We start from the raw sequence: 72,089 nt of genomic DNA, 5'->3' as shown, positions 1-72,089 counted from the left end.
ATAGCAAATTAATCAAATATGTAGATGATCTACTCTTGGCTTCAACAGATGCAAAAACATGTCAAGAAGATAGCAAACACCTTCTTTTGGAATTGCACAAAAGAGGACATAAAATCTCTAAGGATAAAGTTCAATGGTGTCTCCAAAAAGTAGAATATTTGGGATTCATCTTGACTGCGGGTGCTCGTTATATTTCTCCAAAACGAATTGAGAACATTCAAAAATTGAGTGCTCCTACCACTAAGAAACAGCTGAGAGCAATTTTAGGAGCAACAGGGTTTTGTAGACAATGGATTCCTTGCTATGGAGAAATCACTAAACCCCTTATAGCATTAACAAAGGATTCGGTTCCTGAACCCCTCAAATTAGAGCCTGAACACTTGTCAGCTCTATCAGATCTAAAAAAGGCTATCATGTCTGCCCCTGCTCTAGGCATCCCAGATTACAACAAGCCATTTACTTTATATGTGCATGAGCGAAGAGGAGTAGCCTCTGGCGTGTTAACTCAGACTTTGGGACCTTCTCAGAGCCCAATTGCTTATTATTCTGTCCAAATGGACAGAGTAGCATCAGGAGCACCACCATGCCTTAGAGGAGTAGCTGCTACAGCCTTACTAGTAACAAAAACCGTTGATTTAGTATTGGGATGTCCATTAACAATAATGTGCCCACATGAGATTGAAGCATTATTGGTAAAACATAGAACACAGGCATTCTCGGATCAGAGAATTACAAGGTATGAAATAACCTTATCAAATAGTGAAAATATTACCTTGAAACGCTGTTCAACTCTTAACCCTGCCACCTTGCTTCCAGATTTAACCACTTCAGGAGAACCACTACATAACTGTGAAACATTAGTGTCCATGGCAGAAAAGCCTCGAGATAATCTCTTGGACACTCCCTTAGACAATGCAGATCTGATTTTATTTACCGATGGTTCCTCTTTTATGAGGGATGGCATACGTTACACTGGAGCTGCCGTAGTCTCAGAATTTGCCACTGAATGGTCAGCTTCACTACCTTCTAACATTAGCGCTCAAGGAGCAGAACTCATAGCTCTAAAACAAGCTTGTATAATTGCCAAGGATAAAAAGGCAACAATTTATACGGATTCTAGATATGCTTTCGGCATTTGTCACTCAGTCGGGATGCTATGGCTCCAAAGAGGATTTTTAACCTCAGCTGGAAAATCCATAGCTAATGCAGAAATTATTTATGAAGTTCTTTCTGCTCTCAAACTGCCTAAAGCCCTAGCTGTAGTTCATTGCTCTGCCCATACAGGTGGCTCTGACCCTGTCTCTAGAGGAAATGACCGAGCAGATGCCGCTGCAAAACTAGCAGCCATAGAAGGACCTGGATTAATTTTAACATTAACAACCACTGATAATTTAAATTTATCACTTTCCTATAATGAAAAGGAAGTGGAAAAATGGAAAAAAAATTTAAAGCAAAACAAATTAATGGAGTATGGGTGTCACCTGAAGGAAAACCCCTGCTCCCTAGAAGTTTCTATAACCAAATTTGCCAATCTATTCATAAAAATGGTCATTTTGGCACCCAGGGCATCGTGGACTCTGTCAAGAGAGTATGGATAGCCCCTGGTATAACTACTGTAGCCTCTAAAGTATGTTCAGCCTGCCCTATTTGCCAGGCATATAACCAACATGCATATCGTGGAAAAGCCTTTGGGGGACGTCCTCTGGCTTACACACCTTTTGAACATCTACAGATAGATTTCATAACAATGCCAAAGGCTGGACGTTATAAATGTTGTTTAGTAATTGTAGATCAACTAACCAGATGGCCGGAAGCATTTCCTACGACCCGAGCCACAGCAGATTTTGTTGCAAAGATACTTTTAAAGGAAATTATTCCTCGTTTTGGCCTACCAGCACGTATTGACTCCGATAGAGGGAGTCATTTTACCGATTCTGTCTTAAATCAAATATATTCTTGCTTGGGGATAACTCCAAAATTCCATGTTCCATATCACCCCCAGAGCTCAGGCCAACTGGAGAGGATGAATAAAGAACTTAAGACTATGATTGGCAAATTATGCACTGAGACCCATTTAAAATGGCCCGAAATTCTCCCTCTGGCCCTATTTTATCTTAGAAGCAGGCCTAGAGGAGACTTACATATTTCACCATTTGAGATGCTTTTTGGACATCCGCCTATACAGGCTAAGCCTTTCTCCCCGGCTTATACATCGCTATTAGGGGGAGATATTACTATTGCTTCCTATATACAGGAGTTACAGCACAAACTACGTGAACTTCATGAATCCGGAGCTGCAGTACAAGCTGGACCATTAGACTTTTCTCTGCATGACCTGAACCCAGGAGATAAAGTTTATATCAAGAATTTCAAGCGAACTGGAGCAACTGAACCTTCATGGGAAGGACCATTCCAAATATTATTAACTACTCCAACGTCTATAAAGATTGGAGAAAGAGACTCTTGGATTCACTGCTCACATGTGAAGAAAGCATCTTCTGCTGAGACTGATTGACTCTATCCTATCATATGAATTGTGACTCTATCTTATCATAAGAATTGGAGATAATAATCCATAGACAAATGGATGCTGTTTTTTTTCAAGAATATATTGAATTACTGATTTTTTTTCTTATTTCTTTTCTTTTATTTTTTTAATCAGAATATTTGATTTTTTTCTCATTTTTTGTACTGAAGGTACACATAATTAATATTAATATTTTTTTCCTTGCAGTAATACAAGTTAATATATATACTCTTGCTATAATATCAATATATGCCTAAAAGCTTTAAACTATGGGAACCTGCCATTTATTGATAAAATATTATAGGACTGTGATTAATGTTTGTGTCTGATTCCAGGAAAAGGGATAAAAACAAGGAGCACAGACTAAACCTGAATAGTGCCAATAGAGCACACAAGAAATATTAAAGTGAGACTCGAGGTTGCGATGCTTAACTTATGTTTAAGTTGTAGGACTTCCTTGTATCTACACTCTTTTTGGAATACTCAAACAAGTACAAAGCTTGACTATCATGCTGGCTCCCTATATCTCTGAAGGAAAAAAAAATCAGACAAGGGAATGACATTTCCCCATCAAAATAGAATTCTAATTCTTTCCTTCTTATATTATGGCAACTTCCTGTAGTCTTGGCTACAAATGGCTAAGTGAAATATTACTGCATTCTGTCCTACATACTTGTGGGATAGAAATTACTTTAAACTGGACCTATACAAGGTCTATTTTGAATTTTTCTTATGTTTCTGATTATTTTTCTATTCTTTTGATAATTGACACATACACCCCCATAACTGAACATTGCATTCTGAGCTAAACTTGATATTTTTTTTAATACTTACTTCAGGGGGGATTGTTTTTTAATTTAAAATCTAAGAATTTTTGAATTTTTTTTGTTTGAGATTGTATTTTTATAAAAATCCAAGACTTTTGTTTAAGATTTTACTGTTACAAAAAATTTCAAAGATTTTGATTTTGTTCGAGAAAAGATCTTCAAGAAAGAAGCTTGAAACTTTTATATCCAGAGAATGAACTGTTGCAGAAAGATGCCAAAAACCTACACTTCATCAAGAAGATCAAGAATGAACTTTGGATGTGATTGATTGGACTGAACTTTTGATTGAACATTTATTGGAACATTTATGCCAAAAGGGACTGCCCCTAATTTGGCTTTCTGTCAATGCACCTAGCAAACATTGGTTTTGCTTTCTTTTCTTTTCTATTTCCTCTCTCACTATTCTAATTTCTCTTAGAAAATTGAATATTGTGTATATCTTTAGTTAGAAGTGAATTTAGAACTACAAAATGATTATGTTAAATGATCAATGGGGAGACTAGTCTCCCAATGATCATCAGGGGGGATTGTAAACCTCAAAATTCCTTAGACTTATAAATGTTGGAAATTTCACCATTGGGATATTTCATACTTGGAAATTTTCTTACTGATAGTCTATTGGAATGGGAACCCCATTGGCATGGGAGGTTCCTTCTCCTCCCTTCTTAAGATTACTTTAGGAAAGAAACCCTTTGCTGAACAATGGAAAGGACTTTGACCTATGCTTAAGCATAGAACAGGAATTTCTTTGAGTCTTGATTGATTTTAGAATTGATACAATGGAGATACTTGGAATAAATCTCCACCCTATTCAGTCCTAATAGGATTGAGTAAGGGCTGCAGCCTAGATCAAAATTTAATTATTCCAATCTCTACCATACTCAAGTTAACAGGATTTAGAAAGGGCTGTAGCAAAGGAGTAAAGATTTAATCATTTGAAAAAATGACCTTCAACAGACATGTGCAAAAGCCAGAAACCTCTGGGCGGTCCTGGGTTAAGCTAGAGCCTCCATTGGCACAGGGAAATTGATGAAGAGTGATTGGTAGATGGGAAAACTGAGGGGAGGAACTTGGATGGTTTGCTTAAAGATAGGGGGTCTGAAGACTCCAGAGGTTGTTGAGGTTTTGGTCGGTGTGGTTCCTGTGGCTCTGAGAAGGGTTGCTCTGAAGGAAGCTGAAGGTGAGGGCCTCTGAGACTGTTTCTCCATTTTGGACACGTGAGTAATAGGGACTGCTCTCTTTTCTTTGCCCCAGCTATCTAAGGGCTTGGGCCTTTTGGCCCAGCCTAAGCAGAAGGGGTATTTAAACCCTATTCCCTTCTCTCCCTTTCTTTTCCTCTCTCTATCTCTAATTCCTTTCTTGCTCCTATTGTAATTAAACTCCAAAAAAGGCTGACGGCTGACTTGAGTTTTTCATTTAGGAATTACATAGCTGAATTCCTTGGCGACCTTAAATTAATATATAGCAGTCTTTTTACGTGATTCCCTTGTAACAGTATTTTCTTTTGTCTAAGGTGATTTTGAATGGGATTTCTCTTTCTAGTTTTTGCTGCTGAGCTGTGTTGGAGATATATAGAAAAGCTGATGACTTATGTGGATTTATTTTGTATCCTGCAACTTTGCTATAGTTGTTGATTATTTCAATTAGCTTTTTGGTTGAATCTCTAGGATTCTTTAAGTAGACCATCATGTCATCTGCAAAGAGCGATAACTTGGTCTCCTCCTTGCCTATTTTGATGCCTTCAATTCCTTAATCTTCTCTAATTGCTACTGCTAGTGTTTCTAGTACAATGTCAAATAGTAGAGGTGATAATGGGCATCCCTGTTTCAGTCCTGATCTTATTGGGAATGCATCTAGTTTATCCCCATTGCAGATGATATTAGCTGATGGTTTTAGATATATACTGTTTATTATTTTTAGGAACGACCCTTCTATTCCTATGCTTTCTAGTGTCTTTAATAGGAATGGGTGTTGTATTTTATCAAAGGCTTTTTCTGCGTCTATTGAGATAATCATGTGGTTCTTGCTGGTTTCCTTGTTGATGTGGTCAATTATGTGGATGGTTTTCCTAATATTGAACCAGCCCAGCATCCCTGGTATAAATCCTACTTGATCATGGTGGATGACCCTGCTGTTCACTTGCGGAGTCTTTTTGCTAGTATCTTATTTAAGATTTTTGCATCTATATTCATTAGGGAGATTGGTCTATAGTTTTCTTTCTCTGTTTTTGACCTGCCTAGTTTTGGAATCAGTACCATGTTTGTGTCATAAAAGGAGTTTGGTAGAACTCCCTCTTTGCTTATTATGTCAAATAGTTTGTATAGTATTGGGGTTAACTGTTCTCTGAATGTTTGATAGAATTCACTGGTGAATCCATCAGGCCCTGGGGATTTTTTCTTAGGAAGTTCTTTGATGGCTTGTTGGATTTCATTTTCTGATATGGGATTATTTAAGAATTCTATTTCTTCTTCTGTTAGTCTAGGCAGTTTGTGTTTTTGTATATATTCATCCACATCACCTAAATTGGTGTATTTATTGCCATATAATTGGGCAAAGTAATTTTTAATGATTGCCTTAATTTCCTCTTCATTGGAGGTGCTGTCCCCCTTTTCATCTTTGATGCTGTTAATTTGCTTTTCTTCCTTCCTTTTTTTAATTAGATTGACCAGTACTTTGTCTATTTTGTTTGTTTTTTCAAAGTACCAGCTTTTTGTCTTATTTATTAAATCAATAGTTCTATCACTTTCAATTTTATTAATTTCTCCCTTAATTTTTAGGATTTCTAGTTTGGTTTTCAATTTGATCACTTTTGAGTTTTTTATTTGCATTTCCAATTGATTGATCTCTGCTCTCCCTAGTTTGTTAATATATGCACTCAGGGATATGAATTTACCTCTGATTACCACTTTGGCTGAATCCCAAAAGGTTTGAAAGAATGTCTCGCCATTGTCATTTTCCTCGATGAAATTATTAATTATTTCTATGATTTCTTCTCTAACTAAACGATTTTGGAGTATCATATTGCTTAATTTCCAATTAGTTTTTGATTTGGTTTTCCATGTACCTTTACTGATCATTATTTTTATTGCCTTGTGATCGGAGAAGGCTGCATTTATTATTTCTGCTTTTCTGCATTTGTGTGCTATGTTTCTGTGACCTAATGTATGGTCAATTTTTGTGAATGTGCCATGTGGTGCTGAGAAGAAGGTGTATTCCTTTTTATCCCTATTTATTTTTCTCCATATGTCTATTAATTCTATTTTTTCCAAGATTTCATTCACTTCTTTTACCTCTTTCTTATTTATTTTTTGATTTGATTTATCTAAATTTGATAATGGTTGGTTTAAGTCTCCAACTAATATGGTTTTACTGTCTATTTCTTCCTTCAATTCTTCTAGTTTCTCCATTAGAAATTTGGGTGCTATATTATTTGGTGCATACATGTTGATTAGTGATATTTCCTCATTATCTAACGTCCCTTTTAACAAAATATAATTACCTATCCCTTTTGATCAGGTCTATTTTTGCTTTGGCTTTATCAGATATCATGATTGCCACTCCTGCCTTCTTTCTATCAGTTGATGCCCAGAAGGTTTACTCTCCTTTAATTCTGAACTTGTGGGTGTCAACCCGCCTCATGTGTGTTTCTTGAAGACAACATATGGTAGGGTTTTGGATTCTAATCGACTCTGCTATTCGTCTACGTTTTATGGGTGAGTTCATCCCATTCATGTTCAAAGTTGTGACTGTCATTTGTGGACTCCCTGGCATTTTGATATCCTTCCCTAATTCTAACCTTTTCTTCTTCAGTTCTACCTTTTAGTCCAGTGATTTACTTTAAATCAGTCCCCCTTGTCCCCTCCCTTGATATGTTTCCCTTTCTAGTCCCTCCCTTTTTGTTCCCTCCCCCTACCCCCTCTTCTTCCCTCCCTTTTTTGTTTTCACTTCCCCCTACCCCCTTTGATTATTTTCCCTTCTCCCTTCCCTTGTTGGGTAAGATAGAATTCCATATCCCAATGGATCTGGATGTTCTTCCCTCTCAGAGTTGATTTCCCTGAGAGTAAGGTTTAAGTAAAAACTCTCTTCCTCTCCTTCTTATAGGAGTTTTCTTCCCCTCCCCTTCCCGTGTGAATCTTTGTGTGAGAAAGATTATTCTATTTGGTCTTTCTTTTCCCCCTATTTACACATTACATTTTCCCCACATGTTAGTATACATAGATTGATATAAATGTAGTCCTTATAGAAGAGAGTTTGAGTAAAAGAAGAAGATAACATTTTTCTCCTCTTCCCCTTTCCTTAATATTTACCTTTTCAGGTATTCCATGCTCTTTGATTTTCAATATCAAACTTTCCACAGAGCTCTGGTCTTTTCTTTGCAAAAAGTTGAAAATCTTCTATTTTGTTGAATGCCCATACTTTCCCTTGGAAGTATATAGTCAGTTTTGCTGGATAACTGATTCTTGGTTGAAGACCCAGCTCTCTTGCCTTTCTGAAGATCATGTTCCATGCCTTAGGATCATTCAGAGTAGAACTTGCAAGGTCTTGTGTGACCCTGATTGGCATTCCTTTATATCTAAATTGTCTTTCTCTGGCTTCTTGTAGGATTTTTTCTTTTGTTTGAGAGCTTTGGAATTTGGCAATTATATTCCTGGGAATTGTCTTTTGGGGATTTAGTGTAGAGGGTGTTCTGTGAGCTCTGTCAGTGGCTGTATTGCCCCCTTATTCTAGAATCTCTGGGCAATTTTCTTTGATTATATCTTGTATTACGATGTCGAGTTTGCTATTTCTGGCTTTTCTGGAAGTCCAATTATTCTTAGATTATCTCTTCTCCCTCTATTTTCCAAATCTGTCACCTTGTCAGTGATATATTTTATGTTCTCTTCTAATTTCTTGGTCTTTTGGCTTTGCTTTATTAATTCTTGCTTTAAAGCTTGGTTTTCCTTTTCAGTTTGGTCAAACTGGTTTTGTAGATGTGTGAATTTCTTTTGCATTATTTCCCACTTTTCCTCCCAGAGGGCTTCCACCTTTTTGATCATTTTCGATTCTAATTCTTCATGGGTTTGTGGTGAGTTTCCATTTCCTTTGGAAGCTTTTGGAGCATTTGCTTGTGTTTCCTCTTCTATCTCCTCTGTATTTTGTATTTTTGCTCCATAAAATGTGTCCAAAGTCTCCCCCTTCTTCTTGTTTTTTTTGGGGGGAATTTTGGGACTTTTGTGCTTCTGTGGAGTTTGCCATCTCTATCTGAGTGGTGAGGTCTAGCTCTTCTTATCTCTGTCTGGCATTCAGAGGTTTTAGCCCTAGGCAGATTGTCTGTTCTATGCAGTTGTTGTTCTGTCTTCCCAGGGAAGCCAGGAATTACTGGTGTTTCCCTGTTACTGTTCTCCTCAGTTCCCTCCCGATGCTACTCTGTTGCCTTACTTCCACGCCCTTTTTGCGGGGTGTTTGTTTCTGTGCCTTAGCCAGCCAGGAGAGTCAGCACTCTGAGGGAGGAGGTGCCGAGGCTTCCCAGAGCTCAGGGCGAGGGTTCCTGATAAGATTAGCTTTCCCTGGGTTGAACTGAGTGTGCCCTGAGGCAGGGACCTGAGACTCAGATGGAAGGTTCCAGCCAGGGGGTTACAAGCTCCCCCCGTCTCTCTCTGTTTCCCTGCTGTCTGGGTGCCCCCGCGACTTAGTCAGGTTGTTTTCAGGAAGGGGCCTTCAGAATAGCTGGCCTTGAGGTTCTGAGGTTCCCTCTGCTGCCTCAGACTCGGCGCCCTGGGTTGGGGCGGATGGGTCCTGGGACCTTCCTTCTGCCTACCCCCTAGGTCTGAGTGATCTCGGGTTCTGGCTTTGGGGGCAGGGGCCATACCTTTTGATCCAGGTCCAGGAGGAGGATTCCCGGGGTCTATGCTGTTGATAGTTTTGAATTTTGGTGCCCTAGGAGCATATAGTTTGAGTTTGGTAGGGAAGGGTTTCCGGAGATCTGAACTTTAGCTTTCTCTAAGCCACCATCTTGACCAGAAGTCCCCCTCTCATCTGAATCTTAAGATTAGTCAAGGCCTGAGATTGATAAGACTCTCTGGAAATGGAAGCTATTTGAGATTGGCAGGAAACTGAGCCATGCTTGCAATCTTACTTCCTGTTTGGAAGAGTAGCCTTCCTTCCCCTTCCCCCCTTGGGGTAAAATGCTAGGGCCCATGTGCTACCTCAGTCCCTTCCCCCACAAGCAGAGCATGAAAGCCTATCTGACTTAAGCAAACTGGAGTAGGGGTGAGTGAGTTCCCCTGCTGAAAAGTGGCTAGAGCAGGCTTGGAAAACCCATGTTGTAGGTGGTGGTTTATACTTCACCCTCAGCAGTGTGAATATTAAAAATTCTCAGACCCTACTTCATAAGGTTTGGTTAAGACCATTCCCCATTTTAAACAATGAAGGTATTTGATCAGGAATGTGAGAACTCTACTCCACCCATACTTAAGCATACTTTAAGGGAAAATGAAGTTGTAAACTCTTTACTGAACAATGAAAAATATGTAACCCATACTTATAGTAAGGCAGAAGCTCTTAAGCTGTGCCTATTTTTAGATCTAATACAAAAGGGTGCTAAGTACCTATAAAGGTCAGGCAATTTGTAAACTTGCAAATGGCAGAGAGGTGAGAACTTACTCAGAGGTTTTAAGTCTACTCAGGTGTGAATTAAGAATGGTCTGTCTTTTGGAAAACATCTACTGTGATTGGTAGATGTAAGAACATAGGGGAAGTGACATAGGAAAAATTTGCTTTAAAAGGAGAGCTCAGAAAGAGCTCTGGTGTGATTCAACTGAATGATTCAGCTGGGAGATTCAGCTGAGATGGAACTGGCCAAAGCTGAACTGGTGTCTCTCTGAACACTAGAATCTTGCTTGGGACAAATCTTGTGGTGAGTGGATTAAAGACTGACTGATCTCTCTCTTAAGGCTGGCCTATCTCATTTCTCATTGTTCCCTCTTACTCTCTCTCTTTCTTTAATTCCTCATTTGTATTAATTAAAATCTCCATAAAACCGAGCTGACTTGGGTATATTTCATATTTGGGAATTTTTCCCTGGCGACCACTTTATTTTTAATATAAAAACATATCTTTGTGGTCACAATTTAAGCCAACCACTCTTTTATCGGTCAAGTATATGCCATCAAAGTACTTTAAATGTTACAGCAGAAAAAACTAAGGGGCTTCTAAATGGCTCTCAAACCCTCAGGCACTCGGGTATGGACTGCAGTAGCTCACAGACAGCAGAAATGGCAAAGAACCTGTAAGCAGTGTCTGGTCAAACCTGGGAGGCAGTAGCAGCAAGAGAGGCAGTGGGAGAAAACGAGGCTTGCAAAATTTATCTTGACTATCTAAAAAAAAATTTGAAAATACTATCCTGAAGTGGTACACCAAATTGTGAGAATTAAAATTAATATCCAATACTCGAATAATAACATTTATAAAGTTTATTAATACTAACTTGAAATAAAGAAAAATAAAAAAGCTAGAGTAAATGGGCAGCTCACCCTGCCCCAGACAGGAGAAAAAAGAGTGAGAGGAAAAGTTACAGCCAACTATATACAAAATGTGACCACATAACATGGTGGAGATATTAAAAGGAATTCTGGGAAATACTGAAGGATTTCTGGGGGATGAAGTCAAAAGGTTCAAGATTTCTGATTATATATTTTCCTAATATTAAACCATGCTTGCATTTTTGGTATGAATCCCACATGATCATAGTGAATAATCTTCATGATCACTGGCTGGAGTCTTTTTGCTAGTGTTCCATTTAAGATTTTTGCATCTATATTAATTAAGGAGATTGGTCTGTAGTTTTCTATCTTGAATTTGGGATGCCAGGTTTGGAATCACAACTAAATTTGTGTCATTAAAGGAATTTTGTAAAACTTCCTAAGAAAAAACCTCCAGGAGCAGATGGATTCACAAGTGAATTCTATCAAACATTTAAAGAACAACTAATCCCAATACCATACAAATTATTTGACAAAATGAGCAAAGGAGTTTTACCTTTCCATTTTTCACTACCTGTCTCTGGGCCTTAATAAAATGCTTGCTGTCCCCTTATGAATACCAATCCTGATCTTTCCTACTGAGTACCCAAAGAATGATGCAGGCCCTTCCCCATTTCAGAAATGGTGGGGTAGGGATATAGGACACTTGAGCTTATAAAGGCGATGTGAGGAAGGGAATGTGTGGTAAGATTGGGGATGCTGACCGGTGGCTTTTGGGATGTGAATGTGTCAAGGATAATTTTAGCATTGTGAGTTGAAAGTCTAAATTAATTGGTTGCCAGGGAAAATCCCAAATAGTAAAATACCCAAGTCAACTGGAAATTATGGTGATTTTAATTAATATAGAGGGAAGGAATTAAGGAGAAAGAGAGAGAGAAAACAGTTAATTTAAACTGCTCTGAGTAGTTAAAGGCCTTGACCAAAGTGGCGTCCCTGAGCCCAAGGGAAAGGGAGTCAGTCTTATCACTCACCACAAGACAGTTTCAAGGAAGCTGCCTGAGGGAGATCCTCCAGGCTGAGTTCCAATCCTGAACTGGCTGAACTCACTTCAACTGCCTTTTCTAGACCTTCATTCTTCAATCAGGAGTTTACAACTCTATCTTCCCCTAAAGTACTGTCTGGATAGGGTGGAGTAATTTTAAAATTCACAACACATTCCTGATTCTGTTAGACCAAGTATCTTCATTGTTACAATAAGGAAACACCTAAATCAAATCTTCTAAAGTACAGTCTGAGTAGTTTTTTAAATTCCCAATCCCCCCTGATGATCTTTGGGAGACTATTCTCCTCATTGATCATTTAACATAATCATCTTGTAGTCCTAAAGCACTTCTAACTACAGATGTATAAAATATTCATTTTCTAAGAGGGAATTAAAATAGGTAGGAATAGAAAAGTGAGAAAGCAAAACCAATGTTTTGCTAGGCACACTGACAAAAAGCCAAATTAGGGTCAGTCCCCTTTGGCATAAAAGTATATGTTTAAAAATAATGCTCACTCAAACTTCAGTTCAGTCAACCACACCCAAAGTTCGTTCTGGATCTTCTTGATGTAGTGTAGGTTTTCTGGCATCTTTCTGCAACAGTTCTCTGGATTTAGGAGTTAGCAAGCTTCTTCCTTGAAGATGTTTATCAAACAAAAATTCAAATTCTTGGATTTTTATTAAAATACAATATCCCCCTGAAGGGGGTATTAAAAAACATCCAGTTCAGCTCAGGATGCAATGTTAAGTTATGGGGTCGTATGAGTCAATTATCAAAAGAAAAGAAAAACAACAAAAAACAGAAGGAAAGGAAAAAAATGGAATGAAAAAATCCAAAATAGGCCCTTATTTGGGTTTAATAAATTTCTAGCAGGCCCTTGCAGGTCCAATTTAAAGTAGTTTCTATCCTACAAGTCTGTAGGACAGAATGCAGTAATATTTCACTTACCCATTTACAGCCAAGACTATAGGAAGTTGCCATAATATAAGAAAGAAAAGGAACTAGAATTTTATTTTGAAAGGGAAGTGTCATTCCCTAGTCTGATGTTTTTGTCATTCTCAGGGATATGGGGAACCAGGACTATAGACAAACTTTGGAACTTGTCTGAGTATTTCACAAAGAGTGTAGATACAAGGAAGTCCTATGACTTAACATATGTCAAGCATCACAACCTCAAGTCTCACTGGTTTTTCCTGTGTGCTCTTTTTGGCACTATTCAAGTTAAGTCTGTGCTCCTTGTTTTTTATCCCATTTTCCAAAATCAGAAAAAAAAACACATTAATCACAGTCCCATATCATTTTATCAATAATGGCAGGTTCCCATAGTTTAACGCTTTTGGGTATGCATTGATATTACAGCAAGCATATATACATATATTTAACTTAAATTAATACAGAAAATATATTAATTGTATGTACCTTTAGTGCAGGAAATGAGAAAGAACAAGAAAAAAATCAAATTTTCTAATCAAAAGAAAAGAAAAGCAATAATAAAAATAAGGGGGATCATGAATTCAATGTGTTCTCGAACAACAGCATCCACTTGTCAATGAATTCTTATCTCCAATGCATCAGTCTCAGCAGAAGATGCTTTCTTCACATGTGTGCAATGAAGCCAAGAGTCTCATTCTCCAACCTTTATAGATGTTGAAGCAGTTAACAATATTAGGACTGACCCTTCCCACGAAGGTTCAGTTGCTCCAGTTCGCTTGAAATTCTTAATATAAACTTTATCTCTTGGGTTGAGGTCATGAAGAGAAAAGCCTAGTGGTCCGGCTTGTACTGCAGCTCCGGATTCATGAAGTTCACGTAGTTTGTGCTGTAACTCCTGTATATAGGAAGCAATAGTAGTATCTCCCCCTAATAGTGATGTATATGCAGGGGAGAAAGGCTTGGCCTGTATAGGCCAAAGCGAGGAATAATTTCGTTTAAAAGTATCTTTGCAACAAAATCCGCCGTGGCTCGGGTTGCAGGAAATACTTCCGGCCATCTGGTTAGTTGATCTACAATTACTAGACAAAATTTATAACGTCCAGCCTTTGGCATTGTTATGAAATCTATCTGTAGATGCTCAAAAGGTGTGTAGCCAGAGGACGTCCCCCAAAGGCTTTGCCACGAAATGCTTGTTGGTTATATGCTAACAGAGTCCATGATGCCCTGAGTAACAAAGTAACCATTTTTATGAATAGATTGGCAAATTTGGGGATAGAAACTTCTAGGGAGCAGGGGTTTTCCTTCAGATGACACCCTTTGCTTTGAATTTTTGCTTCCATTTTTCCACCTCCTTTTCATTATAGGAAAGTGATTAATTAGATTAATTAGAGTGCCTCCATTTCCATCTTTCCTATTTCTACAAGACAGAGCTTTCTTTGTATCCATGTGTCTCTATATTGTCTCCCTCCCTTACTGGACTGTGAGCTCCAGGAGGACAAGGACTGTCTTTTGCCTCTTGGGGAATCCCCAGAAGGGCAGAACAGGTGATCAGTGTAGAGGGAATGGAAATGATAATTTCTGGTCCTTGAGATACCCTCGTGTATTCTTGTCTTCTCTGTATCTACCTCCTCTTCTCCCCTGTGGTTCTGTAGTCCAATACAAGAAGCATCCTCCTGGAGTGGATGGGATGACAAAAGATTCTTCCCATGATCCCCTCTGTCTTCAGCTTCACCTTTAGCCCTCCCAGGTTTCTTCTTTCCTCCCTTTCTCCTTCTCTATAGTTTTTCAAAGACACCTCTTTCTGCTGTCTCTGATGTTCTGCTGCTACTATTGTCTTTAGTTATTCACTCCTCCTGAACTTCTGCTACTCGGGGTATTCAAGAAGCAAATGATCTCTTCCCTTTGGGGTCTCTACCTAAAAACACTGCAGATTCTACTCTTTGAGAGTTGAGCTGTCTAGGAGAAACTGAGAGACTTTGGACTTTGTTTTGTCTCTGGGCTTGTAGCTTTTTAGCTTTTCTGTCTCAGACTGAAGGACCCTTTGGGGAGAGATCCTTGGTGACTTTGTGAAGAAGGAAGAAGGGTTCAAACAGCTGTTGTCCTCCATCTCTCGAATTGTTCATCACACTGTCCTTGAGTCACAGTTTCTAACTGGACTACTTTCCCAAACTCTCAAATTCTTCCTCATTTGAGATTATGGAAATCCTCATCCCTTTTACCTCAGTTTCCTATCCTGTTATCTCAATAAACCCCTTGACTAGAAAAAGGAAAAGAAAAGAGTATCTTTATAGTTTGTTAAAGGGGGAGGGAAGAAGAAAAAGGCTTCAAGAAGGACTGGGAGGTGAGGGGGGCAGGAAGGAGAGGGTTGGAGAAGGGAGGGAGTAAAAGGCAGGAAGAGGATACATTGATCCATCAGCCACCAGTAGGGATCAATAGGAAAACCCCAGAGCAGTTCCCCTCTGTGGCAGCATCCCTGTACTAGCATCGCTCAGTATCTCTCATTCCTACCTCTATTACAGCCAAGCAGTTTCAGGATCCCCTGTAGCAGTTCTCCAGTCACAGCCAGCCAGAGCATAGTCATTGCAAAAGAAACAGTTTCCTCAGTTTACATCTCCTATTTCAGGCTGCAATTTAAAATAATAGAAAAAAGTTGGGAAACAGTGAAAATTCAGTGCAAGAAAGTGAATCTGTGAGTGAAAGCTATTGCAATAAAGCAAGGGAAAGGCAGGAACAAGTGAGAGAGAGCGAAATAGAAGGCAGAAAGAAGTGAGAGAGAGCGAAATAGAAATAAAAGAAATTACATCACAAATTGCAAATGAGACGAGAGACTTACAGAAAAGCTACATAGTCCCCAAACAGGAAAAGAGTCGATGAAACCAAATCATTTTTAAGGAACTTTTTCCAGTTAGATTTGATAATGGGATTGACTTGTGCAAAAGAAAAGGACAATCACAAGAGCCTCAAGCAGGAGTTAGTGACAGATACAGAGGCTCATAATCTCAATTCCCTAAAGGTTACTGTTGCTAAAGAAGACAAACCTTTAAAACCAATCACAGATGACCCCTCACCAAACTTAGTTAATGCCGTAAAAAGCTTCATGGCAAAGGTACCCTTAGAAAAAACATCTAGTTTGAATCCAGAAGCTGAAACCTTCCATCCAGAAATGCGTGATTTAGATAAGACAAAATTAAGTGAAAATGAAGCTGAAATTACGTTTGAACACAATCATCCCATTCAAAGTAACGGAGGTGACATAACGGTTAAATTTGAATATGGGGATGGAATGGAGGTCGTAGCAACACCCGAGGATTCCGTGTGACGTGGTAAGTGGCAGAGGGGAATCTGGCCAGAGGAACAGCTATGATTTCGGTTCGTGTTCCATTGCAGTAGCGAATACTACCTCACAGGTAGCCTTCCCAGGAGATGAATTAAACCTAAAAGAATGAACTGATCCAAAAATGCATCTGGCAGAGGGTAGCAAAGACATGAGTAGTAATTCGGTGGCAATAAACTCTGCTACACACAGGCCAGAACCATATGTAGGGATTACGGTGGGAAAGAAGAACTAGAAGGCTCTCCTAGATCCTGGTGCTTCAGAATCTGCACTAGACATGTCCAGGGATACCGACATCATGGTATGGTTTCTGTAGCTGCAGCAACTGGACAAATACAGCAGGTCCCTGAGCTCAAAAGCTCTGTGGTTAAACTGGGTCCTCTCACCATAGATCATGCCTTCTTGTTGATTCCACCATGCCCAGACAGCCTTTCTACAGGAAACCTTCCCTCGTCCCTCTTAGTCAGAGTGCCTTCAATCTTTGCGTTCTTTCCTATTTCTGCTAGACAGAGCTTTCTTTGTGTTCATGTGTCTCTATATTGTCTCTCCCCATTGGACTGTGAGCTCCAGGAGGTCAAAGACTGTCTTTTGCCTCTTGGGGAATCCCGGGAAGGGCAGAACAGGTGCTGAGTGTAGAGGGAATGGAAATGACAGTATCTGGTCCTTGAGATACTCTCATGTATCCCTGTCTTCTCTGTATCTACCTCCTCTTCTCCCCTGTGGTTCTGCAGTCCAACACAAGAAGCATCCTCCTGGAGTGGATGGGATGACAGAAGATTCTTCCCATGATCCCCTCTGTCTTCAGCTTTACCTTTAGCCCTCCCAGGTTTCCTCCTTCCTCCCTTTCTTCTTGTCTATAGTTTTTTAAAGAAGCCTCTTTCTGCTGTCTCTGATGTTCTGCTGCTACTGTTGTCTTCAGTTATTCACTCTTTCTCTACTTCTGCTGCTCGGGCTGTTCAAGAAGCAAATGATCTCTTTCCTTTGGGGTCTCTTCCTAACAACACTGCAGACTCTGCTTTACTAGTGAACATTTACTGTTCTGTCCAGCATTGGGAAGCTCCCATTTGTAGGTGTTGGGTGTGAAATTTCACCAAAGGGTAAACTGAGGCAGCTCTCCAAGGAAGAGAAGTAGAGGAATACTGCCTATCAATAAAAGGAGTTAAGGGGTTGCCTCTGTTCATGCTCCAAACCCTAAGCAGAAGGTTATATCTCTCTGATAGGTTTGGGGGAGCACAGAACAAAGAGCAGACGGGGTAAGTGATGTCTGTCATAGGATAGAGGGTCACCAGTGGTTATAGAGCTGGGATAATCAGGGACACTGTGACTGAGTGGAATAATCAGTAATAAGGGGCCAGCAGTGCCCCAGCCCTCCTTCTCTGCCCAGACTAAGAGGAAGTTTTTGTGTGAGTCCAGTGCAAGGTCAGGGCCCTGACTGGGCAGCAAACCAGACATGTCTGAGATAGGTCGAGGGTGAGGAAAGACTAGAGCTGACTCCCTGGGACTCGCCTGAATCTTCCAAGGCCAATGAATGGCTTGAAATGAGGCTAGAACAGTGATGAGGTGCCCAAGAGGTGGATTCTGCACTTCCCCTGTTACAGGCTAGCTGAGTATGCAGCTGAGACAGGAGATAGAGAAGCAGGACTCAGGCAGTTAGCAGACAAAAACAGTTACTGGTAAATTGAATCCGGATCCCAGCAGCACTGGAGGTCCCGGCTTTCCTCCCGAGCATCCTAGAGCTGCTCTTTTCCAGCCTCCATTGGTCTCTTGAAGACTCAGCATCTAGTGCTGGCTCTGACACTGACAAAGGGCAGGACCTTTGGGCCCCTCCTTTTTCTGTAGGTCAGTTTCTTCCTGTAACTGACCAGAGGTGGGGTCTTCAGTGTGATGTGGCTTTCAGCTCTCTGTGCTCTACCCTGGGCTGCTCTAGGAGGTGGTGACGTTCCAGGATGTGGCTGTGGACTTCACTCGGGAGGAGTGGCGCCTCTTATCCCCTTCCCAGAAGGAGCTGTACAAGGAGGTGATGCTGGAGAATGCCCGGAACCTGCTAACAGTGGGTAAGGAGCTTCTCTCTGATGCCTGAGTCAACCATCCAAGGGAAAATCGCCATCAGTAGCTGCCAGGCTTGGGAGCACTTTTCAGTCATCAGGAAGGGAGGAGGGCTGGTGTGCTGAGTCCCAGAGCCAGGGCCCTCCTGCTGCCTGGCTCTCCTATAAAAGGACCTTGCATTGTGTAATGGGACCTTGGGGGCTCCCTTTGTTGCCCCTAAAGTCTGAGATCAAATGCTTGTTGGAAAATCTCAGATGTGAATGTAATCTCAGAGCTTATTCTGTTTCGCCTCTTTCTGGCCCTGAATTGGGTCTCCTAAACCCATCTGGGAAAAAGGTTTAGGTGGGTTTTCCTCCCACCCTCTTCCCCTCTATTTTAGATCTTTTTCTCTTCAACCATCATAAATTTGTAGCTCACAGCTCCTCAGTGTCCCCAGGAAAGATGGCTTGTCCTTAGATTTCTTTTCTATTGCCCTAAGCATCCAGCAGAGCCAGTGAGGAAGGGAGGGCCTGGATGAAGTATTTATAATGGTCGAATTGTGTTCCAGTGCTCTGCTGGACTCTGTCTCGTCTATCCCTGACCCAGATGTGGTCTCCCAAACCCATCTTGGAAAAGTCTTTGGGAGGGTTTTCCTTCTACTATCTTCCCCTCTAAGGTGGATCTACTAGTGGGGATGTTTTTCTCTTTAACCAGAATAAACTCATAGCTCCCAGCTACTTGGTGTCCCCAGGAGAGATGGTTTGTCCTTAGTCTTTCTTCCTATTGCCCTAATCCTCCAGCAGTGCCAGAGAGGCAGGGTGGGATGGGAATTAGTGCTTATAACGACCTGCTCTAGGCCCAGAGCTCTGCCAGCAATTTTCTCTATAATATTCTGGCACTTCTTCCTCACTTTCATCTTCCTAATTCAGTGTCAGTATTATCCCTATTTTACTAATGAGGAAATGGATACGATTAAGTAGCTTTTTCTGAAGCACCTTCTTAGGAGTGCTGTGTGGCCTGATGTAAATGGAGGCCTTCCTGCCTCTAAGCTCTTGCCCTGGTCCATTCCCTTTCTAACTGCCTCTCATTTGAAGATAATGGAAAACTATAGACTGAATCCAGCCTTTTCTAAAGAAAATGCCCCAGAACCAAAAGTTGAATTTGGAGATTGTTTACCCAACCTTCTTCCCCCTTCTTTCCCCACCCTTAATACTGGGGAAAACCTCCTCCAGGGCTCCCTCAGGCACTGCTTGCCCTCCTCTGTGATTATCAGGATGAATGGATTGGCTGAGATACAGCATTAGGCCCAATGAGGATTGTTGAGTTTCCCAGCAGATGAGGCAGAGCATCAGAAGAGAAGAGTCCTTGAGGCTCAGGGAGGTTTTGGAGAGGGAGGAGAATGGAGGGTAATGGAACAGAAACCAATTCCTTAACTTACTCACTTCCAGGTTGGGAGTTTAGGAGTTTCTCCCTGAATGGACCAGAACAGAATGGGGGATGGGGAGGGGCTGTTGCTCATTTCAGGTGCCACAGCAGGGTAATAGGCCCATTCTACCCTAGGCACTTACATTACATTCAGTGAGGGGGGAGGGCAGGCTCTGGTGGGAACCCCATTGACAGTCTCTGAGTGGAGTCATTGCCCTTCCCAACCTTTCCCTCAAGAGAACTCAGTGACCTGCTTTTCTCAGTTCTCCTCCCTGACTTTCCCCATGCCCAGGACTTCCAGCTCCCCCAGAAAAAGTGGTGTCTTATATGGAGCAGAGAGATGTCCCATGGATGATAGATCAAGAAGGTCTGAGGATCTGGTACCCAGGTGAGGGAGGGGAAAAGAGGTGTGGGAGAGCCATGGTGACCAGAGGCTTCTGTGTGCTGTGGTGATGCCAGGGCTATATTGGGGGGCAGGAGGACCCGAATTGAAATTCTTTTTCAGAGGTTTTAGTAGGGACTCCCTGGGCAAGATTTGGGAATAGGAGGACCTTACTTGGAATTCTAGCTTTTAGCAGGTACTCCCTGGGCAAGTCTAAGAACCCCTGCGCCTCAGTTTCCCTATCTGTAAGATGAGGCTATTGGATTCCATTTCCTATTAGCTCCCTTTAGGGGATCTGACTGTGATCCTCTAAGAAGTCAGTGTTTGGGTCTGAAGGGCCTTGAAGTCTTCTACAGGTACGAGAAGGGCTGAGCTTATCCTCTCTGGCCTCCTTAGTATCCAGAAACACGTATTAGGACTTGTTCTGTGCTTGGTCCTGTAGTACGTCATGGGGGAACATAAAAGGTTGCAGGCAACAGCCCCTGCTCTCCCGGAACTCACCCTCTGCTAGAGCAGACAGCAACATGCCAACAATTCTGTAGAAACTCTAGAGCCCAGCTCTAGGGCAGCTAATCTTGAGAGGGAAGGCTCTGAAGGGACAGAGCACTGGAGAGGTCAAATGGGGGGAGGTGGCCTGGGTTTTCAAGAGAGCCAGACTGAGGATTCTGGAGGAAAGTACAGTCGAGTAAACAAAGAAGCACCAACAGAACTCACTGCAAATGGCCATGTCTAGCAGTTTAGCCATGAACCAGAGGACAGATGTTGGACATTACCTCATGGGGAGGAAGAGGTCAAGTTAGAGTGTTTGGAGCATTGGGAAGAAATGGTTTAATGGTTCCCAGAGATAGATTCATTAGCTACTTAATGTGGAAAAGGCTGAATATGAAAACACTGGGGGCCCTGCAGGGAGGAATAGATGGGCTTAGATTAGTGGAGGTATAAGCTTCTTTTCCCATGGAAAGGGATTTTGTTTAGCCAGGAGAAGAATGACCATTTCCTCTGATCCTGAGTCCAGAGAGGAAAAGGAGGCAGCTGAGCTGGGTGAGAGGTGGGGGATAAGAGCTCTGCAGAGAGGTCCAGCTTTTGTTCAGTGAAATATGAGGCCAAGTTCTCAGCTCAGAAGGTGAGGCAGGGGGTAGGAGGAAGCCATAAGGTATAGCTGGAGGCCACGGAAATATTTGGAAGGCTGCCTTGTTGGGTGGCAAAGGCAATCCATGAGGGCGATGTAACAAGATTGCCTTGTCATAGTGAGCACCCAGCTGAGGTTAGAGGTCCTCAATGTAGCTTGGAGCCAGGCAGCTGTTTTCTTGATTTTCCTTCTGTCCATTGACCTGCAGCCCATGAGCAGGAATGAAGACTACTGCCTTCCTTGGAAGTGATCCAAGGCTAAATTTTCCCTAAATCATTAGCTCAAGGCCCTTTCCTGGTCTCTGTGGTTCAGTCTTTTTCCTGAGAAATAAGGGCAACAGAGAGACAAAAACACAGCTGAGGCCAGAGCATATTTTTGCCTTCCAGGAGAGAGACCAGAATGGAAGGATTCTGGTAGATCTTAGACCTGACATAAGCCTTGGGCCAAGTCGGTAAACATGTATTAAATGAATATGTTCTCCAAATTGTGCTAAACTCTGAGCATACGAAGGAAGGGAAGCACCAGTTTGGGCTGTCCTGCAGCTCACAATCTAGAATCCAGACATGGAGGTGGTTTAGAAAGAAGCAACAGATCCTGAATCTCACTGAGATGATTCAGGGGTAAAGGAGTGTTGGGGAATGGAAATGCATTTAATTCAACAGGCAATTCAGGAACTACAGGAGTAAAGAGAATGCAAGTTTAAAGAGAAACCAATCAAAGGAGGAAATAATCCATATTCTAATGATAAACATGAACAACATTTCAATGTAGCCCATTAGTCTGTGTCATACACTTTATACATTTTATCTTCTGATCCTCATAGGAACCCTGGAAGTCACTTGATATTTTGTCTATGTTATACTTAAAGAGCCTGGGGCCAGCAGAACTGTTACTTGCCTATGGTTAAAAGTCCTAGAAAGTTTCTAAGGTCCAATGAGACTTCACCACCATCTGTATTGGAATTTTAAAAAACAAATATCATGAAAATTCCAGTATCTACATAAGATGGGAAAGAGGAAGAGAATTTTACAAGCTTTCTTGCCCATTTCCTTATAAAAGGATAATGGACTCAATATATGGGATTACTTTTTAAGCTTGTGAAATACTATGTTTTTGTTTAAATTCTATTTAGTAGAAGGGTTTTATTTTAGTGAAAAGAGGCATTAAAAGAACAGTAATAACTACTCTGAAGGAGTAGGGAACTTAAACAAAATCTTCTGTACCTTGGATAAATCCAGAAAAGTGTACCGAATTCCATCATTTGATCTCAGATATGGAAATAAAAAATATTGTTGAAAGCAATCATGAAGGGAATTACATAATTCTTACACAGAAGCTAAATGATGAAATATTAGGAATATTTAGTCTACATGCACCCAGTGATATATCTATAAAGAGAGGATTGAATGTATAGATAATGAAAATGAAAGGAAAAATATTGAACGTGAATTCTCTAGTATTGTGGACAGGGTATGCCCAGTAACAAGATTTGGTCTCATTTGCAAGGATTTCAGTTCAAGTCGATAGGAATGTAATAAAACTAGCCTGTTCCAAGTCCGAGATTTGTTATGAAGAGCCAATGATATATGGGAGAATCTATTATTTAAATTATTCCTCAGCATTGAAGCAGTGGCATTTTTAAAGGATGGATTATGCCCATCTAAGTTGGAAGACTTTTCTTCTTACCTGAGTGAATAAGATATGAAGCAGTTTATGTTCTGACAGTGAAGGAAAGGAGATAAGAGTTATATATGTTTATATAGCTCTCTATATCTATGTCTTACCGTTTGTTTTATTTTAGAAGTAGAAAACAGACCTGAAATTAAGGTGAATCCAACAGAGGGGAGCTTTCTTGTGGAAGAAGTGAAACTACAAAGATCCATTAGTGATGGTCCTGATAACTTTGCTTCCAGGGAATTCAGTGTTGTATATCAAAATTCATCTTATATTGAACATCAAAGATTGCAGCCTGAGGAAAAATCTAGTGACAAAAATCAATATAGAAAGAGTTTTATGCACAAGACCAGTTTTTCTGGACATCAGAGAATTGTAAACCTTAAAATTTCTTAGACTTATAAATGTTGGAAATTTCACCATTGGGAAATTTCATACTTGAAAAATTTCCTACTGATAGTCTCTTGGAATGTGAACCCCCCTTTGGCATGGGAGGTTCCTCCTCCTCCCTACTTAAGATTACTTTAGGACAGAAACCTTTTGATGAACAATGGAAAGGGCTTTGACCTATGCTTAAGCATAGAACAGGAAGTTCTTTGAGTCATGATTGATTTTAGAATTGATACACTAGAGATACTTGGAATGACAGAACCAGGTCTTGGAAAATATAATTTCTACCCTACTTACAGTAACAGGATTTAGGAAGGGCTGCAGCAAAGGATCAAGATTTAATTATTTGAGAATATGACCTTCAACAGACATGTGCAAAGGGGCAGACTTCTGAGGGGTCCTGGGTTAAGCTAGAGCCACCATTGGCACAGGGAAGACATGGACAGTGATTGGTAGATGTGAGAACTGAGGGGAGGGAACTTGGATGGTTTGCTTAAAGATAGAGGGGTCTGAGGACTGAGGGGGAGGTTGGACAGATTTTGCCCTGCGAGGTTGTGCTCTGAGAAGCTTGCTCTGAAGGAAGCTGGAGGTGGAGGCCCTGGAGACTGTTTCTCCATTTTGGTCACGTGAGTGATAGGGACTGATCTCTTTTCTTTGCCTCAGCTATCTAAGGGCTTGGGCCTTTTGGCCCAGCCTAAACAGAGGGGGTATTTAAGCCCTATTCCCTTCTCTCTCTCTCTCTCTCTCTCTCTCTCTCTCTCTCTCTCTCTCTCTCTCTCTCTCTCTCTCTCTCATACTTTTCTTCCTCCTGTTTGTAATTAAACTCCATAAAAGGTTGACTGCTGACTTGAGTTTTCATTAAGGAATTACATAGCTGAATTCCTTGGTGACCTTAAATTAATATATATCAGTCTTTTAAAGTGATTTCCTTGTCACATTGTGGCTGACCACACGGGAGTCTAAAGAATTCTCTCAATAAACTCCTGAAATTCCTTGCCTTTTTACTCTACCATCTCATGACTTAGCCCCTTTTAACAGCAAACTTGGCTTAAAGACACAGCTGCTAGAACACGTGAGTATAAAAAACTTTTTCTCTCTTCTCTTTTCTCCTTAACTTAAATTGGAATCAGCAGTTTTTCTTTTTCTTCCCTTTAATCTTAACGGACAGCTGGGTAGCTCAGTGGATTGAGAGCCAGGCCTAGAGACAGAAGGTCCTGGGTTCAAATCGGACCTCGGATACTTCCCAGCTGTGTGACTCTGATAGTTAGATAGAAAACAGCTGTTTTAAATCTCAGCAACAGGACCCTAAAGTCCTGGCTGGAAGAGCTGTTTCTAAATATCCTTTCCCTTAAGGAATAACTTCCTAGATTAGAAAAAAAAAACTCTGTGGAAAGTTTGTTGCTTTGCCCTGCTCCCTACGTGTTTTCTGAAATTACAAAATATATATATATAAATGAGTACTACATTTTTTGACATTTATATGGCAGCTGAAGAATTAGGGGCATTGAGAAATGCAGGATACCTCCAAATTTTTATATTAATAGGTACTGTCATTTTTGTACTCCTCAATAGTATATTTAGAGATGCTAAAATAAAAAATATTGAGGATAAAATAGAAAATATTGAGGATAAAATAGAAAATATTGAGGGTAAAATAGAAAAAAATTGAGGATAAAATACAAGCCCAATTAGAAGATCTAAAATGTTTCTTACAGGATCAATTGGCAAACACCCACTCTACCAGAAACAGACCTGTTTCTGAACCTTTGAATGAGGAAATTTCCTTGCCTGAAATAGAGACAGAAAACACCTTCCCTATAGCCCAGTTAACAGACTGCTTCTCTTGTGCAGTGCAAACCTCGACTGAATTTAATCCCCAAAACCCTTCCCCTGCAATCCCAGTTTCTCATGTTCCCTCTCCTACAGAAAACCAAATTCCAACGCAAAGGAGATCTTGTCCTCCTAGAGAAACCTGTCCTTGTCAAACTGACCCACAGGTACAAAATTCAACTAGAGGCCTATTTCCTCTAAGAGAAGTACCTGAAATAGGACGGAATGGGAATGTGGTGACTTTAAGACATAGGATACCGTTTACTCCCCAAGAAATAAATGAATTTACACGAAATATCCCCACATATGAACAAGATCCTTTTCTAGTAGCAAAAAACATGGGAGACATATTTTTTCAGTATAATCCGTCTTACAAGGACGTTGAGAACTTGCTACAGGCTTTTTTAACTGAACATGAAAAAATAAAATAATTGCTCATGTCAACAAAACCCGGGGGCGTAATGCAGCACATTGGTCATCTCAGGATCCCGAATGGGACTATAACAATCCTGAGGATTATCTACAACTATACCGTTGTAGAGAGGCCATCCTCATGGCAATGAAGGAATTTGCAGACAGTATAGATAAGTGGATGGAACTTGAAAAAGTTAAGCAAAAGGAGGAAGAAACACCCTCCACATTCATGGACAAAATAATCAAGTTTGGGGACAGATACTTAGATTGGGACCCAACTAAAGAGAGTAGCTTAAGACAAGTTAGAAGGATCTTTGTAAATGACTCTTGCAAAGCAATTAAGAATTATTTTAGAACACAATGCCCAAGATGGTCAGATATGGACCTTGAAGAATTGCGAAAAACAGGTATATATCTTTTAAAGGGAAACAAAGAAAAGGAGGAAGAAAATAATGATGACATGGAGGACATGAAGAAAAAAATGAGATATTTAATAGATAGGATAACTAAATTAGAAAGTGGGCATGATAATGAACCAATGACAATTGCCCCTCTCCAGAAATCCAATTATCAATCCATTACTTGCCACTTCTGTGAGAAGGGCCACAAAATGATGGAATGTAGAACCTTTCTTAAGACGATTGGAAGGAATATACAGTTTCATAATAGCTTTAGAAATAATAACTATAGAAATGATGATAATGGTTATAGAAACCAGAATTCTAGAAATTATAATAATGACTATGGAAATAACTATAATGAATATAGAAATAAGAACTTTAGAAACCAGAATTATAGAAATAAGAATTGGGAAAATAATGACAAAGCTCTAAACAAAGAAAATTATAATGATAATACTCAACAACAATATATGAGAAATGGAGCTTGTCCAAAATGATGTGCCCTTCAGGAGGGTGCCCAAGGAACTTCCCAGTATAATGAAGATGATTCTTCTTAGATTGTATTGATTTTGTTGATGTTAATTAACCTTTTTCAGCTTCTTTCTCCTCTCCAAATAGTAGGAAAGAATGAATAAAGAACCTAAGACTATGATTGGCAAATTATGCACCGAGACCCATTTAAAATGGCCTGAAATTCTCCCTCTGGCCCTATTTTATCTTAGAAGCAGGCCTAGAGGAGACTTACATATTTCACCTTTTGAGATGCTTTTTGGACATCCGCCTATACAGGCTAAGCCTTTCTCCCCGGCTTATACATCGCTATTAGGGGGAGATATTACTACTGCTTCCTATATACAGGAGTTACAGCACAAACTACGTGAACTTCATAAATCTGGAGCTGCAGTACAAGCTGGACCATTAGACTTTTCTCTGCATGACCTGAACCCAGGAGATAAAGTTTATATCAAGAATTTCAAGCGAACTGGAGCAACTGAACCTTCATGGGAAGGACCATTCCAAATATTAACTACTCCAACATCTATAAAGATTGGAGAAAGAGACTCTTGGATTCACTGCTCACATGTGAAGAAAGCATCTTCTGCTGAGACTGATTGACTCTATCCTATCATATGAATTGGAGATAATAATCCATAGACAAATGGATGCTGGTTTTTTTTCAAGAACACATTGAATTACTGATTTTTTTTCTTAATTTTATTCTTTTATTTTTTGAACAGAATATTTGAATTTTTTTCTCATTTTTTGTACTGAAAGCACACATGATTAATATTACTATTTTTTTTCTCCTGCAATAATACAAGTCAATATATATATTCTTGCTATAATATCAATATATGCCTAAAAGCTTTAAACTATGGGAACCTGCCATTTATTGATAAAATATTATAGGACTGGGATTAATGTTTGTGTCTGATTCCAGGAAAAGGGATAAAAACAAGGAGCACAGACTAAACCTGAATAGTGCCAATAGAGCACACAAGAAATATTAAAGTGAGACTCGAGGTTGCGACCCTTATGTTTAAGTCGTAGGACTTCCTTGTATCTACTCTCTTTTCGAAGTACTCAAACAAGTACAAAGCTTGACTATCATGCTGGCTCCCTATATCCCTGAAGGAAAAAAAAATCAGACGAGGGAATGACATTTCCCCATCAAAATAGAATTCTAGTTCTTTTCTTCTTATATTATGGCAACTTCCTGTAGTCTTGGCTACAAATGGCTAAGTGAAATATTACTGCATTCTGTCCTACATACTTGTGGGATAGAAATTACTTTAAGCTGGACCTATGCAAGGCCTATTTTGAATTTTTCTTGTTTTTGATTATTTTTCTATTCTTTTGACAATTGACACATACACCTCCATAACTGAACATTGCATTTTGAGCTAAACTTGATATTTTTTAAAATACTTACTTCAGGGGGGATTCTATTTTAATTTAAAATCTAAGAATTTTTTTTATTATTTTTGATTTTTGTTTGAGATTGTATTTTTATAAAAATCCAAGAATTTTGAATTTTGTTTAAGATTTTACTGTTATTAAAAAAATCAAAGATTTTGATTCTGTTTGAGAAAAGATCTTCAAGAAAGAAGCTTGAAACTTTTATATCCAGAGAATGAACTGTTGCAGAAAGATGCTGAAAACCTACACTTCATCAAGATCAAGAATGAACTTTGTATATGATTGATTGGACTGAACTTTTCATTGAACATTTATTGTAACTGTACACATTTACGCCAAAAGGGACTGCCCCTAATTTGGCTTTCTGTCAATGTGCCTAGTAAAACATTGGTTTTGCTTTATTTTCTTTTCTATTTCCTCTCTCACTATTCTAATTCTCTTAGAAAATTGAATATTGTGTATATCTATAGTTAGAAGTGCATTTAGAACTGCAAAATGATTATGTTAAATGATCAATGGGTAGACTAGTCTCCCAATGATCATCAGGGGGGATTATAAACCTTAAAATTTCTTAGACTTGTGAATGTTGGAAATTTCACTATTGGAAGGTTTCATGCTTGGAGGGAATTTCCTACTGATAGTGGGAACTCTTTATTGGAATGTGAACCCCATTGGCATGGGAGGTTCCTTCTCCTCCCTACTTGGGACTGCTTTAGGACAGAAACCTTTTGATGAACAATGGAAAGGGCTTTGACCTATGCTTAAGCATAGAACAGGAAGTTCTTTGAGTCATGATTGATTTTAGAATTGATACAATAGAGATACTTGGAATGACAGAACCAGGTCTTGGAACTTACAATCTCCACCCTACTCAGTCTAACAGGATTTAGGAAGGGCTGCAGCAAAGGATCAAGATTTAAGTATTTGAGAATATGACCTTCAACAGACATGTGCAAAGGGGGAGACTTCTGAGGGGTCCTGGGTTAAGCTAGAGCCACCATTGGCACAGGGAAGACACAGTGATTGGTAGATGTGAGAACTGAGGTAAAGATAGAGGGGTCTGAGGGTGGAGAGGTTTTGCTCTGAGAGGTTATGCTCTGATAAGTTTTGCTCTGAAGGAGGCTGGAGGTGGAGGACCCTGAGACTGTTTCTCCATTTTGGTCACATGAGTGATAGGGACTGATCGCTTTTCTTTGCCTCAGCTATCTAAGGGCTTGGGCCTTTTGGCCCAGCCTAAACAGAGGAGGTATTTAAGCCCTATTCCTTTCTCTTCCCTTTCTCTCTCTCCAATACCTTTCTTCCTCCTGTTTGTAATTAAAAACTCCATAAAAGGTTGACTGCTGACTTGAGTTTTCATTTAGGAATTACATAGCTGAATTCCTTGGCAACCTAAATTAATATATATCAATCTTTTAAAGTGATTTCCTTGTCACATTGTGACATTTTCAGCCCAAGCGAAACAAAGAATGGACAATAACAATTCATACCTCCTGATTGCACTACCACCTTAATTCTTGCCATGTTTTCAATTTTATCTGTACCCCCTGATATTTCTGCCATTGAAAGCCCCTTATCTCCCATTACTAATCTTCCTTGTGGAAATTAATTGCTTTTCTCTTCCCCTGCTATATTACTGCTCTAATGACAAGGAAAGTTCCAAATCCATTCAAGCCTATGCATTGATTGTACAATGTGTTCTCCCCATGACTTATAGAAATTTTTGCTATGTATTTTAACAAATTCTCTTAATCCCTCCATTCCTGCTACCATTGTATTTGTTGATAAATAACCACCCTTTGTGATATTTCCTGTTAATACAATTGACTGGTATGATGGTCCAGACATTTATGCTCTATAATTGATTTCTAATAGTTTAAACAACCCTAAACCCCTTCATTCTATCCCTTATATTGGATATCACTGTACACATTGCTTCACTAGCAACCTTCCCTACAAGTAGTCCACACAATATAGACAAACCATGGATATCTATCCCTCTGGTACCTCCCTTTAATCAGCCTCCCCCATAGCTAATTCATTTTATGACAGCATCTCCTCCCTTATCTCCAACAGTGATTTTACCCACACATTTATTCCTTGTGGATTGGCTCTTGTCTTTTTTTCTCCTTCTTTTCTTTCCAGTCTTCATCTGATACCTAGAGTCCACCATTCGGCAAGTCCAAATTTAACTGGTCTCTTCAGCTCAAAAATAAAAAGAAAGGGGGATATGCTGGGGGCCATCAGTCCACAACACCTTAACAGAGTCACACATTGCAGTTGGGGAGACCACAGAGTGGTCCTTGGAGAGATGTGACTGCCCACTCTATCCCCTTTGCATGACTTTTTACATCAATGCCCCTGTTAGATTTAGAATAGTTTGGGAGCATTAAATTGTTGTAGATAAGAGAGTGGGAGCCATAAACTGTGATAATTAAAATGTTTGAGCAAGATAAATATATATAACAATTATATCCGCTGAAATGTTTTCTACTGTCTTGGTTTTACCTATGAATTGACATGATTATTATTCCCCCTAGTCTCAAAAGAAATAATGCAAGAGCAAAACACATGTACCCTAATTCCCCAAAACATCACCAAAAGATCAGACCCTCAAACCCAACCCCCAAAAGACTATCATGGGTTAACTTTTATTTAGGTGCATAATTCCCAGTGAAACCGCAGCTACAGGCCAAGCCCAAAACTTTCTCATGAAGCCAACACACAAATCAAACATAGAGGTCAATACAATGACTACAGGTACAATACAGGTACACTAAGCTTCAATATGCCTCAGTGACTCAATTACACAAATCAGTAACTCAAACTCCCTAGTAAGCCACCTGTGATGAAATCATTTATCTTATATTCTGTCTGTAATCATAATACAAAAATATAGAATGTTAATCAAGTGATTTGTTAAAAGTTAATGTATTACTTATCCAATTACCTCTCTTTGATTTTGTGTATCTGCATGCCAGGAATATGGATATAAAAATAAATCCCAAGCCTGTGAATGTGGAGCAGCTCGGAGATGCAAAGCAGTCCCATGGCCGTAATGATTAAGATGTCTTCGGTTTGTTATTTATTTTGACTGATTGTTCGCCACCTGTCGGGAACCCTGAAGTTGTGAGTGGGGCTGGACACTGACCACGGCAGCTCATGGCCAGTATCAGCCATGAGATCAGAATTCATCAAGCACTAGCTCGCATAGCTGAAGTGTTAGGCTTTGCTAATCAGTGATCTGTATTTGCTGTCCAAGTCCTGTAGAAACAGCTGAAAATAAAGGCTCATGGGACCCCTAGCTTTAATTGACCACAACTGAAATTTGGACCTTAAGCTCAGAATTATAGCCAGTCTTTCTGTATTTCTTGCAGAGTTGAGGGTAAGGAAACCTGTCAGTAACATGTTGTTACTAATCTGTGCTCTGCAAAAGATTTTAGCAAGAATACCTTAAACATGTGTGCAAGCAACTTTGGAAGCAAATTTCCTGAGAAGATCCATCCCTGTTCTGAAGAGGTTTATTGGCAATGGGGATAAGTTCCCCAAATGCAGGGAAGTCTGCTATTTAATCATTGTTATCAGTTGTTGTATTAGTTTCCTCTTTTTATCTGTTGCTTCAGTCATTGTCTCAGTCCCTGGCCCCTGCTGCTAGGACCCACACATTCACTGAGGATGTGCCCTAATGACTCCTGTGCCCTGAGCCACTGGCTCCCTCTCTTCTCAAATAGGCAGGGGCAGCTCTAAACCCCTTGTCTGCCTTGAAGAAATTACAGAAGCCAGACTGTTGCCCTTCTTCCCTGGCATTTGGATTGGGGAAAATGATATGGGGGTACAGATTTCCCCTGGACACCCCAAAATCCCAGAAGTAACCAAGATCAAAGAGTACATGAGGAAATCCTTTTCCTTACACTTGTCAACTTTAGATTAATCCACCCTACTTATTCTCACAAAAACAGCAATGTCTACACTTATACTTAAGGATTAAGTATTTAGGAGGATCGCCTATGACAGACATGCTAGCAAATGACAAATCTGAAACAACTGACAGACCCCTGTGCTGTCTTAAGTCAAGATTAAGCTACCATTGGCTTATGCGAGATGCAGAAAAGTGATGTAAAAAACATCTATATGTTTCACATCACTTCCTCTCTCAGGCTCTTTCTGCGGAGAGGTGACTCTGGCGCTAGCTTGCTGAGCATTTTGGCATCTTGGCGTGGCAGCAGCTATTATCCAGGTTTGGTGGAGAGTTTTCCTTGATACAATACTAAAAGAAGCTTAGTAGCCTAGTTCAGGTGAAGCATCTTCACTGAGCCCTCTTGGAGTTTAGGCTGATTCTTTTCTCCTTTACCTTCCAAACATTATCCTCTTAGGAAAACCTCTAATCTTCAAAGACCTTGTGGCAGAGGTCTTTGAACTACCCCTGGCAAAGGCCAGTTGAAAGAAATCCTATACCCTCTCCCTCTCTATTCTCCCTAATTCCTTCCCTCTATATTAATTAAATTACCATAAAATTTCCAAACTGACTTGGGAATTTTATTTGGAATATTCTTTGCTGTCCAAATCAATTTAAATCACAACCCTAAAATTACCCTTACACACTCCTGCCGGATCAAAGGTGACTTTAAGCAACATAAACCATGTGATAAGGAGGAGTTTCTCCTCCTCCTCCCCTCAGCTTCTCCCGTAGGGTTTTTTTAAAAGTTGTTTAATTAAGAATATTTTTCATTGGTTACATTATTAATATTCTTTGCCTCCCCGCCCTCCAACCAATGAGCAATTCCACTGGGTTTTGCATGTGTCACTGATCAAGAACTATTTCCATATTATTAATATTTGCAAGAGTGGTCACTTAAGAGTCTTTGTCCCAAATCATATCCCTATCAAACCATGTAATCAAAGAAATGATTTTTCTTCTGTTTTGATTTACAGTTCTTTGCCTGGATGTGGATAGCTTTCTTTTTCTACATCCCTCAGAATTGTTCAGGATCATTGCATTGCTGTTACTTGAGTCGTCCATTACGTTTGATTGAACCACAGTGTCATCAGTCTCTGTGTTCAATGTTCTCCTGGTTCTGCTCCTTTCACTCTGCATTTATTCTTAAGGTTCTCCCCAGTGAAGGTCTACTGATGTACAGCAAGATGGGAGTTCCAGCTGAATGTCTTTCCACCTTGGTTGTATTCATAAGGTTTCTCCCCAGTGTGGATTCTCTGGTGTCTAGCAAAATAGGACCTCTGACTTAATGCCTTTCCACATTGCTTGCATTCATAAGTTTTTCCCACTGTGGATTCTGATATGTAGCAAGATGGGAGCTCTGACTGAATGCCTTTCCACATTGTTTGCATTAATAAGGTTTCTCCCCAGTGTGCATTCTCTGATGAGTAGCAAGATGGGCCCTCTGACTGAATGCCTTTCCACATTGCTTGCATTCATAAGGTTTCTCCCCAGTGTGAATTTTCTGATGTTGCAAAAGACTGGACCTCTGACTGAATGCCTTTCCACATTGCTTGCAATCATAAGGTTTCTCCCCAGTGTGTGTTCTCTGATGTGTAGCAAGATAGGAGCTGTGACTAAATGCTTTTCCACAGTGCTTGCATTCATAAGGTTTCTCCCCAGTGTGTGTTCTCTGATGTGTAGCAAGATGGGAGCTGTCACTGAATGCTTTTCCACATTGCTTGCATTCATAAGGTTTCTCCCCAGTGTGGATTCTCTGGTGTGTAGAAAGATGGGAGCTGTTATTGAATGCTTTTCCACATTGTTTACATTCATAAGGTTTCTCCCCAGTGTGCATTCTCTGATGTTTAGCAAGATGGGACCTCTGATTGAATGCCTTTCCACACTGTTTGCATTCAAAAGGTTTCTCCCCAGTGTGGATTCTCTGGTGTGTAGTAAGAGGAGACCTTTGATTGAATGCCTTTCCACATTGCTTGCATTCATAAGGTTTCTCCCTAGTGTGCATTCTCTGATGTTGCAAAAGACTGGACCTATGACTGAATGCCTTTCCACATTGCTTGCATTCATAAGGTTTCTCCCCAGTGTGAATTTTCTGATGTTGCAAAAGACTGGACCTCTGACTGAATGCCTTTCCACATTCCTTGCAATCATAGGGTTTCTCCCCAGTGTGTGTTCTCTGATGTGTAGCAAGATAGGAGCTGTGACTGAATGCCTTTCCACATTGCTTGCATTCATAAGGTTTCTCCCCAGTGTGCATTCTCTGATGTTGCAAAAGACTGGAGCTGTGACTGAATGCCTTTCCACATTGCTTGCATTCATAAGGTTTCTCCCCAGTGTGCATTCTCTGATGTGTAGCAAGATGGGACCTCTGACTGAATGCCTTTCCACATTGCTTACATTCATAAGGTTTCTCCCCAGTGTGCATTCTCTGATGTTCTACAAGACTGGAACTGCGAATGAATGCCTTTCCACATTGCTTGCATTCATGAGGTTTCTCCCCAGTGTGGATTCTCTGGTGTCTAGCAACATCAGAGCTGTGATGGAATGCTTTTCCACATTGCTGGCATTCATGAGGTTTCTCCCCAGTGTGCATTCTCCGACGTCTAGCAAGACTGGAGCTCACAATGAATGTCTTTCCACATTGTTTGTATTCATAAATTTCCTCACCAGTGTGGTTTCTCTGATGTCCAGAAAGACTGGCCCTGTGCATAAAAGTCTTTCCACACTGACTATTTTCACTATATTTATCCTCACGGTGCATTCTTTGATGTTCAGTATGAGATGAATATTGAGACCCAACACTGAATTCCCTGGAAGCAAAGTTATCAGGACTATCACCAATGGATCTTTGTATGTTCACTTCTTCCACAGGAAAGCTTACCTCTGTTGGATTCGCCATAATTTCAGGCCTTTTTTCTCCTTCTAAAACAAAACAAAAGGTAAGACATACATATAGTGAGCTATATAAACATATATAACTCTTATCTCCTTTTTTGACTGTCAGAACATAAACTGATTCATATCCTATTCCCTCAGGTAAGAAGAAAAGTCTTCCAACAAAAATAAGCATAATCCATCCTTTGAAAATGCCATTGCCTCAAAGCTAAAGAATAATATAATAAGAAAGAGTTTTTCATATGATCTCTTTGGCTCTTCATAACAAATCTGGGACTTGGGACAGGCTAGCTTTATTACATTCCTATCGCTGACCATCACCTCAGAAAGGCTGAATGAGCGACTTGACCTGAAATCTTTGCAAATGAGACCAAATCATGTTACTGGGCACACTCTGTCCACAATACTAGACAATTCATTTCAATCTTTTTCCTTTCATTTTCATTATCTATATATTCAATCCTCTCTTCATAGGTATGATACCACTGGGTGCATGTAGACTAAATATTCCTATGATTTCATAATTTAGCTTCTATGTAAGAATTATGTAATTCCCTTCATGATTGCTTTCAACCTTATTTTTTATTCCCATATCTGAGATCAAATGATGGAATTCGGTACACTTTTCTGGTTTTATCCAAGGTACAGAAGATTTTGTTCAGTTCCCTACTCCTCGAGACTAGTTATTACTTTTCTTTTAATGCCTCCTTTCACTAAAATAAAACCCTTCTACTAAATAGAATTTAAACAAAAACATGGCATTTCACAAGCTTAAAAAGCTGTCACATACATTGAGTTCATTATCTTTTTATAAGAAAACAGGCAAGAAAGCTTGTAAATATCTCTTCCTATTTCCAATCTTATGTAGATACTGGAATTTTCATGACATTCTTTTTAAAAATTCTAATACAGATGGTGGTGAATTCTCATTGGACCTCAGAAACGTTCTAGGATTTTTAACCATAGGCAAGTCACAGAAGTTCAGCTGACCTCAGGCTTTTTAACTATAACAGACATAATATCAAGTGACTTCCAGGGTTCCTATGAGGATCAAGAGATAAAATTTATAAAGTGTATGACACATACTAAGGGGCTACATTGAAATGGTGTTTGTTAATAATTAGAATAAGGATTATTTTCTCCTTTGATTGCTTTTCTCCTTCAACTTGCATTCTCTTTACTCCTATAGTTCCTGAATTGCCTGTTGAATTAAATGCATTTCCATTCACCAACACTCCTTTACCCCTGAATCATCTCAGTGAGATTCAGGATCTGTTGCTTCTTTCTAAACTACCTCCATGTCTGTATTCTAGATTGTGAGCTGCAGGACAGCCCAGAATGGTGCTTCTCTTCCTTAGTATGCTCAGAGTTTAGCACGGTCCCGAGAGCATATTCATTTAATACGTGTTTACTGACTGGGCCCAGGGCTTATTTCAGGTCTAAGTTCTACTAGAATCCTTCCATTCTGGTCTCTCTCCTGGAAGGCAAATGTATGCTCTGGCCTCAGTTGTATTTCTGTCTCTCTGCTGCCTTATTTCTCAAGACAACGACTGAACCCCAGGGACTAGGAAAGGGCCTAGAGCTAATGATTTAGGGAAAGTTTAGCCTTGGATCACTTCCATGGAAGGCAGAAGTCTTCATTTCTGCTCATGGGCTGCAGGTCAATGGAGAGAAGAAAAATCAAGAAAACAGCTGCCTGGCTCCAAGCTACATTGAGAACCAATGACCTCAGCTGGGTGCTCACTATGGCAAGACAATCTTGTTACATCTCCCTCATAGATTGCCTTGGCCAACCAGGAAGGCAGCTTTCCAAATATTTCCGTAGCCTCCAGCTCTACCTTATGGTTTCCTCCTGCCCCCTGCCTCACCATCTGAGCTAATAACTTGGCCTCATATTTCACTGAACAAAAGCTGGACCTCTCTGCAGAGCTATCTTATTCTCTACCTCTCACCCAGCTCAGCTGCCTACTTTTCCTCTCTGGACTCAGGATCAGAGGAAATGGTCATTCTTCTCCTCTCTAAACAAAATCTCTTTCCATGGGCTTAAAAGAAGCCCATACCAACCCTAATCTAAGCCCATCTATTCCCCCCTGCAGGGCCCCCATTGTTCTTTCATATTCAGCCTTTCTCACACTAAGGAAGCTAATGACTTCCTCTGGCAATCATTAAATGATTTCTCAACAATGCTGCAAACTCTCTAACTTGACCTCTTTCTCTCCATGAAATACTGTGCAACATTTGCCCTCCAGTTCATGGTTAAAATGCTAGACAGGACCATTTGTATTGAGTTGTGCTGGTTCTTCTCCTTTGTTTACTCGACTATACTTTCCTCCAGAATCCTCAGTCTGCCTCTTCTAAAGACCTAGGATAACTCGTCCATGTGACCTCTCCACTGCACCTTCCCTTCAGAAACCTCCTTCTCATGATTAGCTGCCCTGGAGCTGGACTGAAAAGGTTTTCTACAGAACTGCTGGCATGCTGCTGTCCGCTCTCACAGAGGGTGAGTTCCAGGACAGCAGGGGATGTTCCCTGCAAACTTTAATGTCCCCCATAACTTACCTCAGGACCAAACACAGAGCAAGCCCTCATACATGTTTCTGGATACTAATGAGGCCAGAGAGGATGAGCTCAGCCTTTCTGGCACCTGCAGAAGACTTCAAGGCCCTTCAGACCCAAACACTGACTTCTTAGAGGATCACAGACAGATCCCATAATAGGAAATGGAATCCAATAGCCTCATCTTACAGATAGGGAAACTGAGGCTCAGGGGTTGATGGACTTGCCCAGGGAGTGCCTACTAAAAGCTCTGAAAAAGAATTCCAAGGAAGGTCCTGCTGCTTCCAAATCTTGTCCAGGGAGTCCCTCCTAAATCCTCTGAAAAAGAATTCCAAATCGGGTCCTCCTGCCCCCAAAATAGCCCTGGCATCACCAGAGCACACAGAAGCCTCTGGTCACCATGGCTCTCCCACACCTCTTTTCCCCTCCCTCACCTGGGTACCAGATCCTCAGACCTTCTTGATCTATCATCCATGGGAGATCCCTCTGCTCCAAATAAGAGACGACTTTTTCAGGGGGAGCTGGAAATCCTGGGCATGGGGAAAGTCAGGGAGGAGAACTGAGAGAAGCATGTCACTGAATTCTATTGAGGGAACAGTTGGTGAATGCAATGACTCCACTCAGAGACTGTCAATGGGGTTCCCACCTGAGTCTGCCCTCCCCCCTCACTGAATGTAATGTAAGTGCCTAGGGTAGAATAGACCTATCACCCTCCGGTGGTACCTGAAATGAGCAACAGCCCCTCCCCATCCCCAATTCTGTTCTGGTCCATTCAGGGAGAAACTCCTAAACTCCCAATCTGAATCTGAGTAAATTAAGGAATTGGTTTCTGTTCCATTATCCTCCATTCTCCTCCCTCTCCAACACCTCCCTGAGCCTCATGGACTCTTCTCTCCTGATGCTCTGCCTCCTCTGCTGGGAAACTCAACAATCCTCATTGGGCCCAATGCTCTATCTCAGCCAGTCCATTCATCCTGATAATCACAGAGGAGAGCAAGCAGTGTCGGCGGGAGCCCTGGTGGAGATTTTCTCCAGCATTTAGGGTGGGGAAACAAGGGGGAAGAAGGTTGGGTAAACAATCTCCAAATTCAACTTTTGGTTCTGGGGCATTTTCTTTAGAGAAGGCTGAATTGAGTCCATAGTTTTCCATTATCTGCAAATGAGAGGCAGTTAGAAAGGGACTGGACCAGGGCAAGAGCTTAGAGGCAGGAAGGCCTCCATTTACATCAGGCCACACAGCACTACTAAGTAGGTGCCTCAGAAATGGGGATAATACTAACACTGAATTAGGAAGATGAAAGTGAGGAAGAAGTGGCAGAATATAATAGAGAAAATTGCTGGCAGAGCTCTGGGCCTAGAGCAGGTCGTTATGAACACTAATTCCCGTCCCTCCCTGCCTCTCTGGCTCTGATGGAGGATTAGGGCAATAGGAAGGAAGACTAAGGACAAACCATCTCTCCTGGGGACACCAAGTAGCTGGGAGTCATGTGTTTATGCTGGTTAAACAGAAAAACATCCCCAATAGTGGATCCACCTTAGAGAGGAAGATAGTAGAAGGAAAACCCTCCCAAAGACTTTTCCAAGATGGGTTTGGGAGACCCAATTCTGGGTCAGGGATAGGGGAGACAGAGTCCAGCAGAGCACTGGAACAGGTGAAGGCCATTATAAACACTTCATCCAGTTCCTCCCTTCCTCACTGGCTCTGCTGGATGCTTAGGGCAATAGAAAAGAAAACTAAGGACAAACCATCTTTCCTGGGGACACTGAGGAGCTGTGAGCTACAAATTTATGCTGGTTGAAGAGAAAAAGATCTAAAATAGAGGGGAAGAGGGTGGGAGGAAAACCCACCTAAACCTTTTTCCCAGATGAGTTTAGGAGACCCAATTCAGGGCCAGAAAGAGGCGAAACAGAATAAGCTCTGAGATTACATCCACATCTGAGATTTTCCAACAAGCATTTGATCTCAGACTTCAGGGGCAACAAAGGGAGTCCCCAAGGTCCCATTACACAATGCAAGGTCCTTTTATAGGAGAGCCAGGCAGCAGGAGGGCCCTGGTTCTGGGACTCATAATACCAGCCCTCCTGCCTTCCTCATAACTGAAAACTGCTCCCAAGCCTGGCAGCTACTGATGGCGATTTTCTCTTGGATGGTTGACTCGGGCATCAGGGAGAGGCTCCTTACCCACTGTTAGCAGGTTCCGGGCATTCTCCAGCATCACCTCCCTGTACAGCTCCTTCTGGGAAGGGGACAAGAGGCGCCACTCCTCCCGAGTGAAGTCCACAGCCACATCCTGGAACGTCACCACCTCCTAGAGCAGCCCAGGGTAGAGCACAGAGAGCTGAAAGCCACATCACACTGAAGACCCCACCTCTGGTCAGTTACAGGAAGAAACTGACCTACAGAAAAAGGAGAGGCCCAAAGGTCCTGCCCTTTGTCAGTGTCAGAGCCAGCACTAGATGCTGAGTCTTCAAGAGACCAATGGAGGCTGGAAAAGAGCAGCTCTAGGATGCTCGGGAGGAAAGCCGGGACCTCCAGTGCTGCTGGGATCCGGATTCAATTTACCAGTAACTGTTTTTGTCTGCTAACTGCCTGAGTCCTGCTTCTCTGTCTCCTGTCTCAGCTACATACTCAGCCAGCCTGTAACAGGGGAAGTGCAGAATCCAGCTCTTGGGCACCTCATCCCTGTTCTAGCCTCATTTCAAGCCATTCATTGGCCTTGGAAGATTCAGGCGAGTCCCAGGGAGTCAGCTCTAGTCTTTCCTCACCCTCGACCTATCTCAGACATATCTGGTTTGCTGCCCAGTCAGGGCCCTGACCTTGCACTGGACTCACACAAAAACTTCCTCTTAGTCTGGGCAGAGAAGGAGGGCTGGGGCACTGCTGGCCCCTTATTACTGATTATTCCACTCAGTCACAGTGTCCCTGATTATCCCAGCTCTAAAACCACTGATGACCCTCCATCCTATGACAGACATCACTTACCCCGTCTGCTCTTTGTTCTGTGCTCCCCCAAACCTATCAGAGAGATATAACCTTCTGCTTAGGGTTTGGAGTATTAACAGAGGCAAGCCCCTGAGCCCTTTTATTAACAGGCAGTATTCCTCTACTTCTCTTTCTTGGAGAGCTGCCTCAGTTACGCTTTGGTGAAATTTCACTCTCAACACCTACAAATGGGAGCTTCCCAATGCTGGACAGAACAGTAGATGTTCACTAGTAAAGCAGAATCTGCAGTGTTTTTAGGAAGAGACCCCAAAGGGAAGAGATCATTAGCTTCTTGAACACCCCAAGAAGCAGAAGTGGAGAAAGAGTGAATAACTGAAGACAACAGTAGCAGCAGAACATCAGAGACAGCAGAAAGAGGCTTCTTTGAAAAACTATAGACAAGGAGAAAGGGAGGAAGGAGGAAACCTGGGAGGGCTAAAGGTAAAGCTGAAGACAGAGGGGATCATGGGAAGAATCTTGTCCACCCATCCACTCCAGGAGGATGCTTCTTGTGTTGGACTGCAGAACCACAGGGGAGAAGAGGAGGTAGATACAGAGAAGACAGGGATACATGAGGGTATCTCAAGGACCAGAAACTGTCATTTCCATTCCCTCTACACTCAGCACCTGTTCTGCCCATCTGGGGATTCCCCAAGAGGCAAAAGACAGTCCTTGCCCTCCTCGAGCTCACAGTCCAGTGGGGGACGGAGACAATACAGACATATGAACACAAAGAAAGCTCTGTCTAGCAGAAACAGGAAAGAACGCAAAGATTGAAGGCACTCTGACTAAGAGGGACGAGGGAAGGTTTCCTGTAGAAAGGCTGTCTGGGCATGGTGGAATCAACAAGAAGGCATGATCTATGGTGAGAGGACCCAGTTTAACCACAGAGCTTTTGAGCTCAGGGACCTGCTGTATTTTTCCTGTTGCTGCAGCTACAGAAACCATTCCCCGATGTCGGTATCCCTGGACATGTCTAGTGCAGATTCTGAAGCACCAGGATCTAGGAGAGCCTTGTAGTTTTTCTGTAACTTTGACTGGAGAACTGCTAGAGGAGAACCTGAAACTGCTTGGTTGTAATGGAGGTAGGAATGAGAGATACAGAGGGATGCTGGTACAGGGATGCTGCCACAGGGGAACTGCTCTGGGGAATACTCTGGGGTGAGGGGCAAAGTCAAAGGCTTCAAGAAGAGGGTGGTTAAAGGAGGGGAAGTGAGGAGGATAGGAAATATCTTGATCTATTAGCCATCAATAGTGATCAATAGGCAACCCCAGAGTACCCCTCTAGTAGTATCTCTCTCTCTCAGAAGTACCACTATCTCCATTACAACTAGGCAACCTCAGGTTTCTCCTAGTATCTCTCTAGTCAGCCAGAGTATCCATTTAAAACATCCAGAAATATTCCTCATAGATTATATTTTTCTAATACACTTGTTAATTCATTCATATACCTCGTCACTCCGTCTTGCATCGCTAAGTCATTCCTGTGTTTTTCAATATCCTCCTCAGGAGGAATGTATTATGATTCTAAAATGCAAAGTTTAAATTCTTTTGAGAGAAATTTCAGGATAAGAAACATGCTACTTCTTTGAAACGCTGATTACTTAAAACAAAAAATCTTCTGCACAGAACCTTAAACTATGTGTGCCTCAGTTTCCTCAAATGTGAAATGAGAAGAATAAGAACATTTACCCCAGTGTTATTGCGCAGATGGTTGAAAGCAGATTTTTAGGAGATCATAAAGCACTCCATTCTGTCTGTATCCCATTCTTTGCCACTGAGCCAGATGCCTTTCTGACAAACCCAGGATGTCTCCCTCAGGACCTCCCTAAGCCTATTTGCACAGAAAATTTCCAGGCCTTCCAGATACTTGACCCTTTTTCTCCAGCCTGTCCAACAAGGGAAGGTCTAGACCAGTGAGGAATTCTACTGAACAGAAAAGGAATAAACCTAGCTGTTGGCTCTGGTACAAACAACTCTGCTCAAGAACCCTTGGAGCTCCTCTTTTGAGAAAAAGGCCCCATTTCTGAGTCCTTCCTGGGCTCACCCCAAACTCCTCAGACTCTCTCTGGGTCAGGGAGCTCAGCAGAAAGACAGCGAGGGGGTCACACCCTGGAGTGGATGGGGAGCTCTGTGTGGGCCTCTCCAGCTTCCTCATTCTAGCTGTCTTGGGCAAGGACCCTGACCATTCCTACAACAGGCTCCACTGGCATATACTGACCATCCAGCCCCTTCATCTCCCCTCACACCTGCCTCCTCCTCCTCTGACCCAGGGACACTGGCCTCCTAGCTGATCCTTGGCAAAGACCTTCCATGGTCTGATTTTGAGACTTTCTAGGGACTGTCTGTCTCCCTGCAGCGAAGGTTCTTCCTCCTGCCTCTGGCCTGGGAGCTTCCTTTCAATCCCAGCTAAATCCTTCCCTCAGGAACCAATGATCTCCCCAGAACCTGAGAGTCTTTACTCCAAAAATGTCTGCCTCCATCCAGCCAACACAGAGCTTATTTGGACATGGCTGCTGACAGGTCTCCTCATTCAGACTGGGGGGGCCTGGAGGGCAGCCAATGGCTTCTCCCTTCCTTTGTGCTGAGCTATGCCTGGCACACACCAGGATGTTCCTCCACACTGGCTGACTTGGACTAAGAAGTGGGAAAGAGGAAGGAGCTGGAGAGACCCGGGAAGATTGGAGGACTTGAGGCAGAAGTCAGTGAGTAGTTCCAGGGGACAATGTCTTTCCTGAGGATGGCACAGACCAGGGGACACCCTCAGGCTCAGCTCTAGGTCAGACTCAAGAGGGAACAGGTGAAAAGCAGCAGAGGAAGAAGGTGTGAGTGTCACCAGGCAAACAGAGAGAGCAAAGACACAATACCTAGGCAGGGAAGAAGAAGGAGTTGATGGTCGTACATAGCTCTCACTTGTGCCCAGGGAGAAGTCTGACATGGGAAGCAGCACCTGGAGGGAGCTCTTGGGCTCTGAGTTCCCAAGGGGCCAAGGAATTACTCCCAAAGCGGAGAAGAGCAGAGAAGGGTTGTTACTACTGCCTGGGATGTGGGGATAGAAATGGCCTAGGAAGCAGGAAGCAGCTTCCCTGTCCATCTTGTATCAGAGCCAGGGAATGGCCTCCCTGGCTGAGGGGGCTCCCACCTGGCACTGGAATGCACTCACCTGGAGTGGGAATCTGTCCCTCTCCAAGGCCATTCCTGGTATTCTAGGCTCCCTGTAGAGCCAGCAACGAAGCCCCAGTGACTCCCTCTGGTGAAGTTACTCCATCTTTTCCAGCCTCGTCTCTGTAAAAGTTAAATGAGGAGCTTTTGTTTTTGAATTTTTTTTATTTGAATTCATTTAGCTTAGAACATTTTTCTTTGGTTACAATCATCACATTATTTCCCTCCCTCCGTTCTATCCACCCTCCCAGCAGCTGTCAAGCAATTTCACTGGGTATTACAGGTGACCTTGATCAGAACCTCTTTCTACGTTGTTTGCACTAGGATGTTCATTTGGAATCTACATCCCCAGCCATAACCCCTCGACCCATGTATTCAAGCAGTTGTTTTTCTTTGGTGTTTTTATTCCCAGTTTTCCCTCTGAATGTGGATAGTGTTATTTCTTGTACATCCTCCAAGATGTTCAGGAAAATTGAATTCCCAATAATGGAGAAGTCAATTACATTTGATTGTACCACAGTGTATCAGTCTCTGTGTACAATGTTTTCCTGGTTCTGCTCCCCTCACTCTGAATCACTTCCTGGATGTTGTTCCAATTCACATGGAATTCGTACTCTGAATCACTTCCTGGATGTTGTTCCAGTTCACATGGAATTCGTCCAGTTCATTATTCGTTTGAGCACAATAGTATTCCATCACCAGCAGATACCACAGTGTGTTCAGCCATTTCCCAACTGAAGATCATCCCCTCATTTTCCAATTTTTGCCATCACAAAAAGCACAGCTATGAATATTCTTGTACAAGTCTTTTTCCTCATTATCTCTTTGGGGTACAAACCCAGGAGTGCTATGGCTGGATCAAAGGGCAAACAGTCTTTTAGAGCCCTTTGGGCATAGTTCCAAATTGCCCTCCAGAATGGTTGGATCCATTCACAACTCCACCAGCAATGAAATTATGTCCCCTCCAGCATTCATTACTTTCCGTTGCTGTCATGTTAGACAATCTGCTAGGTGTGAGGTGATACCTCAGAGTTGTTTGGATTTGCATTTCTCTGATTATAAGAGATTTAGAACAATTTTTCATGTGCTTTTTATTAATTTTTTATTTTTTAGTCATAATACTCACTTTATTTCCCTCCCTCCCCTCCACCCACCCATCCCACAGTTGAAGAGATATTTCATTGGGTATTACTTCTATCCTTGATCAAAACCTATTTCAATGATGTTGTTTGCGCTAGGATATTAATTTAGAATCTTCATCCCCAATCATATCCCTTCGACCCATGTATTCAAGAAATTGTTTTTCTTCGGTGTTTTTACTCTCACACTGTTTCCTCTGAATATGGATAGTGGTTTTTCTCATAGATTCCTCAAAGTCATTCAGGATGTCTGCATTGACACTAATGGAGAAGTCCATTACATTTGATTGTACCACAGTGTATCCATCTCTGTGTATAATGTTCTCCTGGTTCTGCTCCTCTCACTCTGCTTCACTTCCTGGAGGTTGTTCCAGTTCACATGGAATTCCACCAGTTCATTATTCCTTTGAGCACAATAGTATTCCATCACCAACAGATACCACAATTTGTTCAGCCATTCATTCCACAATTGAAAGGAAGCCCCTCATTTTCCAATTTTTTGCCACCACAAAGTGTAACATGCCAGGCATATTAGCATCTGGTAAGTATGATTGATGTATTGATATTGTATCTATCACCAGACACATGGTCAGAACTCTTGATGTTAAAGGGACACTTCTAGGCACTAGCAAAATACAGGCAAATTCTTGGACTGGGCATGGAGACAGCCACTCTGCCTCTGCTCTGAACAAGGTCTTTACCATAGCAAGGTTTGAGTCAGGCGTTGCTGGCTGGGACTTCTTTTACAAAAGCGCAGGATGGATTAATCCCTACCTTCTTGGTATCATCATTGTCAATTTGACCAACGGAAATACCAATGTCATTTTATATATACATTACTAATACCTTCAGTAAATACCAGGGCACAAGTGCTGTGAATTTCAAAACTACTCAACCCTATTCAAACCATTCTTTAGAAGATGGGATTTAGCTATTTCCTGATCAATAATAGAGATACTTGGAATAACAGAATCAGGTCTTGGAAACTACAATCTCCACCCTACTCAGGGTAACAAGATTAGGAAGGACTGCAGCAAAACTCAAGATTTAATTATTTGAGAATATGGCCTTCAACAGACATGTGCAAAAAGGACAGACCTCTGGACGGTCCTAGGTTAAGCTAGAGTCACCATTGGCACAGGTGAGACACAGGAAGTGAGGTAGAGGACAGCTCAGGAGTTCTGGGGACTTCCTGTGTGGAGGAAAGGGTGGTGGTTGGAGCCCGGTGCTTGGAGTGGAGGAGCCCTCAGACTGTTTCTCCATTTTGGTCACGTGAGTGATAGGGACTGATCTCTTTTCTTTGCCTTGGCTATCCAAGGCCTTGGGCCTTTGGCCCAGCCTAAGCAGAGTGGGTATTTAAGCCCTATTTCCTTCTCTCCCCTTCTCCCTCTCCCCCCCCCCCCTTTCTCTCATACCTTTCTTCCTTCTGTTTGTAATTAAAACTCCATAAAAGGTTGACTGCTGACTTGAGTTTTCATTTTGGAATTACATAGCTGAATTCCTTGGTGACCTTAAATTAATATATATCAGTCTTTTAAAGTGATTTCCATATCACAGCTCGGACTCCTCCCTTACTAACCCCTCTTACCCTTACTAAATCCTCTCTTGTTCTCTCTTACCAGCTCTCTCTCTCTCTTCCTCATCCTCCTCTCCTCTTACTGTTCATGCTACTCTATCTCTTTCCTAGTGACGAGGGCGCCCTCAGTACCTCCTACTAATGCTCAGACTCTATTGTCTATAGGAGTCACCGAGGAGTTGAGTCTCCCCCCTTTTATAGCGCCGCTGTTGCCCCAGTACCTTGGCACCAGGAGTAGAGACTCCACCTTTCCTAGCGACCCTGTTGCCGCAGTGCCTCGGCACCAGGGAGTGGTGTCGCCCCCAAAGCAGACTCTCTTGTCTAAGAGTATCAAGGGGTTGATACTCCACACTTGTAATCTTATTCCTCCTATTTCCTCAAGAATTCGCATTACTCCCCATGTGTTTCTATTTCTGTCTTTGAGTCATTATTATTATCCCATTTCCTTAGCCCCCTCTTTCCACCTCAAGTTATTCCCACAGATAGATGTTACAGGACTCATGAGGGGGGTCGCTATACCTCCCATCTGGGTCTCCATACAAAGAGAGCAGCTATGAATATTTTTGTACATGTCTTTTTCCTTATTATCTCTTTGGGGTACAAATCCAGCAGGGCTATGGCTGGATCAAAGGGCAGACAGTCTTTTACCGCCCTTTCGGCATAGTTCCGAATTGCCCTCCAGAATGGTTGGATCCATTCACAACTCCACCAGCAATGCATTAATGTCCCAACTGTCAAATCCCCTCCAACATTCATTACTTTCCTTTGCTCTCATGTTGGCTAATCTGCTAGGTGTGAGTTGATACCTCAGGATTGTTTTGATTTGCATTTCTCTGATTATTAAAGATTTAGAGCACTTTTTCATGTGCTTATTAATATTTTTATTTCAACTGAAAATTGCCTATTCATGTCCCTTGCCCATTTATCAATTGGAGAATGGCTTGATTTTTTGTACAATTGGCTTAGTTCTTTATAAATATGAGCAATTAGACCTGTCAGAGGTTTTTGTAATGAAGATTGTTTCCCAATTTGTTGCTTCCCTTCTAGTTTTGGATGCATTAATTCTGTTTGAACAAAACCTTTTTAATTTGATGTCATCAAAATTATTGATTTTACATTTTGTGATTTTTTTTCTACTTCTTGCTTGGTTTTAAAATCTTTGGTTTCCCAACGTTCTGACAAGTATACAACTGTGTGTTCGCCTAATTTGCTTATATTTTCTTTTTATATTCAAGTCATTCACCCATTCTGAGTTTATCTTGGTGTAGGGTGTGAGATATTGATCCAAACATCTCTCCCATACAGTATTCCAAATTTCCCAGGAGTTTTTATCAAATGCTGGGTTTTGGTCCCCAAAAGTGGGATCTTTGGGCTTATCATAGACTGTCTTGCTGAGGTCATTTACCCTAAGTCTATTCCACTGATCCTCCTTTCTGTCTCTTAGCCAGTACCAAATTGTTTGGATGACCAATACTTTATAGTATAGTTTGAGATCTCGGACTGCAAGTCCTCCTTACTTTGCATTTTTTTTTTCCATGATTTCCCTGGATATCCTTGATCTTTTGTTCTTCCAAATGAACGTGGTTATGGTTTTTCCTAATTCAGTAAAGAAGTTTTTTGGTAGTTCAATGGGTATAGCACTAAATAAGTAAACTAATTTGGGCAGGATTGTCATTTTTATTATGTGAGATAGTCCAACCCATAAGCAATCAATGTTTTTCTAATTGTTTAGATCTAGTTTTAATTGTGTGGAGTGTTTTGTAGTTGTGTTCATATAGTAACTGTGTTTGCCTCGGCAATTAGGTTCCTAAGTATTTTATATTGTATAGGGATTTTAAATGGAATTTGTCTTTCTAATTCTTGCTGCTCAAATGGGTTGAAGATATACAGAAATGCTGATGGCTTATGCGGGTTTATTTTATATCCTGCAATGTTGCTAAAGTTGTTAAGTATTTCGACTAGATTTTTGGTTGATTCTCTAGGATTCTTTAAGTAGACCATCATATCATCTGCAAAGAGTGATAGCTTGGTCTCCTGCCTTCTTTTTATCAGTTGATGCCCAATAGATTTGGCTCCATCCTCTTACTTTTACCCTAAGTGTTCTAACTTCCTCATGTGTGTTTCTTGTAGACAGCATAGGTAGAGTTTTGGATAATAATCCACTCTGCTATTCACTTGCTTTTTATGGGTGAGTTCATTCCATTCACATTCAGAGTCATGATTACCGCTTGTGTATTTCCCAGCATTTTGATTTCTACTCCTAGTCCTGACTTTTCTTTTTTACACCTTTTTTACTTCCCTTTCTACCCCCTTTCCTTTTTATCCACCCCCCCCCCTTATTTTCTTGGCAGTCTTTTTAAAACTATCCCCCACCCTCTCCCTCACTTGTACTGCTTCCTACCCCACCGGTCCATTTGTTACCCTTCTACTTCCCTATAAGGCACAAATCTAATCTCTGCCCCAATGCATTGGATTGTTCTTCCCTCTTTGGGACAACACATCAGAGTCCTATCTCAAACCTCTTTACCCTTCCAGTGTATTGATGTTCTCCCTTCTCCCAACATGAGCTTCTTTGTGACATATAAATTTACTCCCTTTTGTTTCTTTTCCCATTTCTTTCAGCATTAAACTATTTTTAGGTCGAATTGTATTTATGTATATATATATATATATATATACACATACATATATACACATGTATATGTATTTATGCATACATATATCTATATACATATCTATATTGTGTCATTTCATCCTATACAGTTTGTCAGTATTCCCTCTAAGTCTAATTTTTCTAACTGCCCAGGTGATAATAATTTTTATGAGTTACCAATGACCACTTTTCTTATAGGGATACATATCATTTTAACTTATTGGGTCTCTTGGGGGAAAAAAAAGGGTTTTGTTTTTTTTTTGTTTGGTGCTTGGGCATTAAATTTTTTGTTCAAGCCTGGGCTTTTCTTTACAAAAGCTTGGAATTCTTCTATTTTGTTGAATGACTATAGTTTCATTCTGTCCTGCAGAGTTGTGGGAAAGACATTACGCTAATTGGAGCCTAATACAAGGGTCTGTTAGAAATTCATTGGACCCTAATACAAAATCCTAGTATGAATTTATTCTTGTTTATTTAAAATTTTATATACATAGAATTTGATATTTTCATTCAGATATTGATTTTTTTCTCCCAAAAGTTTAATTTCTTCCATTTTTTCTTCATGTTTTTGGTTTCTTTTCCCTCTTCTTTTGATAACTGACTCATATACCACCCCCATAACTCAACCTTGCCCCACTTCAGCGGGGGAATTGGACTTTAATAAAAACCAAAGAAATAGAAAGATCTTCAAGGAAAGAAGCTTGCTAACTCCTAAATCCAGAGAAAGAACTTTTTGCAGAAAGACACCTGATGACCTACTCTACATCAAGAAGATTCAGAATGAACTTTGGGTGTGGTTGAACATTTAACTTGAATGTATACTCTTATGCCAAAAGGGGACTGTGCCCAATTGGTTTTTGTCATTGGGTCAAGCAAACATTGGTTTTGCTATCTCTCTTCTATTCCTCTCTTATCTCTAACTATTGTACTTTCCTCTTAGAAGGGAAAAGTTTTTATGCACCTGCAGTTAGAAGAATTTAAAGGTGCAGAATGATTATATTTAGTGATCAGTTGGGGAGACTAGTCCCCCAATCATCATCAGGAGGATTGTGACTTTCAGATTTTCTCTATTTTGCTTCGTCTTTGAATTCTAACAACCAAGAATGTTTACACCCATACTTAAGGATTGAGATTTGAGGAGGATGGCCTATGACTGACATGTGCTAGCAAGTGACAAATAAGAAACAACTGACAGGCCCCCTGGGATGTTCTGAGTCAAGCTTAAACTACCCTTGGTACATGTGAGACCCAGGAAGTGATGTAAAGAACGGTCTATATATTTCATGTCACTCATGTCATGTCACGTCAATCTAGCCACATTCTCCCTATTGCTTGAGAACTGCTGGTGGGGGTTTTTGTGTGTGGCTTGCCAATGAGGTGACTGGGAAAAGCTTTTTAGTGTGTATTAGGTGAGGCCATCTTCCCTGATCGACTTTGGTGAGATTACTGATTCCTCCTTTCCTTGACCTACAAATTTCAGTCTGGCTTGCCAGAGCAGTCCAATTCCTTTTCCTCCCTCTCTTATTAATTGCTTCCTTCTATTGTAATTAAAGCACCATCAAAACCTCAAACTGACTAGAGTTTTTTATTGGGATTGAATTTTAATCCCTGGCGACCAGTGGTATAATATATTTAGTCAACAACCCTAAATTTACACTTAACAAGGCAGAGCCCAAACCCCCCTGGCAGGGAAGGGGCCTGAGGGCTCTGCCAGAAGGGGGAGAAGGGAAGCCAGGGGAAGGGGAGCCGTGGGAGGGGTTGGGAAGGCACAGGGTCCAAAAGAGCTGGCACGGAGGGCAGGGACCCTAGAGAGACTCAAGTGTTCCCCAGAGCACCTGAGCCTGGGGAAAGTAAAAATTAATTGGAGAGTTATAAAAATGAAATATTTAAATGGAAAAACTGTTCCAACATAGGTACAAAACTTTTCAAAACTGTTTGAACACTTTTGGATACTATTGATAGAGGTAATCAAAAGTATCCTAAGTGATGAAGTGAAGTTCAAATATGAACTTCCCTTCAGGGCCAGGTGCAAGGATGCTCTAGAGACTCTTATTATAAACATAAAATGTTTATTGAAATATATAAGGATAGATGAAGGATGTCTAATTCTAAGGGATTCTAAATCTACCCAAATAAACTCCCAGATTCCACAAGGAACCCCTTCTGCTGTGTTTTGCAGGTTACGCTACTCATCCCTGATCTGACGTGCAAATTTATAATAGCAACATAACAACTACCACTATTATCCTCATAAATCTTAACTTTGCCTTCAAATTACTGAGCCTCAGAGACATCCAGGTAATCATGGTGGCAGTCTAGATGCAGGGCACTTCCTCTCCCCAGGACCCACTGACAAAGACTACCTCAAAAGAACATTACAACCATTTTCAAGAGAATGGAGGGACCCTAAAGTAGGATGCAGCATTGAGGGCATGTGGGATTTGGCTTTTCCACACTATAAGAGGGTGAGAAAGCTCCCACCCAAATGTGAGAAAATCCACCCGCCCCCACCCCACCTACTGAGCCAGACTCAGAGCCAGCAAGCACCAAGGAGGCCTTGCAGCATCAGATCTCAAACTATACTATAAAGCAGTGGTCAAAAAAGAATTTGGTACTGGCTAAGAGACAGAAAGGAGGATCAGTGGAATACACTTGGGGGGAAAATGACCTCAGCAAAACAGTTTATGACAAGCCCAAAGAACCCAGTTTGGGGGACAAAAATCCACTATTTGATAAAAACTGCAGGTAAAATTGGAAGACAGTGTGGGAGAGATTAAGTTTGGATCAACAGCTCACACCCTACACCAAGATAAACTCAGAATGGGTGAATGACTTGAACATGAAGAAGGAAATTATAAGTAAATTATGTGAACACCGAATGATATACATATCAGAGCCTTTGGAAAGGGAATGATTTTAAAACCATGCAAGACACAGAAAGAAGTCACAAACTGTAAAAATCAATAATTTTGATTATATCAAATTTAAAAGGTTTTGTACAAATAAAACCAATGTAACCAAAATTAGAAGGGAAATAACAAACTGGGAAACAATCTTCATAACAAAAACCTCTGACAAAGGTCTAATTACTCAAATTTATAAAGAGCTAAAGCAGTTGTACAAAAAAATCAAGCCATTCTCCAATTGATAAATGGGCAAAGGACATGAACAGGCAGTTTTAAGCACATGAAAAAGTGCTCTACATCTCTTATAATCAGAGAGATGGAAATCAAAACAACTCTGAGGTACCACCTCACACCTAGCAGATTGCCTAACATGACAGCAAAGGAAACTAGTGAATGTTGAAGGGGATGTGGCAAAGTTGAGACATTAATTCATTGCTGGTGGAGTTGTGAATTCATCCAAAGATTCTGGAGAGCAATCTGGAACTATGCCGAAAAGGTGCTAAAAGACTGCCCTTTGGAAAGTAATGAATGCTGGAGGGGATGTGGAAAAGTAGGGACATTAATTCATTGCTGGTTCATAACTGCGCTCTTTGTGGTGGCCAAAAACTGGAAAGCAAGGGGATGCCCATCAATTGGGGAATGGCTGAGCAAACTGTGGTATATGTTGGTGATGGAATACTATTGTGCTCAAAGGAATAATAAAGTGGAGGAATTCCATGGAGAATGGAACAACCTCCAGGAAGTGATGCAGAGCGAGAGGAGCAGAACCAGGAGAACATTGTACACAGAGACTAATACACTGTGGTATAATCGAATGTAATGGACATCTCCATTGGTGGTGGTGTAATGTCCCTGAACAATCTGCAGGGATCTAGGAGAAAAAACACTATGCATAAGCAAAGAATAAACTATGGGAGTGGAAACACAGAGGAAAAGCAACTGCCTGACTACAGCGGTTGAGGGGACATGACAGAGGAGAGACTCTAAACAAAACTCTAATGCAAATATTGACAACATAGAAATGGATTCGAATAAAGAACACATGTGACACCCAGTGGAATCACGCGTCGGCTATGGGGGGGAGGGGGAAGAAAATGATCTTTGTCTTTAATGAATAATGCTTGGAAATGATCAAATAAAATATTAAAAAAAAAAAAGACTGCCCTTTGATCCATCCATAGCACTGCTGGGTTTGTACCCCAAAGAGATAATAAGGAAAAAGACTTGTACAAGAATATTCATAGCTGCCCTCTTTGTGGTGGCCAAAAATTGGAAAATGAGGGGATGCCCTTCAATTGGGGAATGGCTGAACAAATTGTGGTATATGTTGGTGATGGAATACTATTGTGCTAAAAGGAATAATAAAGTGGAGGAATTCCATGGAGTCTGGAACAACCTCCAGGAAGTGATGCAGAATGAGAGGAACAGAACCAGGAAAACACTGTATACAGAGACTGACACACTGTGGTACAATCGAATGTAATGGACTTCTCCATTAGTGGCAATGCAGTTTTCCTAAACAACTTGGAGGGATCTACAAGAAAGGACACTATCCAGTCAGAGCAAAACTGTGGGAGTAGAAACACAGAAGAAAAACAATTGCTTGATTACATGGGTTGAGGGGATACGGTTGGGGATGTAGACTCTGAAGGAACATCCTAGTGCAAACACCAACAACATGGAAAAGGAGTCTGATCAAGGACACGTGTAATACCCAGTGGAATTGTGTGCCGGCTATGGGAGGTGCCGGGGAGGGGAGGGAGGGATAGAAAGTGATTTTTGTAACCAAGGAATAATGTTCAAAATTGACCAAATAAAAAAATAAATTGAAAAAAAAGAAGAAAAAACAAATTATTGAGTCTCAACAAGAATCAAGTTAGGACTTCCAAGTCTTAACAGGCTCAGAGTCCAAAGCAAAGATCAGCTTTTTCTTTTGTCTTCTCAGAGTTAAACAATTCATAAAAACCACAATAGATAGTCAATAGTGTGTCCCAGGTTGGGAAAGGAAAACCCTGAGCTCCTTCAGCTCTTTCCCTCAGACAGAGAAGCAAAGATGTTCCTCCTCCAGCCCTGACAGAGTCTCAGGTTGTGTCTCTGCCAACTGCCAGCGAGTAATTGACACAGAAAACCGGTTTGTAAGTGTCACGGCTGAAATTAACCCGCTCTCTCACGTGCTTCAAACTCGGGCTCCTTCTCCAGCAGCCACTTTACTTCTTGTCTCTAAACTAATGAAACAAAACTTATTTTCTAGCATCCTCATTACAGGAAGCAGGATGAAGGCTTGATGGGGTCTCCCTGGAGGCTGGGGGGGTGGGGGTGGGGGGAGCCTGGGACCCTCTGGCACAGCTGAGGCTGGGAATCCCTAAAGGGAACTGGAGCCGGGGAGCCCAAGGCCTGATGGGGACCAGCCCAAGGGACAGGGGTCAAAAGAAGGGGCCAGGAAAGGGCTTTGGCTCCTGGGAGGGTCCCAGGCAGGAAGGCAGAGCTCAGGGATCCTCAGAGGGCTGGGTCTGAGGGCAGCCCAGAGGAAGCTCTAAGCTGGGGGTCAGGACACCTGGGTCAGGAATCCCTGGGCCCCTGGAATGGCCCCTCTCTCCCTCTAGAATGCACCCCAGGGTTGGGATTCCCCCTGGGAAACCCCCAACTAGCCGGGATAGGAGAGTCCCCCTCCCCCTACCTCCAGTGCCTTCTTCCCTCCCCCAGATACAGCCTGAGGAAGGTGAGGGCAGTAGAGAGCTCCCGGGGGAGAGCAGGGCCCCACTGAGGAGCACTGAGAGAATGGGAGGCCCACAAGGAGGGGCCTTCTGGTCGCGGGGGGGGGGGGGGGGGGGGGGGGTTGGTGTTTGAATTATCTCAGGAGAATCAGCATGTTTGGGGGAAGGAGGAGGAGAGACATTAGGGAGGGGGAGGGGAACAGGAACAGGGCCCGGATATGACCACAAGGCCAAGGTGGGTCGAATCTTACAAGAAACTGGCCCAAAGCCAAAGCCCTGCTCTCAGGGGAGGAGGAGGGGCTGCAGGAGGACCCCCCGGAGCTCTCCCATCCCATAAGTCTTCACGTGCCTACTGGAGGACCCTTGGGCTGGGGGAGGGTCATGGGGGTCCCTCCCAGTGCTGGGGGGCCCAGCCAGTCTCCCGGAGATCCTCCAGCCAGGAAGCCCTTCCGGGGGGCCGGGCCAGGCTGGGGGTTCAAAGACAAAAGGGGGAGCCGCCAAGAACACAGGAATGGTCTGAGGCCAGACTGGAACCCAGGCCCTCCCCGTGCACGCCCGGCACCCTCCCCTGGGCTTCCCAGCGGCCCAGATGGGGCTCCCTTTAGCAGAGGGCAATCCTGGGGGGGGGGCCCTCCTCCTCACTCCTCCCCCCTTCAGGTAAGGAGTTTCAGCAGGAAAGAAGACCCCGAAGAGGAAACCAAGGTCACAGCCGACCCCTGTCAGACACCAGAGCAGCCCCGGGATACACTGTAGCCCGCAGAAAATTCGCCCGCCGCCCTGCGGGCCTCCCGTCCTTTCCAGCCCCAGCCAGCCTCGTCCAGCTGCAGAGTCCTAGGACGAGGGGCGAGGGGAGGGGCTCCAGGAGGTCCAGGAGGGCGGTGTCTGCCCCAGAAACTCGACTAAGGGAGAATTCGAACTCAGTCCTGCCCTCTGCCGCCCGCCCTCCCCCAGGCTCCACTCCCTCTGGAACATCCCCCCCCTTTTCGGCACTCACCCAGCACCAGGTCGTAATTACTGAGGCTGGAGGCGCCGGACGAGGGGAGTTCCATAGCCGCGTACAGAGAGGCGGCGGGAAAAGGTTTGGAAGTAGGGAAGGGCGGGGCACGGGCAACTTTCGTAACTTCCGGGTTCCGGGAGGCGTCAGCTCCGTCTATTGCAGGGCTAGATAGCCCCGCCCAGCTGGCCCGCCTCCTCTGCACTCCTCCCCCTTTCTGATCCCTCCCCATCTGCGTTCCCCGGTCCTCCCCATCATTCCTCGACTTTGGCTGGGAGCCTGAACCCGCTCCTCCCCTGTGTGTTGTTGAGGTGCTGGAGCCTTTTATCACCCGCACACTGTAGGGCGCTCCTGCCTCCTGGCTTTCCCCGGGGCTCCGGCATCCCCAGTTCCCAGCTCTTCTCGGGCCTAAGACAGCTCCGGTTCCTGAGCTTTCCTTGCGGTCTCTGCATTACCGCTTTGTGTCAGTCGGAAGCTGGGGGGGGGGGGGGGGGGGGAGGGTGGCCGAGGGCACCGTGTGGTGCATTCTGGGTAGCAGATCGATCTCCAAGTGGGCTCTCGTGCTCTTGCGCTTTCCTTGCAGTGAGTTGTGCCAGTGCCTTTCCCTTGTTTTCTATGCTATACTTTCCTCTAGAATCCTCAGTCTGATTCTCCTGAATCCCCAGGTCACCTCCCCCCAATTAGAACTCTCTACTGGTCCTTCCCTTCAGGGCCTTCCCTCTCCTGATGGCTACCCTGATGCTCAGATCTAGAGGGCTTCCACAGAACTGTCCTCATGCTGCTATCTGCTGCAGCAGAGGGTGAACTCAATGAGGGCTGCCCACTGCAGCACTTTATGTCCCCCATTACTTAGCCCTGAGGAAGGCCAAAATGACCAGCCTTGAAAATACAGGAAAACCTTAACAAGCTGGCTAGCCTTGGAAGTTGGGAAGATCCCAATAAACATGCCAAACTCCAGCTGCAGTAGGTACCAGATAAAGGCCAGGAAGACCCCAATAACATAAAATTGTCAAAGTTCCATGAATAGTAGGAAGCAGATAAGAGCCATACATGCTGAAAAGTATTTAAAGCCCAGCCTATCAGAAGCAACTTGGAACTCTGATGGCGGAGGTTCCCACTGATGTGCGTATCAGTTCAATAAATGGCCTTTCTCTGCCTGTTTGCATGTCCGTGGTCTTCCTTGGTAGTGGATGAATTCCCGGACCTTAATAGCCCAAGACCCAGCAGAGAACAAGCACTCATATAGGTTTCTGGATGCTAAAGAGCTCAGAGGGGATAAGTTCAGGGGACCTGTAGGAAACTTCCAGGCCCTTTACTCCCAAATACTGATTTCTTGGAAGGACACAGACTGATCCCATGAAAGTAATTGATAAGAAATGGAGTCCAACAGCCTCATATTATAGATGGGGAAACTGAGCCTTGGGTTCAGTGACTTTCCCAGGGACACCCTGCTAAAACCTCTGAAAAATGATTCCAAGTTGAGTCCTCCTGTCCCCAAATCTAGCCCTGGCTTTCCCAGAGCACACAGAAGCCTCTGGTCACACTGACTCTCCCTTACCTCTTTTCCCCTCTCTCACCTGGGCAGTAGCTCCTCAGCCCTTTTTCCTCTAGCATCCATGGGGCTTCCCTCTGCTCCAAATAAGAGCATATATTCTGGGGGAGCTGAAAGCCCTGGGCTTGAGGAATAGCCAAGAAGGAGAATCAAGAGAAGTTCATCAGTGAGCACTATTTAGGGAAAGGTTGGAGAGTCTTGGTGACTCCTCTCAGAGATTCTGTCCATGGGCTTCTCACAGGAAACTGCCCTCACCCCTCATTGTCTGTAATGCAGGAACCCAGGATAGGATGGGCCTGTTACCCTGCTGGTGGACCTCAAATGAGCAACAGCCCCCCTTCCCAGTCTGTTCTGGTCCACTCTGGCAGAAACTCCTAACCTCCTACACAAAGGTCAATGTTCTGGTCAGTCTGAAGCCCCAGACACAGGAACTTTGAGAGATGGGCTTTTGTCCCACCACCGTGCCTGCTGCTCCCTCCCTGACACCTCTCTGAGCCTCAGGGACTCTTCTCTCAGAAAGTCTCTGCCACTTCTCCGGGGGACTCAACAATTCTTGTTGGGTCCAAGGCTGTCTCTCAGCCAGTCCGTTCATCCTGATAATCACAGAGGGGGGCAAGCAGGGACTTTCAGAGGGGAGTCTCCCCAGTATATAGGATAAGGAGAGAAGGATAGAAGGTTCGGGAACCAATCTGGAACCAGAATGTTGGGTTCTGGGGCATTTTCTTCAGAGAAGGCTGGACTCACTCCACAGTGTTTCATTATCTGGAAATGAGAAGCAGCTAGAAGGGGAGGGGGCAGGGCCCTGGGATTAGAGGCCAGAATGGAGAGGCTCCTTACCCACATAGAGAAGGTTCTGGGCATTCTCCAGCATCACCTCCTTGTACAGCTCCTTCTGGAAAGGGGACAAGAGGCGCCACTCCTCCCCAGTGAAGTCCACAGCCACATCCAGGACCTTCACCACCTCTTTGAGCAGCCCAAGGCAGAGCACAAGGGATTAAAGTCACATCACAATGAAGAGCCCACCTCTGGTCAGTTACAGGAGGAAACTGACCCACAGAGAAGGGAGGGGCCCAAAGTCCCGCCCTTTGTCAGTGTCAGAGTCAGCACTAGAAGCTGAGTCTGTTAGAACCCAATGGAGGCTTGAGAAGAGCAGCTCTAGGATGCTGCTATAGGGTGATAAATAAAACCCTCATTGATCATATTGTTTTTAGCTAGGCTCGATGGTGTTTGAATCCTGGCAAGGCTGTCTTTCTTCTTAACCCGAAGGTCTCAAGGGGGGTGTCCCTGTGATGAAAACCGAGTACAGGGAGAGACAGGATCCAGGATTCAGATAAGAGACATCAATGGGATAAAGTATTGGTGGCTTGAGGCAGAAATCAGTGAGCAGCATCAGGGGACAAAGTCTTCCCTGAGGATGGCACAGACCAGGGGACACCCTCAGGCTCTCCCACAGACCAGACTCAAGAGGTAACAGGTGAAAAGAAGCAGAGGAAGAGTGAGTATTGCCAGGGAAACAGCAAAGACATGATCCCTAGACAGGGAAGAAGAAATCAGTGATCATCCTCAGTGATCACTTGTGCCCAGGGAGAAATCCAACATGGGAGGCAGCACCTGGGGAGAGTTCTTGGGAAATGAGCTGCCCAAGAGCCAAGGAATCCCTCCCAAAGCCCAGAAGAGAACTGGGAAGGACTGTTCCTCCTGCCTTGGATGTAGGGAAAGAAATGGCCCAGAAGGAAGGAGGGAGCAGTTGCCCAGCCTGTCTTGTGTCAGAGCCTCCCGGTTGATGGGGTCCCATCTGTGGCTGGAATGCACTGACCTGGGCTGGGAGTTTCTCCCTCTCAAAGTCCATCCCTGGGACTCCAGGCTCCCTGTAGAGGCAGCAAAGTAGCCCCACTGAGTCCATCCAGTAAAGTTTCTCCATCTTTTCCAGTTCTTGTCTCTGTTAGGCTTATATTAGGAGTTTTAACAAAACAAGAGAGTAGCCTTTAATCATTGAAGTATTAGTGAGAATATAGGAGAGTTGTAAATTAATATTATCCCTTTAAGACTTATGAGAAAGAAAGCTATCCACATTCAGAGGAAGAAGTATGGGAGTAGAAACACAGAAGGAAAACAATTGCTTGAACACATGGGTAGATGGGGACATGATTGGGGATGTATATATTGTATATACAGTGCTCTTAGTTCTACACACTTCCTTTTGCATCAGTTCATGTAAGTATTTCCAGGTTTTCCTGAACTCAACCTGCTAATCTTTTTGTTTTTAAAGCACAATGTTATTCCCTAACACGTATATACCACCACTTAGTATTCATCCATTTCCCTATTGATGAACATCCTCTTGGTTCCCAATTCTTTTATACTGTGAAAAGAAGTGCCACAAATACTTTTGTGTGTATATTCCCTTTCCATCTTTGATCTTTTGGGGATTTTGTCAAATAGTGTTATTGTTGGGTCAAAGGATATGCACCGTTTTATGGCCCTTTGGGTAAGGTTTCTGATTGCCCTTCAGAATGGTTCTATGAGTTTCAGTTAATTTTCCCACATCCCCTCCAACATTTATCATTTTAATTTTTGGTCATATTAGTCAATCTGATAGGTGTGAAGTGATATCTCAGTTGTTTAAATATGCATTTCTCCAATCAAAAGTGATTAGGATCATTTTTTTCCCAATGACTAGAAATGGTTTATTTTCTTCATGTGAGAACTACTTGTTCATATTGTCTGACCATTTATCCATTGAAGAATGACTAGAAGTTTTATTAATTTGAGTCAGGTTTCTATATATTTGAGAAATGAGGCCTTTGTCAGAGACACTATATGATTTTTTTCTGTTTTTGGTTTAATTTCTAATCTTGGGTGGATTGAAATAGATTCATTTTACTTTTGTAGCCTTTTTAAAGTCTTTTTTCTTCATAAATTCTCCTTTTATATATGTATGACTGACAAACTATTCTGTGTTCTTATCATTTGTTACTGGTATCACCCTTTATTTCTTGATCTAGTATCTATTTTGACTTTGTCTTGGAATGTAGCATGAGGTGCTTATCTGTGACTACTTTCTGCTATATTGCTTTCCAATTTTCCCAACAATTTTTATCAAATCCTGATTTCTTGCAGGGGGCTAATATTAGGGTCCGGGTTTTTGCCCACCACCATGGAAGACCAGTAGACAATGCAATTAACAAGAGGGTCTTTTATTGAACTGTTGTGCACCAGGAGCGCACCAGGGGAGCTCAGCAAAAGAGTTCCAACTGTCTTTGTGGATGCTGGGATTTATATACCCTCCAGCATGTATGGCCCCCCGGTCCCTATCTGGTACATACCATTGTTGGAATGTTTGCCAGAATTTATAGCCCCTAAGTTCTTATCTGGAACCTACTGCTGCTTGGACCTTAACATATTAACTTCCAAGGCCAGGCAGTTTCCTGCTCAGGCCTCCCTCATTTCCCACTTCTTTTTCTCTCAGGGGGCAGAGGGAAGGCCTGCCTGCTGAGTCAGCTTGTAGCCCTCAGCCCGGGGCTTGATGGTGGCTAGGGGTTAATACTGTTGTTGGAGAGCCAACACCTGGACGGCATCCAGCTGGCCTTTCACAAACTGAACAAGGCGGTTAAAAATGCAGGGGCAAATGTTAAGAATGGGATTAAGATTATAAGGGGCCCTATAAGGGACGTGACTAGGGTATTGAGCCAGGGAGAAGAGCTAAAAAGGTGGGTGTACCAGGGGCAAGCAGCTTCTCTCTCCTATGTATGGTGTCATGTATTATTTTTGCTAGCTGTCTCCCCACTGCCATAGGGGAACCACACAGCCTCCAGGAGGGCCAGAATCTCAGGCCCCACCTGGTTCAGTGCCCCCTGCCGTCCTATCCCCTCCCCTCTCCAAGTATCTAAGGGGAAAAGGGCGAAGGTCCAAGTATTCTATAGCTTCTTCATAGCTGGGAATGGATGTAGAGCTGTCCCTACCTATGGTCAGGAGAGAGGGATTGGCTTTAGTCAATGTCCAGGGCTTCAGGTTGGAATGGTCGCTGAGGTCACAAATGTATACAAACACCTATCCCACAGGGGAGTAGCCAGAACTTGATCAGGGAGGGAAAGGCTGCAGATACAGGGTCTTTAGGGGCATGTCCTCAGTGAATTCCAGGGTCCCAGGTCGGTGGAGAACTTCTTGGAGATCCGAAAGGTGTCCAGCCACCACTTCTCCCAACAGGCAGACAGGTCACAAGGGGGAGAGTCAGCCCCTAAGATAGAAGTGTACTGGGGCAAATACTAGAACAGCAGATAGGAACAGAACATTAGTACAACAGTAATTGGCATCACACATTTGCATTTGGGTGTCTTAGCCAACAGACTTCATCCTCAGAAATCATCTTCTGACAGGAACAGATCCCTTTAGGAAATCAGATTCCTGAGTTGTTTGCAGAGCTGGTATGTAATGTCTCTGTTAAAGAATATCCCTTTGCAAAGTGCACATTAACTATAAACATCTATAAACACTTGAGTAACAATATCTCACAGATTTATTTCTTTACCCCAAATTCTGGGGAAAATTCAGGAAAGCTTTGAGCTATATTTCCAAGCTCAAGAACCAAACGGCAACTGTGGTAAATTAAGGCTACAAATACAAGCTCTCTATGAATAAACTTCACCTACTTGTCAAAGTATGTTCCCAACAATTTGAGAATGTTCAATTATTAGGATTGTTTGAGGAAATGGAAACTTTAATATCACAATTTGCTTTATGTGCTGATCATGGGATATTGTCATCAAGGAAAATATTTCCTCAGGTCCCCAAGGACCCAGTAAGTGGCTTCACATGCAGGTAATTAATAGCCTAGATGGTCAGAAGAGGTCCATTACCAGGTGAGACCAGAACATACCTCTGTAACCATTCCAGGACATTCTCTGTCCATGGTGTACTTTGTCACCATTAAATCCCAGAAGCCTTCTTTTGCTTTAAAAGACAAGTCTCATCCATTTTAGCTGAGAGAAATTCTGCTTATCAGCAGTCCAGAAACAAATCTCCATACTCCCCCAAAAAGCCTTTGATATCCCTACAAGGCTGATCACTCAATTATTCTCATGTATTTTGTCAGTAATTTACACATCACACTTTAGTCACAAAACCTGAAATAAAGAACATGATTGCTGAATTAAGTAGCTCCATAGTAATATAAATCAGAGCTGTATCATCTCCTGGACCTAGGCCATCTGAAAGACTAAGACAAGGCCATGCAGGAATCACTTCAGGGTAACTGTCCAGAGAAATGAAAGAATCATGTGTGATTTTCCCACAACACATATATTGCTTTCATATATTATCCCTAAGTTAAAGATCCAATTATGAGAGCAGAACATTTATCTGTTCTCTTTCACCTTCTCTCCCCCTCTCTGTCTTTCTCTCTCCCTTTCTCTTTCTTCCTTCAAAACCTTCTGTTTAAAAAGCAGAACACACCTTCCTTTCTTCCTTTAGAAACCCACATACTAAAGTTTTATGGACTTTAGATCAAAGTCCCTCTTTCTCCCAAATTCAAACTCAACATACCTCCCCACTTTCTCTAACATTCTTTTACCACCATAAGTCAAACAACTACCCCCCTGGTATCACTTCAGTTGCTAATTGGTAACCCAAAAGAATTCTGATTTAAAGGATTACATCATTGAACCACTGCACCTTTAGCATAGTGCTCATCCATTATAAATTTTAGTTCATAATACAAATTGGCAAACTGAGGTAACCACTGAGTATTGAACAAAATCTATGGCACAGGTTTACAATGAGCTTTTGTTTATATCCAAACAATACTTAAACACACATTTTAGCAGCAACTCACATAACAATTGTAAAATTCTGAGCAAGCAATTTTTCACATATATGCCATTTTTAACACCCTATCCACTCTTTTGCTACTGTTTGCCATAAATATATTTATATAGATCAAAAATGTAATCCAAATATCAACCAACAAATCCCCAAAACTCGTGTGAGGCAACTTATAAATTACATATCACTCAACTCATTTTATCATTCTGGACCTGGGATGTTTGCATTAAGATTCCACAGCTTCAAACAAGCTTCTTGGTCAGACAAGGCTGGCAATATTTCTTGCTTGAGCACCTTAAAACCTCCAAAATATACAATTAAAATATACTCATCTTTAAGTTCTACCACACAGTGATTGTCAACCTTTTGAGGTCCCTATTTCAGTCCCTAAGTATCAGTGTGGAACAATTATAAGCACTTCTTTCTCCTTCCTGTGTGCAAGGAAGGGGTTAATAACTTCTGAGCAATTTATCCTGAGGCTGCTGGGCTTGATTTAGATTTTATTACTTAGCAATCTTGTCTATCCTTCTCAGTGGATTTTAGTTTGAACTCCACACTTCCAAATAACTCCTATCAAGTCCTTTAGCAATGTTTCAGTGTAACCAAACTTAAGTGTAAAGCATTTACCTGTCTAAAGTAGAATAGACCCTCCAGTTTAGTTTCTTTCTAGCTCAAAACATTGCTACATTCCTAATTTAAGTCCATCAACATTATTCCCCTTTATAATTTGTTGTGTCTATTTCACACTAGAAGTCATAGTATCAGTTAGTACCTTTATTCATTACTCTTATTGAAGTGGAGCACTTCATAAAATGAATCCAGACACCCCAAAATTCAATTATTAACTTATATAGAAAGGTTATAAGGTATAGTTATTTCATTTCACATGTATTTAATCACTTTTCCCTAGTTAGGTACATGTTACCTGGCATTCCAGCCTGACCTCTTTGATATATCTGAAGCTAGACTGTATTTAATCCTCATGACCAGCCCTCTTGATTTCAGGGATGGTTAAATTTGTCTTGCTAAAGACATACAGTTTGTATATCATATACCCTTAACCTAATTAGGTGGAAAACTTAATTCTCTTCATAATACAAATGTATACATATTTTGCATTCACTCAGCATTACTAATTTCCTGCATTTGGTATCTGAATACATGTTCATCTCTATATTACAAATCCCCTCCTATGCATTTTGCATATTTAAAAACAAATTCATATAACCTTGATCAAAGACAACATCATTTAAAAATTTCCTCTTTTGTAAAATATCAAATTATTAGCACTTTTATCATTAAATCCCATGCACAGATTAACCACTTTAAAAACCTCTTGTGTGTCATATGATTTCTTGCTGCTAGTTCTGACAGCACATACGTTAAAATAAATCTTATTTGAAATATTCCCAAGTTTAAATTCTAGAATAAGTTCTTCTCAACAACATAACTTTTTTTCTGAATGACTTTTACATCCATAAAGTAGCCAGTACAATTTCTGTCCATACAGAATAAACATTCCTCTCTGTGTCAGGCTGGTTATCAATCACACTTAGACAATTCTCTAATTCACGGAAACCATTATGCATTGCAAGGTTTAACAAAACAAACTTCTAACCAGGAGTTTTTGTGCTCAATAAAAATATGGCAACATTTCACATTTAAATGACAAACAGTAACCACAATACATTACATTTGTACCATATCAAAATCATTAGCAATCCTCTAGCTGTGTAGTAAAAATCTCCCTTTCCTGCTTTGAATTTTTCTCTTTTTCCCCCTTTTGAGGGCCCATCCAAAGGAAGAAAGAGAAAAAATCATTGAACAGGTAATTGCTTTTGTCCTCTGTTGAGGATTAATCTTGCATCTCCCCCATTTTTACATAGAGACGAGACTGTGACAGAAACACACAACTTTGTGGAAAGCATGCTTTGAAAGGAAAAAAAAATCAGTGTTTTAGGATCCATTCTTTAGAAGAAATATTTGCAGGGAGAAAATTCATTAAAACAGTTTCAGTTTACTGCTCCTTTAAGTGAGGATGAACTAAATTGCTGAGACTAGCCCTCAGATTGGCTGAGCTGGCTTACTTGTTCCCTAGCTCTCTCTGAACTGTATGTGCTGATCCATCTAACCTGTCCCTCTTCTTGATGGTGATTTCTAACAAAATGATCTTGTAGTATCTGGACAAAACTATTATCTGCTCCCAACTGGTGTTGGGGTGAGCTGTTCATGAACCAACGGTGTTTCTCAAGGAAGGAACTTCTAAATCCCCTCCCACGCAGACTTTACTCCTTCATAGCCAGCCTGGTTGGAATGCAGGTGGAGAGAGTAGGGGAATGGCCACTGCAAAATCAATTCCCTTTTGTGACACTGCATCCTAAACTCCTTTTTCTTCTTTGTTTAATCTAGCCACAACAAAGACTCAAAGAAACCTATAGGACACCCACTCTCACACATTCATACACCTTTGTCCAAATATAGAAAGACACACGAGACAAACAGTAAAAGCCAGAAGACAAACAACAGAGACACGGATTATCACTAGGTTTCAGGGCAGTACATTCCCCCGACCTAGGGGCTTATCTTAAGATCTCACTTTTCAGCATGTCTGCCAGCGTGGATATGAATCTTGTAAGGACTGTAAACCTTAAAGCAATCTGTTTGACAAGCAGGCTGATTATCTATTGTTGAGACCAAGAAGTTGAAGGTAATAATTACAAGCACTCCTTCCCTGATTGCAAGGAAAGAGTTAACAACTGCTGAGCAATGTATCTCAAGGACTGCTGGGTTCCTCTTTTGAGGCCAAAAAAAAAAAAAACCTCAGTGTGTCTAAAAAAATCACCTAGGGCTGAAAGAAAGATAAGGAGTGGAGTGATAGCGGGGAGTTCAAAGAATCCTGATACCAGCGACTGCTTGTCAGTGGCCGCCTCCCATGCTGCCAAAAAACCTCAATGTATCTAAAAAAATCACCTAGGGCTATAAGAGCTACCTAGGGCTATAAAAATCACCTAGAGATCGTGGGGCGTCCCCCTGGTCTCTCTTAGGGGTGCAATCTCAAACAGATCTCAAGTGCTTCCCCTGGTTCCCGACTGGCTCCCTCTGGGATGACAAAAACTGCAGAACAACAGGGTCCACTCTCAGAAACAGGTAGGAGATTCAGACAGATGCCGTGGGGCAAACCCCTCACCCCAATACAGGATGGGCCTCAGAACTTAGCGTAGGATGACCTGTATTAGCTGCAGGCACAGACTGTATCATCCACTGAGCATTATATTCATCGAGAGTCCTCCTCTCCCCCAAACACTTGCGATCAACACACACACACACACACACCACTTGGCTCACCTCCTGAAGGTATGATCCAAGGCAGTGCCTTTGGCCCTTCTGTCAAGGGGTTCTGAGGTGGGGATGATGGGGACGAGCCCCCATATGTTACGGTCCGGGTTTTTGCCCACCACCACGGAAGACCAATAGACAATGCAATTAGCAAAAGGGTTGTTTATTGAACTGTTGTGCACCAGGGGCGCACCAAGGGAGCTCAGCAAAAGAGTTCCAACTGTCTTTGTGGATGTTGGGATTTATATACCCTCCAGCATGTATGGCCCCCCAGTCCCTATCTGATACATACCATTATTGGAATGTTTGCCAGCATTTATGGCCTCTAAGTTCTTATCTGGAACCTACTGCTGCTGAGACCTTAACATATTAACTTCCAAGGCCGGGCAGTTTCCAGCTCAGGCCTCCCTCACCAACAGGACCCTATCAGCTGACATGGTCAGCTCTTAATTGTAAATTGTGGTGAGAGATTTGATTGGCTTTCTCCATAGTACAGCCCAAGTATCGGATGGGAAGTTGAGTTTGAATTTATCAGGTGCAATTTTTAACCCATACTTTGACAAAGCTTTAACAGTGCTGGCCATGATCTCATGCAGTTTGGCAAGGTCAGGTTGAGCCAGCAGGATGTTGTCCATATAATCTCTTTAAGCATTTTATATGGGAGTGGTTCCCATCTAGGGTCCTCACCCTCTGATTCCTCTCCTGAGTAGATTATGGGGAGACAGAAAGAGAAGTCCCCTTCTATATGGGCATCCTCCACGCTGCGGGGAGGAGGCGGGGTGGCCATATTCCTCTCCCCTTGCTTCCTCCTCCTTTGGGTGAATAAGAATGTTTTGGGGGAAGAAAGGTTGTCAGAGGTGATCTGCAACAAAGAGGAAATTCCCAGTTTAAATTTTTGTATTTGGCAGCCTGACTTTCTAACAAATCTTCCTCTTCTGAGGAGATGTCATTGTCTCCACCCTTCCTTCTCCTGAGTTGGGTCTGGATTCTGCATTTCTAAAGACTTCAGCCTTGGATTTTTTTCCCAGGCAGAAGGGCTGTTTTCTCTGTGGCAGACAGTTTGGGGAGAGTCTGCCCAAGGCATATAACCTCATGGGTTGGGTCTAAGGCAACTCTAAAGAGAGACCAAAGGGAGAAGGTTTCTGTGGGGACCTGTTCTGGTCTGCTGTCATTATAGTATGCTTTAAATCAAATCCAATGTATTCCCAAGTATGTAAATCATTTGTACTGTCATCAGGAAAGCTTTGCTCACTTTCACGCCTCTTTTAAGAAGAGTGTGCTTTATTATTCCAGGAAATAACTTTCTTTTGATTCACTGTGGCCCATGATCCTTTTTAAGCTTCTCAAAATTTCTTTGGTCTGGATTGCCCACCCTCTTCAATTGTTCTCGACTAACAGGAGGCCGTGGGCCTCTGAGGGGGATACCATGATCATCTGGGTCTGAGGAGTGTATACTCTTTTCTGGGGGAATTTTTGGGAAAAATTGGGACTCGATGGCCCAAAAGCTGTTCCAGGCTCCAGTTACTGAGGTCTGTCCAGTGGCCTCTCTGATTATACCCTACAACAAATTTTTACAATCTAAGTCACCCTAAATGTTTTATCACAGCCTTACTTCTGGGTATAACTGCTCTTATTTCAGTAATTGCATCCTTGGCTGCATCTACTACTGCTCTTGTTCAAACAGTCCACACTGCACAACATGTAGACAATCTTTCTAAGAATGTGTCACTTGCCCTCTTAACCCAGGACCACACAGATAAGGGGTTAGAGACACGTTTAAATGTCTTAGAAGAAGCCATCATATATATTAGCAATCAGTTACAAAATATAAAAGTGAGATTTAAAACAAAGTGCTTTGCTGAATACAAATGGACTTGTGTTTCTCCCCTTCCTTACAATCAATCAGATGTTCCTTGGGAGAACATAAAACAGCACATTTTGGAATTTGGAACCACTCAGCATTTTCCTTGACCTAAAAACACTGCATAAACCAATTATGGATATTAGCCATTCCAGCACTTCCCTTTATTCAGCCTCATCTATTGCAAATTCCTTTTATGACAGTTTTTTCCTTTGTATCTGTGAATTTCAAAACTACTCAACCCTATTCAGGCCATTCTTTAGAAGATAGGATTTAGCTATTTCCTGATCAATAACAATAGAGATACTTGGAATAACAGAATCAGGTCTTGGAAACTACAATCTCCACCCTACTCAGGGTAACAAGATTAGGAAGGGCTGTAGCAAAACTCAAGATTTAATTATTTGAGAATATGGCCTTCACCAGACATGTGCAAAAAATGGACAGACCTCTGGGTGGTCCTAGATCAAGCTAGAGCCACTGTTGGCACATTTTCGATGCAGGAAGTGATGTAGGGAACAGCCTCTGGAGTTCTCGAGACTTCCTGTGAGGAGGGAGAGAGGTGGTTGGAGCCTGATGTTTGAAGATGGAGGAGCCCACAGACTGTTTTCTCCATTTTGGTCATGTGAGTGATAGGGACTGATCTCTTTCTTTGCCTTGGCTATCCAGGGCCTAGGGCCCACTTTTGCTCAGCCTAAGCAGAGTGGGTATTTAAGCCCTATTTCCTTCTCTCCCTTTTCCGTCTCTCTCTCTCTCCCACTAATACTTTTCTTTCTCCTGTTTTTAATTAAAACACCATAAAAATGTTGACAGCTGACTTGAGTTTTCATTTAGGAATTACATAGCTGAATTCCTTGGCGACATTAAATTAATATATATCAGTCTTTTAAAGTGATTTCGATATAGCATATCCCATAACAGTTTCATTCACATCCTTATTGCCTGTAGATTTTCTCTCATCTTATTTTTTCTTGCTATTGTTTGCTTTCCAGTCATCATGCAACACTTATGGTCCACCATTAAGTCCAAATCAAGATGAAGCCGTTTACATTAAAAAAACAAAAAAGGAGCATACATGTTGATTAGTGATATTTCCTCATTGTCTAAACCCCCTTTTATCAGGATGTTGTCTTTCCTTCCATTGTTTTCCTGGTATGTTACCTTATCAGTGAGATATTTTATGTTTTCTTCTATTTCATTAATTTTTTGACTTTGCTTCATTAATTCTTGCTGTTTTGCAAGTTCACTGTCTTTCAGTTGCTTAATTGTGGTCTTTAAGAACTGGTTTTGCTTTTCAGTTTGGTCTGCCCTTCTAATAGGGGCTTCCAGTTTTTTCTCCAATTGTGAGATTTTGATTGTCAAGCTGAAGACATCTTTTTGAATTTGTTCCTATTTTTCTTGCCAGAAAGTTTCCATCTTTTGGATGAGCTCCATTTTGAGTTCTTCCAGAGCTTGTGGATAGTTTCCATTTTGGGGGGCACGTTTTGATTTTGTTTGCATTTCATCCTTTTTCATTTGTAGCCTGGGTTTTCCCTCCATAAAAGTTTTCAATAGTCACCTTTTTCCCTTTCTTCTTGGAGGGTTGATCTTGGGCACCCTGAGCCATCCCTTTGATGGTTTTACCTTTCCTTTTCAGTCAGAAATCTGAGTTAAATGGGCAGATTTTGATGTTTTTGCCTCAGGCTGATTCTTCCCAGCCTCTGAAGTTTGTTAGCTCACCGGCCCATGCAGTCAGTGGTCTCTTCTCTCCCTTGTGAGCAGGGTTCCCCTGTAAAACCACTCCGTGGGGTAGTTCCCTGGTAGTCCTTGTCAGTTCTCAGAGTTCCTGGTGTACCCCCCCCCCCACTTCAGCGAGAAGCGGAGGAGATTTTGCCTCAGGCTGTTTCTAGAGCCTCCACAGTGTTGGCAGTTTACAGGAGCCCCCCCCCCCCAATTTGTGCACTCTCCAGTGAAACTGCTCTGAGGGGTAGTTCTCTGGGAGTCTTCTTTATACCCCAAGGACCCTGGAGTGCTCCCCACTCACTGCAGAGACATTCCTCACTCACTCGCTGTCTCCGGTGACTGCGCTGGGGTGGGGGAGGGCAGCTCAGCTCAGCTCATGCTTGGCAGCGAGCTTTCTCTCCCTTTTATAGTGTGGAAGTGTTCAAACCCCACGTATCTTCATTGCTGTGGGCTGCTGGAGAGTCCCTCCGATCTTCCAAAGATTATTTTTTTGCTCTTTTGAGGTAGTTTATTTCGTTCTGGTTGGGGGAGAAGAAGCAATTCACGTCTAGATTGCCGCCATGTTTAGCCGGTACTGATTTCAAAGCCAGGTAGATCAAAAACGGAGAAAGAAAACTACAGATCTCCCTAATGAAAATAGATGCAAAAATCTTAAACAAGATACTAGCAAAAAGACTTCAGCAGGTGATTGGGAGGGTCATACACTATGATCAAGTAGGATTCATGCCAGGAATGCAGGGATGGTTCAATATTAGGAAAACCATCCACATAATTGACCATATCAACAAGCAAACCAACAAAAACCACATGATTATTTCAATAGACTCAGAAAAAGTCTTTGATAAAATACAACACCCATTCCTATTAAAAACACTAGAAAGTATAGGAATAGAAGGGTCTTTCCTAAAAATAATAAACAGTATATATCTAAAACCATCAGCAAACATCATCTGCAATGGGGATAAACTAGATGCATTCCCAATAAGATCAGGAGTGAAACAAGGATGCCCATTATCACCTCTACTATTTAATTTTAGTAGCAGTAGAAATTAGAGAAGAAAAAGAAATTGAAGGCATTAAAATAGGCAAGGAAGAGATGAAGTTATTGCTCTTTGCGGATGATATGATGGTCTACTGAAAGAATCCTAGAGAATCAACCAAAAAGCTAGTGGAAATAATCAACAACTTTAACAAAGTTGCAGGTTACAAAATAAACCCACATAAATCATCAGCATTTCTATATATTTCCAACACAGCTCAGCAGCAAGAATTAGAAAGAGAAATCCCATTCAAAATTACCTTAGACAAAAATAAAATACTTAGGAATCTATCTCCAGAGTCAAACACAGGAACTATATGAACACAACTACAAAACACTCTCCACACAACTAAAACTAGACTTGAGCAATTGGAAAAACATTAACTGCTCATGGGTAGGATGAGTCAATATAATAAAAATGAACATCCTACCCAAACTGATCTATCTATTTAGTGCCATACCCATTAAACTTCCAAAAAAAAATTTACTGAATTAGAAAAAAACATAACAAATTTCATTTGGAATAACAAAGGATCAAGGCTATTCAGTAAAATAATAAAAAAAAAAACACATATGATGGGGGCCTTGCAGTCCCAGATCTCAAACTATACTATAAAGCAGTGGTCATCAAAACAACTTGGTACTGGCTAAGAGACAGAAAGGAGGATCAGTGGAATAGACTTGGGGTAAGTGACCTCAGCAAGACAATCTATGAAAAACTCAAAGACCCAAGCTTTTGGGACAAAAATCCACTATTTGACAAAAACTGCTGGGAAAATTGGAAGAAAGTGTGGGAGAGATTGGGTCTGGATCAACACCTTACACCCTACACCAAGATAAACTCAGAATGAGTGAATGACCTGAACATAAAGAAGGAAACTATAAATAAATTAGGTGAACACAGAATAGTATACATGTCAGACATTTGGGAAGGGACAGACTTTAAAACCAAGCAAGACATAGAAAGAGTCACAAAATGTAAAATAAATAATTTTGGTTACATCAAATTAAATTTTTTTTGTAAAAACAAAACCAATGTAACCAAAATTATAAAGGAAGCAACAAATTGGGAAACAATCTTCATAACAAAAACCTCAGACAGATGTCTAATTACTAAAATTTATAAAGAGCTAAAGCAATTGTACAAAAAATGAAGCCATTCTCCAATTTATATAAATAGGCAAGGGACAAGAATAGGCAGTTCTCAGTTAAAGAAATCAAAACTATTAATAAGCACATGAAAAAGTGTTCTAAGTCCCTGATAATCAGAGAGATGCAAATCAAAACAACTCTGAGGTATCACCTCACACCTAGCAGATTGGCTAACATGACAGCAAAGGAAACTAGTGAATGTTGGAGGGGATGTGGCAAAGTGGGGACACTAATTCATTGCGGGTGGAGTTGTGAATTGATCCAACCATTCTGGAGGGCAATTTGGATAAAGGACTGTCTGCCCTTTGATCCAGCCATAGCACTGCTGGTTTGTACCCCAAAGAGACAATAAGTAAAAAGACT

At 42.0% G+C, this 72,089-nt stretch overlaps 1 protein-coding gene across 1 annotated transcript; it reads right to left on the bottom strand.

Moving 5' to 3' along the window:
* Positions 1 to 22,817: 22,817 nt before the first annotated feature.
* LOC103094815 (zinc finger protein 260-like) lies at positions 22,818 to 55,351 on the bottom strand. Its single transcript, XM_016432887.2, has 5 exons — positions 55,245 to 55,351; positions 43,264 to 43,385; positions 39,300 to 39,426; positions 37,552 to 37,647; positions 22,818 to 34,588 (listed from the first exon to the last, which is right to left on the bottom strand). Exons 2-5 carry the CDS (start codon positions 43,294 to 43,296, stop codon positions 33,057 to 33,059), a joined length of 1,788 nt encoding a protein of 595 aa, XP_016288373.1. The 5' UTR covers positions 43,297 to 43,385; positions 55,245 to 55,351; the 3' UTR covers positions 22,818 to 33,056.
* Positions 55,352 to 72,089: the final 16,738 nt, after the last annotated feature.

The sequence above is a fragment of the Monodelphis domestica genome, chromosome 3 (genome assembly GCF_027887165.1).
Source record: "Monodelphis domestica isolate mMonDom1 chromosome 3, mMonDom1.pri, whole genome shotgun sequence".
Classification (NCBI taxonomy): domain Eukaryota; kingdom Metazoa; phylum Chordata; class Mammalia; order Didelphimorphia; family Didelphidae; genus Monodelphis; species Monodelphis domestica.
This window is presented reverse-complemented; position numbering and strand designations above follow the sequence as displayed.

Excerpts from the sequence above, each read along its gene's own strand:
- LOC103094815 (XM_016432887.2), bottom strand. The coding sequence starts at position 43,296 with ATGGCCTTGGAGAGGGACAGATTCCCACTCCAG. Across the intron at positions 39,427-43,263 it reads GGGACAGATTCCCACTCCAG|GAGGTGGTGACGTTCCAGGA; the intron begins GTGAGTGCATTC and ends GGGCTGCTCTAG. Across the intron at positions 34,589-37,551 it reads TCTGAGGATCTGGTACCCAG|AAGGAGAAAAAAGGCCTGAA; the intron begins GTGAGGGAGGGG and ends GTTTTGTTTTAG.